Source organism: Triticum aestivum, chromosome 1A (genome assembly GCF_018294505.1).
Source record: "Triticum aestivum cultivar Chinese Spring chromosome 1A, IWGSC CS RefSeq v2.1, whole genome shotgun sequence".
Taxonomy (NCBI): domain Eukaryota; kingdom Viridiplantae; phylum Streptophyta; class Magnoliopsida; order Poales; family Poaceae; genus Triticum; species Triticum aestivum.
The window spans coordinates 374,826,639-374,898,727 of record NC_057794.1 but is presented as its reverse complement, the minus strand read 5'-3'; positions in this window follow the sequence as shown (position 1 = coordinate 374,898,727).

The following is a 72,089-nucleotide window of genomic DNA, read 5'->3' as shown; positions in this document are numbered from 1 at the left end:
TACCCCAGACATTCCAGCTCATCATGGGGCAGCGGTTGTCATCCATGGGGAAACCATATCATGCTCCAACAACTACAATTACTATTGAATTGGAAGGAAAATAGATACACCATCCATCGCATCGGGGGGCGCCAGAGTCCACCAATATCCCCAGAAACTAACTGGCGCAAAACGAGCAACCACCCTAAACTACAATAAGCAAAGTGACAACCTAACTCAAACCAGCCGGGGGCTAGCCGCTGTTGGAGACTATTACTAAGGTTAGCTAACATGATCAACTAGTGGCCACAAAGGCAGCAGCTTCTGGTCCAGCCATGCCCGCAGTGATGCGCAGCGCGACAGGGTCGAGACGGGTCAGTGTGGCGATGGCGTTGATGTCTTCTTCAGAGAGAGGCTACTTGAACTTGTTGATGAGGGCGGCGGCAGCATTTGGAGTCATCTTCTCCCTTGGCCCCAGGATGCCCAGCGCATGCACCAGACGGAGCGCTGCCATTTGGGCCACGGGCACCTCCGAGTTGTTTGCATCCTGACGAGCGCTTTGGCGCACCGAGGCCGTTGTAGTATGGGTCTTGGGAGGTGCTGAAGCTTTGCGCACCGGGAGAGGAGGGGGCCGCCGTGAGGATGGGAGGCTGGACCTGCTGGAAGAGGCTGGAAGGCACGCCGGCAACGACTGGCCCCAGCGATGGCAGCAGAACCGACACCTCGGGCACCAACTGAAGCTGCTGAACTTGCTGCGTGACGGCTCCAAGCTGCACCGCCAACTCCTTGGGCTGACTTGGAGCTTGCTGGTGCTGCAGGCCCACGATCACAGGCGGCCCAGCGAGTGTTGGGCCGAAGGCGTCTGGCGGTCTGCTTGGCAGCGGGCCATCCTGCACCAGCGGCTGCTTGTCGAAGGAGAGGGGGCCTCCACCGCCGCAGCCACCTGGGCGTCCAGCTCAGCGAGCATGCAGTCAACTCCTTTTGGTGGGGGGGCAGCGTTGACCTCGTTGTCGAAGAAGCCAGCGATCGGGTCTTTAGTTACGGCATCAGACGGCCGGGGCGGGGTCACCGTCAGCGGCCGTGGGGCGGCCACCAGGCCGGGCTGCACCTCCGCAGTAGCCCCCGCGTGCCGAACGGATGCGTGGCGGCCCCTCGTGTCTTCAGAGCGGCGCTGTCCAGGGGGGAGCGGCTGCGCTGCCGAGAGGGTGAGCCGTCCCGGCGCGTCAGCTCCTTGCCAGCCTCAGCCCTGCTCGCGCGGCCTTTGCCGAGCAAGGTGTCCTTCCATGACCTGCGCCCGCCCTGGTCTTTGCCGTCTTCGTCACGCCGGCCGCCTCGGGGGAGGCCCCGGCATCCCGAGTCAGCCACCACAGCCACCAGATGACGCTGCTTGGGCTCGCGCTAGCCGTCCTCGACGCCCTTGGACCAGGTGGCAGGGTAGAGCCTAGGCATGGGCATGTCGTCGTCGTCGGTGTCGTAGGAGGGGATGCCGCTCTGACCCGACGAGGGCGAGCGTGGCTCGTACGAAGTCCAGTCCTCCACTAGGTCGATGTGGATGAGGAGGTCGTGGCGCGGAGCGTTGGGTGGTGGAGCAACAATGCGGTCCGGCAGGGAGTAGCCATGCATTTGCTCCGCACGGCCAACCCCACGGACAAGCACCCAGAACGTGTGCTTCATCGGGATCAGGGCGGTGTCCCACACCTAGACCCAGCAGGCGAAGGTCTTGGTGTGGCCACGCTCCAGGGTCTGGGTGTCGAGGCGGTCGACCCGGCAGCCAAGCACCTCCTCGGCTCCTTCAGGCGACCAGAAGTGTTGCGGCATGTCCTCGATGACGAGACGGATGTGGAGGAAGAACTTCTGGATGACGGCGTGGTCGTTCTCGTGCCAGGGCCTGATGTGGAACTTGATGCCATCGACGGTGAGGGAGATGCGCTTGATGGTGTTGTCGTGGTGCAGAGGCAGGTTGAACACAATGAAGAAATCCTCCGGGTGGTGGCGCGTGATCCACAGCTGGTGCGGTGGGATGTGCAGCTGCGCCTCCAGCTGGCGGCCCACCGCCATGGCGCTCGTCGACCGCACGGAGGCCTGCCTCACGGCAGTGAGCGTGACCGCCTGGCAGCGCAGCAGAGCCACTTGCTACTCTAGGGCCGGGGTGGAGACCACCACCTTGTAGCTGTTCCTTGGACGGCGCGACGGGTCGACATGGGGGTGGATCCGGCGCTCCATGGGCGGCGGGGGTGGGGATGAAGCAGTTGGCGTCGAGGGGAAGCGGATGCGCTGGTGCACTCGCTCTCTATGGTGGAGGGGGCCTAGCCTATCAACTGCTCGACCGCCGGCGCCGTACTTCGGGTTCTGCGGGCACTCCCTGCCAAAGTGGTCAGGGCGCCCGCAGATGATGCAGCAGAGGGGATCACGGTAGTCTTTCCGATGATGGAACTTACTGAGGCAACGGAAGCATTTCCCCTTGAAGCGGCTTAAGAAGGAAGCGCAACCGGGATCCGCATTCAAGGCGTGGCGCCAGTCCGAGCGAGAGCCTGGCTGTCGCGATGGCTGATGCCGCGAATGCGCTTGTGAGATCCCTCACGTGCTCGTGAGAGCTCGTTCGAGGGCTCCGCGACGCACTGAGACATCTTTGTTGCGGCTGCGGCTTCACGGTGGGACCTCTCTAGTGCTTCCACGGCCTTGGTCTTTGCTGCCTGGTTATATGTCCACCCTAAAATCCTCCTACCGGTCATGGCTGAACGACTTGATAGAAAAAACCAGTTTTGTGGGTGATGAGGAGAGGAACTGTGAAGTAATTTTCGAGTGAGTAGTTTTTATAGTCCGGTGCTAAGTGTGAACACATATTAGTTTGATAAGGTGTTAACAGATTTGCAATTACTTATTGCGTTGTAATCAGCAATGTGACGAGAAACAAGGTCAAAATTTATTGATGGTAGAAGGTTCACCACGTAGTTGCCACGTGTTATTTATCACACAAGTGTTAATGTAAGGAAATGCATGTGTGACTTACTAATCATTCCACACGAGTACTCGCAGACGCATCGTGTGCGATACTCCTAGCCACCGCAAGCAACTAGTTTGCATTTTTCAAAGTTTTTTGTACACACAGAATCACACACGAACTAACTGTATTAACCGTCTGTGTTGTAAATTCTCATCGCAAACAGTTCATCCGAGTCGCCTGTTTTCCACGTATCACACACATCTTGTTAAGTTGAACCATTTCTGTTGCGTTTGCTAATCGAAAACAGTTCAACCGAGTGAACCGTATGCCCTATATCACACACACCTTGATCTGGCTAACCATTTATGTTGCACTCCCTAATAGCAAACAGTTCATTGGAGCGAACTGTATGACGTATATAGCACACACATTGATATGGCTGCCTGTTTCTATTGTTTTGCATCATCGCAAATAGTTCGAACGGGTTAACCGTGTGCCCAGCATCGCACACGCAACTAAAATCGGAACCGTGTTTGATGCATCCTCCATCGCAAACATTTTGCACCTTTCTTGACGGGTTTTTTACATCCTCATTTGTGATTAATGCATCGCGCATAGTTTCGTCAAAGGGTCTCTAATCGTAGTGTCGCGTTAGCAGCATCCTGCAGTAGTGTATGTTCTTTAGTATATGCTCTGTAAGCTCTAAACAAGTCAATGCCTAAAAGCGTCACGACATTGCTTTTCCATGCCCTTCAGTTTCTTTCAATTGAGTTGGCTACCTGAATTTCCACTATGTTAATTATTTCCCTGTGCAATTTTTCACTGGTATTCATGTAATTACCCTACAGCCTTTTTAGAAATGCCTAACATTTGATTGTTGTGCTTAATGCCACTTAGGTCGTTTGACTCTTAGACACTAAACTTTTTAAAACAACTACAGTTTTAAATAGCAAGTAGTTCCTCTGAACCTCAACTTATTTAATTGACTATTGTGGTATCCAAATCCCATAGCCTTGATGTTAGTTAATGCTCTATTATATTTTCTTCTAACAAAACAAATGTATGTTTCCAGCAAAAAAAACTCGTCAGTTCTAGAAAAACAATGGCTCGCTGTCGCCGGGTCACAGAAAAAAATTGGCAGGTCCCAGCAATAAAAAGAGCAGTTCCAGCTAAAAAAGATCATCGTCGCAGTCATAGGTACTATATGGTTCCATTCTACGTCTCAGTAGTTATTTGGTTGAAGTTGTGCATTAGTGGTTGGTTGTGATAATTCATATAGTAAGATTGCTTGTTATTACCAACTAGCAGAACTACACAGAAATTTGCTAGAGTACTTGCAACAGCCTTGATCAAATATTATTAGAGATGATATTCCAGTTTACAACAGGTAGCATTTTTCAAGAGATAAAGACTATATACTAAGTATTTCTTATACTCAATATGTATAATATATGTTTGCAACATCGATTAATGATATATGTATAGGATGGATATGTACTCAGGAAACAAATTGTGTGACAGCTTCTAACATTCGATGACAATGAATGTGAAGATGGCATGCCTGTCTGTGTCCTCGACTTTATCAATTGTATTGGGATAAAGAAGCTCTCAACTACATCTCCAACTGCTGCTCCTAAACTGTCTCGATAATCCTAGAGGCTGTCACGCACTAGCTTGATCCTAAAGTTTAGTTTGTTCAGCTTAGAGAACTACATAGGTTTAGCCAATAGTACCAGCTCGATCCTAAAGTTCACTTTGTTCAGCTTAGGGAACTACAATAGGTTTATCCAATAGTAATTTTTGCTTTTTGTAAAATATCTTAGTTAAAAGAATATACTGCTTCAACCGCAAAAAAGTAATATACTGCTTGTGATGCTTACATAGCATAGCCAATAATTTGTTAAACGTTGGTCTTACCTTTGAGAGATATATTGTGGCTTTATTGTATTTTTCTATTTAAATTCACAGAGGCAAATATACAACTTTCTTTGATCCATGATATTGTTGCTATCAAAAGATTTTATGAGAATTCTTATTCTTTGATGTTGAACCTGCCATCGGACCTGGCCTCCCTAACTCTGACGTGACGACTGATGTTGTCTGTTGGCTTGATCTAGCTTCAACTAGATAAAAATGTAACCACATGATCTATTTTGATCCAAATATTGACTCACTCATCCCAGCAAAGTGCTACTTTTAGTTGTGAGTGTACTGCATAACTCAAGCTTTGAAAATTGATCCCGAATTGGACAAACCTCAGTCGACCTTCAAGGAAATTATGTAAAGGCAGTGCATCCATAAATTAGAAGGATTGTCAGCAGCGGGCAATGCTTTACAAGTGTTTTAAGTTTTTGATCAGGATAAACTACCAGTTAATCTTGTCGGTACATGCTAAAATATTCTCATGCTCACAATTCTATTTAAAAAATAAACTATGATTGCACTAGGCTACATACAGCTGGTGGTTCTCCTGTCAATTCCTTCCTCTCAGCACATACCCGCACTTGTCGAACATGTATCAAACACAGACCATTAGATGCTCAAACTTTTATTCTTAAAGATAAACCAAAAACAATATTGCGCATCTCTATGTCTTCTCAGTCTTATCCATCTCAACATCAAAATCTTCAAAATGCACCCGTTTGTTACAAAAAAATAGGAATCAGAATCCCACTTAGCAACGTACTACAAGAGTCCCTCCCATCCCCCTTTTTCAGTTTTCTTTTGAGAATGAGTGTGTGTTGTCTGTGTGTGAGTCGGACAAGTCCTGGGCCAAGCCCAAAAAATAGGAAGAAAAAGGTTACAAATGAAATACATTGTAATTTTCCAAAAAAAATGTTCACCTACAAAAAATTATTCCATTTTTAAAACATGTTCTAAAAAATTACAAAAACACCTTTTCAAAATAAAAATAGATTAGTGTTTCTCTAAACAATAAAAAATAAAATCGATTAAAAGACTATTCCATGCCCAACTACTCTTTCATTGGATGGTTGTGGTGGCTTCTTCACGTCCGAATTTCATGGTCCAAAACGCTATGCTTAGTGTAACCTTATTTCTGATGTTTGCCAAAAATATATAGGTGGAACAGTTCATTTTTTGCATGTTGCAATGGTAACCTTGTTTCTGAAGTTTGCCAAAAAGGATATAAGAAGTGTTGCGTAATGCTAGATGGAGCATTTTTTCCGCCCATTGCAACGCATGGGCATTTGTACTAGTTTATCAAAAAAGGCTAGAAAGGTCCCATATACTTGTGGGTTATCAAGACCCTTTTTCTGGCGCAGTTGCCGGGAAGCAATAGCGTGGGGTGAATATTCTTGTGTGTGCTTGTTTGCTTTATCACAAAGTAGTTTTTATTTAGTGTTCTAAGTTGTTCTCTATCTTTAGTTATGGATATGGAACACGAAACACCAAAAATGGTTGTACTAGCTACTCATGGAGACGGGGAACCTCCTAAAACCCTCGATGTTGGTTATGTAAAAAATATTATGCACTACTTTGATAATCCTGAGAAAACCTCATTCAACTTTATAATGGAAGACACGTTGGATCAACATGAATACTTTAGGGATTATCGCTTGACTCAAAAAGGGAAACTTTTATGGGATCAAATTCATATGTTGCATTGGTATGCTCGGGATATATGCTTGAGATATGATTATACTTGTTGCTCTAGGATGAAGGCTCCACACCTTCCCTTTTCATGTGAATTTAGTGATAATGAAACCTTGGCTTCTTATGCTAATGGTAGATATGATTACTATGATGTGGAACAAATAGAAGAATTTATTGCTTTTAAGGGTGCTTATAAAATTGAATCTTTGTTTGAAAAGTATGAAGATTTTGATGATTCAGTTTATAGACCTAAATTTTTTGCTATGCTTAAATATTGCTATGAGAATTATGAATATAATGCTGATATTTATGAGTTTATTGAGGAAGTCTTCGCTGTCCAAGAAGAGACTAATATTTTGCAGGAGTATATGGAAGAAGAAATTGATGAAACTATGAGCTCATTGGATGAAAAAGATGATGAGGAGAGTGAAGAACAAAAGGAGGAAGAGCGGATTAGCTACTCGTTCCCACCTTCTAATGAGAGTAACTCTTCAACTCGTACATTGTTTAAATGTCCCTTCATTCTTACCGAAGGATGAATGCTATGATAATTGGTATGATCCCATTGATTCGTCCGAAGTATACCTTTTTGATGAACTTGATGATTGCTATGCTTGTGGCCATGATGCCAATATGAATTATGCTTATGGAGATGAACTTGCTATAGTTCCTTATGTTAAGAATGAAATTGTAGCTATTGCATCCATGCATGATAGTCCTATTCTCTTTTTGATTTCTCCCAACTACACTATATCATAGAAGTTTGCACTTATTAAGGATTGCATTGATGGGTTGCCTTTAACCGTTACACATGATTATTTTGATGAATATAATATGCATGTGCTTGCTGCTCCTACTTGCAATTATTATGAGAGAGGAACTACATCTCCGCCTCTCTATATCATAGAAGTTTGCACTTATTAAGGATTGCATTGATGGGTTGCCTTTACTTGATGTGCATGAATTGTTCTTATATGACATGTCGATGCATAGGAAGAGAGTTAGACTTCGTCATTGCATGATATATGTTGCTTTGTGCTCACTACTAAACTACAAATCATTGCTAATTAAAATTGGCTTTGATATACCATGGGATCCAGGTGGATCAATTACTTGAGCACTTTATGCCAAGCTTAATGGCTTTAAAGAAAGTGCTGTCAGGGAGACAACCTGTAAGTTTTAGAGAGTCATTTATTTCTGTTGAATGTTTTTATAAAGTTTAAAAACAAAAAAAATAGAGGGGAACCTAAAAACTCTTTCAAAAAGAGAATTGATTGAAAGGTGATGCATTGGAGAAGTGAGGGTCAACCTTGAACACTTGTGTTTATGCTCATGGAACGAGTGTAAAATTTTCATGGAAGTTTCTCATAAAAATAATTATCCCCTTGTACAATTCCATTGTATTATAAAAATAATGTTCCAATATTTGCCTTTAGGATGATTAGATTGCTTGTTGGTATGTGCGGTGTAAAAACAGAAACTTTGGTTGTAGTGCATGAATATTTTACTGGAACGTAAAAAGTTTCTGAAATTTTTACAAGGTATTCCTATGCAAATGTTTTATTTTGTCCTAATTTTTCGGAATTTTTGGAATTGCATAAGTATGGTAGTTGTTTAGATTGCTACGGATTGTCCTGTTTAAGACAAATTCTGTTTTTGATGCATTGTTTTGCTTGTTTTGATGAAACTATCGATTTTATCGGTGGTATAAGCCATGTAAAAGTTATAATACAGTAGCTACAATGCAAAAACAAAATATGAATTGGTTTTAAACAGTACTTAAAGTAGTGATTTGCTTTACTATACTAACGGATCTTACCGAGCTTTCTGTTGAGTTTTGTGTGGATGAAGTGATCAAAGATCAAGGAGATATCGATATGAGGAGAAGGAGGAGAGGCAAGAGTTAAAGCCTGCAAGGCACCCCAAGTAAATATTCAAGGAGACTTAAGCGTCTAAGCTTGGGGATGCCCCGGAAGGCATCCCGTCTTTCTTCAACAAGTATCGGTATGTTCTCGTCTTTGTTTTCTTCCTGTGATATGTGTAAATCTTTGGGGCGTCTTTTGTGTTTATTTTTTATTTTTTTGTTCTATGCACCATGCTGGTATGAGATAGTCCATGGTTGGTTTATAGAATGCTCATTGCATTTCACTTATATCTTTTGAGTATGGCTTTATAGAATGCTTCATGTGCTTCACTTATATCTTTTGAAGTTTGGATTACATGTTTCTCTTCACATAGAAAACCGTTATTTTTAGAATACTCTTTTGCTTCACTTATATTTTTTATAGCATGATCTTTTGTATAAAGAATTAAACTCTCATGCTTCACGTATATCTATTTAGAGTGTCAACAGGAATTGGTCATTTGCATGGTTAGTCATAAAATCCTACATAAAACTTGTGGATCACTGAATCTGATATGTTTGATTCCTTGCAATAGTTTTGCGATATAGAGATGATAATATGTGGGAGGTACTAGTGGATGATCATGTCCATGGATTATATGCACTCTCACCTTTACGCAATTTGATAGCCTCTACGATACCATGTATTGCCCTTTCTCACCTCGAGAGTCGGTGCAAACTTTGCCGGTGCATCCAAACCCCGTGATATGATACGCTCTATCACACATAATCCTTATTATATATTCCTCAAAACAGCCACCATACCTACCTATTATGGCCTTTCCATAGCCATTTCGAGATATATTGACATGCAACTTCCACTGCTTCCGTTTTGATGACTTGAGCATTCATTGTCATATTGCTTTGCATGATCATAAGATAGCTAGCATGATATTTCCATGGCTTGTCCGTTTTTGATATCCTTGCTACGCTAGATCATTACACATCTTGGTACACTACCAGAGGCATTCATATAGATTCAAACTTTGTTCTAGGTATCGAGTTGTATTATTCAGTTGTAAGTAAATAGAAGTGTGATGATCATCAATTTTCATTTTTAGAGCATTGTCCCAGTGAGGAATGGATGATGGAGACTATGATTCTTCCACAAGTCGGGATGAGACTCTGGACCAAAATAAAAAAAAGGAAAAAAGAAAAGAAAAGAAAAAATGAAAGAAAGAAGGAAGAGAAGGGGCATGCTAATTCCACACTTGTTCTTCAAAGTAGCACCATGTTTTTCATATAGAGAGTCTCTTATGTTTTCACTTTCATATACTAGTGGGAATTTTTCATTATAGAGTTAGATGCACACCCACTTAGTTTTTATATTGAGCTTTCATACACTTATAGCTCTTAGTGCATCCGTTGCACAGAAATCACTACTCCTCACATTGATATCAATTGATGCGCATCTCCATAGCCAGTTGGTTAGTCGCATCGATGTGAGACTTTCTTACCTTTTTTGTCTTCTCAATATTTACCCCTATCATCATACTCTATTCCACCCATAGTGCTATATCCACGGCTTGTGCCCATGTATTGCGTGAGAGTTGAAAATGTTGAAGCGCATTAAAAAGTATGAACCAATTGCTTGGCTGACACCGGGGTAGTTCATGATAAATACTTTGTTAAGAAGATAGAGCATGACAAGACTATATGATTTTGTAGGGATAGCATTCTTTAGCATTGATATTTCGAAAGACATGATTGTTTGTTGGGATGCCTGTGTATTGATGTCTTTATGTAAAATTATAGACTATTGCTTTGAATCACTCGTGTCTTAATATTCATGCCATCATTAGATATATGATCAAGATGATGCTAGGTAGCATTCCACATCAAAAATTATTCTTTTTTTCATTTACCTACTCGGGGACGAGCATGATTTAAGCTTGGGGATGCTGATATGTCTCCATTTTATCTATATTTTTTTGTTGTTTCATGCCAATATTATATAACTTTCAAATACTTTTGGCAACATTTTATATGTTTTATTGGACTAACCTATTGATCCTGTGCCTAGTGACAGTTCATATTTTTTGCATTTTTTTGCTTCATAGAATATACATATCAAACGAAATCCAAGCGCAATAAAAATTTACAGAGAATTATTTTTGAATATTTGTGATTTTTGGGAGGTGGAATCGACACAAACGGGGGCCCACAGCCCCCAAGATACACCAGGGCGCACCCTAGGCCCCAAGCGCACCCAGGTGTCTTGTGCCATACTCGAATGTCGGTTGGACCTCTACTTTGGGCACAAGGAAGCTTATATCTAGGAAAAAATCATGTTAAAATCTCAGCCCAATCAGAGTTACGGATCTCCAGATATTTAAGAAACAATTTTCAGCCAGATCAGAGAAAGCGAAACAGAAGAGAACAGAGATGGAGATCCAATCTCAGAGGGGGCTCCCTCCCCTCCCCCTCCATGGAGGCCATGGACCAGAGGGGAGACCCTCCTCCCATCTAGGGGGAGGTCAAGGAAGAAGAATAAGTAGGGGGCACTCTCCCCCTCTCTCTCGGTGGCGTCGGAGTGCCGCTGGGGCAAGGATCATGACGACGATCTACATCAACAATCTTGCTACCGTCAACATTAACTTTCTCCCCCTCTATGCAGCGGTGTAACACCTGTTCTCCCCGTTGTAATCTCTACTTAAACATGGTGCCCAACGCTATATATTATTTCCCAATGATCTATGGCTATCTTATGGTGTTTGAGTAGATTCGTTTTGTCCTATGGGTTAATTGTGATCTTGGTTGGTATGATTGTATATTTTATTATAGTGTTGTCAACGGTGCCCTCCATGTCATGCAAATGTGAGGGATCTCCATTGTAGGGTGTTGCAATATGTTCAACATTCGCTTATTGTTAGTTGCCGGAGTGACAGAAACCTAAACACAGATAAGTGGGTTGTTGCATATGGGGGTAAAGAGGACTTGATACTTAATGCTATGGTTGGGTTTTACGACCTTAATGATCTTTGGTACTTGCGGATGCTTGCTAGAGTTCCAATCCTAAGTGCATATGATCCAAGTAGAGAAAGTATGTTAGCTCATGGCTCTCCCTCATATAAAATTGGACGAATGATTACCGGTCTAGTTATAGATTGCCTAGGGTAGGGACAAATGACTTTATTGTTGAAAAAATCTATCTACTTTTATTACCTTGCAATTTTTTCTTAGTTTTACTCTCGCAAAGTACTTGTAGTTTTATTCTTGCAAAATAGTTTCATACTTGTTTTCCATAAAGCAAATGTCAAGTGTGCGTAGAGTAGTACCAGTGGTCGATAGAACTTGAGGGAATATTTGTTCTACCTTTAGCTCCTCGTTGGGTTCGACACTCTTATTTATCAAAAAGGCTACAAACAATCTCCTATACTTATGGGTTATCAGTCATGACTTTATTTAATGATGAATCCACTACTTTGGAAGAGGTTTCAAATGACTATGATAAAAAAGTTGATATCTATGATGATTATTGTGATGACACTTATGATATAAAGAATAATGATAGCCATGAAACTCGTCATCATGATTTTAAATTTCAATCCCATGATAGTTATTTTGTTGAGTTTGCTCCCGCTACTATTGATGAGAAGAAATTTGCTTATGTGGGGAGTAATAAAATTTCTATGCTTGTGGATCATGAAAATAATGCTTTATCTGATAGTCATATTGTTGAATTCATTCATGATGCTACTGAAAATTACTATGAGAGAGGAACATATGCTTTTACATATTGCAATAATATCAAGTTCCCTCTCTATGTGTTGAAAGTTTTGAAGTTGCACATGTTTCACCTTCCTATGCTAGTTGATTCTTGTTCCCATAAATTGTTTGCTCACAAAATGCCTATGCATATGAAGTGGGTTAGGCTTAAATGTGCTAGTCATATTCTTCATGATGCTCTCTTTGTGTTTCAGTTCTTATCTTTTAGGTGAGCATCATTGAAATCATCATGCCTAGCTAAAAGGCACTAAAGAAAAGCGCTTGTTGGGAGACAGCACAACACTTTTACCTATTGTTTTTGTGTGTTCACATGATTATCCTACTGTAGTAATCATGTTTTATAGCTTTTGTTTCGGTAAAGTATCAAGTAAAGCCTTTGGGATTTTGTTTGGTGATAGTTGATTTGATCTTGTTGGAAAACATAAACTTTTGTGTCCAGTAAAACAATTTTCAAAAATCACAGAAGTGACAAAAGCTTCTGAATTTTTTTACACAAGATTGGTATACAAATTTCCTACATCTTCCTAATTTCTCAGAATTTTTGGACTTACAAAAGTATGGTTAGAGTCCATATTACTACAGATTGTTCTGTTTTTGACAGACTCTATTTTTGTTGCATTGTGTGCTTGTTTTGATGAATCTATGGATTGTATTGAAGGGTATAAGCCATGGAAAAGTTGTAATACAGTAGATATAATTCAATAATAAAATATGAATGGGTTTGCAACAGTACTTAGAGTAGTGATTTGCTTTATCATACTAACGGGTCTCACGAAGGTTTTGTTAAGTTTGTGTTATTGAAGTTTTCAAGTTTTTGGTGAGATCACTTTGGATGAAGGAATAAGGAGTGAAAAGAGCCTAAGTTTGGGGATTCCCAAGGCACATCAAGGTAATATTAAAGGAAGATCCAAGCAACAAATCTTGGGGATTCCCCCAAAGGCATCCCCTCTTCGTCTCCAACAATATCGGAAACCTTACTTGAGGCTATATTTTTATTCGTCACATGATATGAGTTTTGCTTGGATCATCATTTTATTTTGTTAGGATTTTCTTGCATTTATTTAGAATAATTTTTTAAATCTTTCATTTCAATAAAAATGTCAAGTATAGCATTTACTATGCTTATTTTGCAAGTCTACTTGTTGCTATTTAAAAAACAGAAAGTTTTCTATCATTGTCTGAATTCTTATGGAAAGTCGGAATGTGATAAAATCTTGAAATTTTTAAAAAATAAGATAAAACAAATTGTATACAATGTGGTAATTTTTCGGAATTTTTGGAGTCAGACAAATATGAATCTTCTTGTATTCTTTACAAATTGTCATGTTTTGACAGATTGCTGTTATGTCTGCATTATTTTCATATTTTTGCTTGTTTAATGATTCTATTTGAGGATAGGAATATTAAATATGTAGAGGCATTTAGTATTAAATGTTAAATAATAATTTTAGTGATTTGTTATAGTAGAGAATGATAAGGTTTTGCATTGGTTTATACTAACCCATCTCATGAGTTCTTGTTGAGTTTTGTGTGGATGAAGTTTTTAAGATTTAGGGAAACCTTGATATAAGAGGAATTAAGAAGACACAAAAGCTCAATATTGGGGATGTCCAAGGCATCTCAAGATAATATTTCAAGAAGTATCAAGCATCTAAGCTTGGGGATGCTCCGGTTGGCATCCCACCTTTCTTCTTCAACAATTATCGGTTAGTATCGGTTGAGCCTAAGATTTTGCTTCTTCACATGATGTGTGTGATGACCCACAAGTATAGGGGATATATCGTAGTCCTCTAGATAAGTAAGAGTGTCAAACCCAACAAGGAGCAGAAGGAAATGATAAGCGGTTTCCAGCAAGGTATTCTCTGCAAGTACTGAAATAAGTGGTAACAGATAGTTTTGTGATAGGATAATTTGTAACGAGCAACAAGTAACAAAAGTAAATAAAGTGCAGCAAGGTGGCCCAATCCTTTTTGTAGCAAAGGACAAGCCTGGACAAACTCTTATATAGATAAAAGCGCTCCCGAGGACACATGGGAATATCATCAAGCTAGTTTTCATCACGTTCATATGATTCGCGTTCGGTACTTTGATAATTTGGTATGTGGGTGGACCGGTGCTTGGGTACTGTCATTACTTGGACAAGCATCCCACTTATGATTAACCTCTATTGCAAGCATCCGCAACTACAACAAAAGTATTAAGGTAAACCTAACCATAGCATGAAACATATGGATCCAAATCAGCCCCTTACGAAGCAACGCATAAACTAGGGTTTAAGCTTCTGTCACTCTAGCAACCCATCATCTACTTATTACTTCCCAATGCCTTCCTCTAGGCCCAAATCATGGTGAAGTGTTATGTAGTCGACGTTCACATAACACCACTAGAGGAGAGACAACATACATCTCATCAAAATATCGAACGAATACCAAATTCACATGACTACTAATAACAAGACTTCTCCCATGTCCTCAGGAACAAATGTAACTACTCACAAAGCATATTCATGTTCATAATCATAGGGGTATTAATATGCATATAGTATCTGAACATATGATCTTCCACCAAATAAACAAACTAGCATCAACTACAATGAGTAATTAACACTACTAGCAACCTACTAGCACCAATCCCGGACTTGAAGACAAGAATTGGATACAAGAGATGAACTAGGGTTTTGAGCGGAGATGGTGCTGATGAAGATGTTGATGGATATTGCCCTCTCCCGATGAGAGGAGCGTTGGTGATGACGATAGTGATGATTTCCCCCTCCCGGAGGGAAGTTTCCCCGGCAGAACAGCTCCGCCGGAGCCCTAGATTGGATCCGCCAAGGTTCCGCCTCATGGCGGCGGAGTTTCGTCCGAGAAGATGGCTTATGATTTTTTTCCTCATCGAAAGACTCCATATAGCAGAAGATGGACATCGGAGGGCCACCAGGGGGCCCATGAGGTAGGGGGCGTGCCCAGGGGGTAGGGCGCGCCCCCCCACTCTCGTGGGCAGGGTGTGGCCCCCCTGGTGAACTTCTTGCGCTCAGTATTTTTTATATATTCTGAAAACGTCTTCCGTGAAGTTTTGGGACTTTTGGAGCTGTGCAGAATAGGTCTCTAATATTTTCTCCTTTTCTAGCCCAGAATCCCAGCTGCCGGCATTCTCCCTCTTTATGTAAACCTTGTAAAATAAGAGAGAATAGGCATAAGTATTGTGACATAATGTGTAATAATAGCCCATAATGCAATAAATATCGATATAAAAGCATGATGCAAAATGGACGTATCAGTATGCTATTCTCGGAATGTCATTTTATTTTGTTTTGATTGCTATTTTAATAAAATACTTAGATCTAAAAGTTTTTTAATAAGAGAGATTCCTCAAATAGCTACCCATTTACTTAACTACTCACTTGATCTTCACTTATATATTTTTGGAGTAGTTTGTTATTTAATCTTGTGCTTCACTTATATTATTTTGAGAGTTGATACTAGTGATGACAATTTGCACAAGCTATGAAATTGGTTCTGATATGATGAATATCCAAGAAGGATATAATAAAAAAACTTTCATGTAGATCATTGGATGTGATAAGTTTGATTCCTTGCAATAGTTTTGCGATATGGAGATTAAAATAATATGTGAGTCATGTTGGTGAGTAATTATGCTTTAGTAAGAATATTGGGGTTAAGGTTTGTGATTCCCTATGCAAGCACGAAAGTCAATAGTTATGCAATGAAATTACATCCTACTTGTGGTGCATTATTCGGTGTTAGTTATGCTCAATGCTCGTTTATGTGAAATTTTTTTCTTGGTTGGTTGCTTCTCAATCTATTTTCTAGCCTCCATTTGTACTAAGTAGAAATACTGCTTGTGCATCCAAAATCCTTAAACCCAGTTTTGCCATATGAGTCCACCATACCTACCTATATGCGATATTTTCGTGTCGTTCTAAGTAAATTTTTATGTGCCATCTCTAATTTTGGAAATGAATTTCCTTTTTGTGTGCTCATACCGCTCATGAAGCGGCAGGGTGTGGCTAATATTTTCCATGCTAGATGTGTTATTCTCAAGATGAGTGTTTATTCACTTGTCATTAGTCATCACACAAGAGTATGGCGGTAATAGGGATGCCCAGTTCCGAAATGAAAAAGAAATTTACTTTATGTTGTCAAATAATAAATTCCTTGGAAAGTATTGGTATGGACGGCACCCGTGGATACGGCTAGTCGTGGAGTGTGAAAGTATGGTGGAAAAATGAATAAACTTTATTTTATGTTTGGGAACCTCCTATGATATATCTAGCATGGAAAGTGTTGGGAATTACTCGGTCGTTTTCATTGACGGGAAAAGTATGCCTCTCAAAAAAATTATCTCTCAATTTAAGCTTTGAGCTCTGGCACCTCTACAAATCCCCGCTTCCCTCTGTGAAGGGCCTATATATTTACTTTATGCAATTTTTATTTTTATTTGAGTCTCCATCTTCTCTTATAAAGCACCAACTAGGGAGCACTATGATCATACTTGAGCATTGGATGTAGCTAATATTTGAGTGTGTTTCGTGAATGGATCAATGATTGAGCATAATGGGCTAGGGATAGCTTTCTTTAGCGTTATATTTTGAAAGACATGGTTGCTTGTTAGTATGCTTGAGTATTGATGTCTTCATGTAAAATTATAGACTATTGCTTTGAATCACTCAAGTCCAAATGTCCATGCTACAAAATAAAGAGTATATGATGAATATGATAGGTAGCATTCCACAACAAAATTCTGCTTTCAATTGCTACTTTATCATGATGAGTTTAATGAGAAAGAGTTGGTGTTATGATGCTAGGAAAAGTGACTGAAATTATCATTGATCAAACTTATGCACTTTGCTAGCATTCACACTTCATAAATTATTTCTTTTATCATTTACCTACTCGAGGACGAGCAGGAATTAAGCTTGGGGATGCTGGTACGTCTCCAATGTATCTAAAATTTATGAAGTATTCATGCCATGTTTACAACAATTTTATATGGTTTTGGTATGATTTGCATGGAACTAACCCGGACTAACACTGTTTTCAGCAGAACTACCGTGGTGTTGTTTTTTGTGCAGAAATAAAATTTCTCAAAATGCAACGAAACTTTTTGACGATTTGTTTTGGAACAAAAGAGGCACTAGAAGCTTCATGGGAGGGCCAGAAGAGCCACGAGGAGGGCACAACCCACCAGGGCGCGCCAGCCCCCTCTAGCGTGCCCTGGTGTCTTGTGGGCCCCTCATGGCCCATCTTCACGTGAAACCGATGCTCAAAAATCCTATATATTCAAAAACCTCTAGAAATAACCCTGGATCAGAAGTTTCGCCACCGCAAGCCTCTGTAGCCATGAAAAACCAATCTAAACCATGTTCCGGCACCCTGATGGAGGGGGAAATCATCACCGGTGGCCATCTTCATCATCCCAGCAGCCACCATGATGAGGAGGGAGTAGTCCACCCTCGGGGTTGAGGGTTTGTGCCAGTAGCTATGTGTTTAATCCCTCTCTCTCTCTCTCGTGTTCTTGAGATGGCATGATCTTGATGTATCGTGGGCTTTGTTAATATAGTTGGATCATATGGTGTTTTCCCCTCTCTATCTTGTTGTGATGAATTGAGTTTTCCCTTTGAGATTTCGTTTTATCGGATTTAATACTTTTATGGATTTGAGAGCACTTGATGTATGTCTTGCTTTGAATACCCATGGTGACAATGGGGTATCATATTGATTCACTTGATATATGTTTTGGCACTCAACTCGAGGATTCCCGAGGCGACATTAGGGTAATCTATGCATAGGGGTTGATGCATGTTCTCGTCCTTGTTTCTCCGGTAGAAATCTTGGGGCACTCATTGAGTTTCTTTGTGTTGGATTGAGTATTATGAATCTAAAATTGTTTGATGCATATCGTATAATCAACTCATGGATACTCGAGGTGACATTGGAGTATCTAGGTGATATTAGAGTTGGTTGATGTGTATAATATGGTGTTATTTTAGTATGAACTCTTGGATAGATCGATCGGAAAGGGTAACTTGGTGTTATTTTAGTACGAAATCTAGGATAGATTGGTTGGAAAGAATAGCTTTGAGGTGGTTTCGTACCCTACAAACAATTTCTTCTTATGTTCTCCGCTAGATAAGAACTTTGGAGTGATTCTTCATCGCATGTTGAGGGATGGTTATATGATTCAATTATATTAGCATTGTTGAGAGATTGTATAGCGAAAGTACGGACCCTAGGCCTCATTTTCAAGCATTGCAATACTGTTTGTGCTCACTTTTGTTACTTACTACCTTGTTTTTTTATTGTTACTATTACAAAAATCAGTATCTACTATCATTACTACACTTGTATCACCATCTCTTCGCCGAACTAGTCCACCTGTACAAATTAACATTGTATTTGGTGTGTTGGGGACACAAGAGACTTTTTATTATTTAGTTGCAGGGTTGTTTGAGAGAGACCATCTTCATCCTACGCCTCCCACGGATTGATAAACCTTAGGTCATCCACTTGAGGGAAAATTGCTACTGTCCTACAAAACTCTGTGCTTGGAGGCGCAACACGAGTCTACAAGAATAAAGTTGCGTAGTAGACATCGAGGCCCAACATCGCGGATGTTGCACAGAAGAGTTGGGTTGTCCTTGGTGCCATTGTCAAGACCCTCTACTTCAATAATCTGGAGCTCTTAAGTGAGCTGGATGGCGTGCTTGCTCTCCTGAAGAAGTTGCGCAAGCAGATGAGCGACTGGCTCTTCTCTGCAGTATTCAAGGGAGCACGCAAAGTCCTAGCTAGCGTCTGAGCTCATTTTCCAAGCCTTGACCTTGGGCTGCTTGTGTGGGTCGTACCAGGCGATCGGATCCTGGAGACCTTCTTCCAGAAGCTTTGTGAGGCTACTAAGTTCGTTGTCGAGGCCTGTGGGCTGAAGCGATTATTCAGAAAGAGGACAAAGATGTAAACTACTCTCCATGAGTTTCATACAATCTATTCATCTTTTGTTTTGTAAACGGTTGTTCCTCTCATGTTTGTATCTAGCAAAATCTTTTAATTTGCCTCGAGAATTCCCCCCTTTAACCAAGAGGGTTTGTCGTATATGTGGTCTCGCAAAGTAGGAGCCCCTTTTAGAGACTGGTGTGCGTGTGTCGATACTAAAAGCGAAACTAGGGTGGGATCCTTGTCACCTCCGTTAAGACTGTAGGTCGCGATATGAACAAAAAGGGGGGCCGGATTTTTAGCCTGGCCGAAAACCTTCGGACGCTTTTTATGATGGAGGTCGATGTACCTTTATACAACCCTTGGGTCTATTTGAGGGGTCTTTGGATGCAACGCCTACACTAACTATGAGGGTCCAAACTATGATGCAACCCTCAAGTTTGGTAAATAGGAGTATCTCTTATGCCCTTCCTCGAAACGTTCTGCGGGAGGTTCAAGACGTTCATTTGCGGGTCTCGTCAGTCATTCGTAAAAGAATTACACAAAACAAAGTGATTTATGTGGAACATATTTAGTCATGACTATTGATATGATCGATCTATAAGGGATGATAACACGAACCAGAAATTGAAATTAGTTGTAAAATAAAAAAATGTTAAGATAGGAAACGACGCGGCTGATTTGGTGTTCTGTGCTTGGCGTCATCCGGGCTTTGCATGGGTTGGTTGATGCCATTCCTTATTGCCAACCTTCTATCTTGTGGGGGCTACAGCCTCCCAGTTAGAGCCAGATGGGCCGTATTTTGGTGGATTCTGTGCCTCGGACCCCGTGTTATTGGGGAGAGTTTTCTTCATTATCACGATAGAGACCACTTTTGTGGTTGTGTTGATCTCCACTTCATCGTACCATGCAATCTCTGCCTCTACGTGATCGAGGTTGGCGACCTCTACTTGCAAGGAGTTTTTGGGGTTGCCGGAGACTGTGATGATGATGTTAGGTTCTGGTATGTTTAAGCTTTATGAGGCATAACAGGCTATCGATTAATTTGACGAAGGCTGGGCGCCTAAGGAGAGTGTGGTAGTTCCCATTGAAGGGTACCACCTTGAAGCAAAGCGTTTCAACTCAGAAGTTCCCCTACGATTGGAAGATGACCTCCAGGCTGATCTGCTGAGGGCTATGTTTTTTTTCGGGCACGATTCCATGGAAGTGTGTTGGTGAAGGGAGGAGGCTAGTCAGCAGGAACCCCATCTTGTGCATTATAGTGGCATATATTGTGTTGATGCCCGACCCACCGTCCATCAAGACCTTGGAGAGCTGGCATCCCCAAGTGATTGGGTCCACAACAAGGGTGGTTTTGCCGAGGTTCGATATGTATTCTGGATGATCTGTTTGGTTGAAGGAGATTTCATATTCCGACCAGTCGAGGTACTAGGGGACACCGGGGAAGAGGGAGTAGACCTCCTTGATGGTTTCCTTCTATGGGCATTTGGACTCAAGCCCACGAAGATCATGTTGACCCAGTGAACATCCTTTGGGAAATCTTTCTGGTTGGCCCCACCTAAGCCCCGGTCCTGTGGTCCTGACCGGGCTGGCATTGGTGGAGGTTTCCTGTTATTGTCTATGGCACCAGTCTTGTCATTATTTTCTTTGCCGAGCTAGTCGTTGAGCTAGCACTCTCTAGTGGAGTGGGAGGTCCTCTAGGTCCCATCACTATGGTACTTGCAAGGGCCACTCTAATTTGCTCATATGTGATGGCTGGCTAGCTGGCCTTGTTGTCCCACTTCTGCTTCTTCGTGCTGGCCTGGCTGGTGATGTCTACTATGCAACTTTATTCTAGTAGACTCGTGTTTGGCCTCCAGGCGCAGAGTTTTCTAGGACAGTAGCAAATTTCCCTCAAGTGGATGACCTAAGGTTTATCAATCCATGGGAGGCGTAAGATGAAGATGGTCTCTCTCAAACAACCCTGCAATCAAATACAAGAAATCTCTTGTGTCCCCAACACACCCAATACAATGGCAAATTGTATAGGTGCACTAGTTTGGCGAAGAGATGGTGATAAAAGTGTAATATGGATGGTAGAAATATTTTTATAATATGAATAAATAAATAAAAGCAAGGTAGCACAAAATAAAAGTGAGCACAAACGGAATTGGAATGCTTAGAAACAATGCCTAGGGTCCGTGCTTTCGCTAGTGCAATCTCTCAGCAATGCTAATCTAATTGGACCATATAACCATCCCTCAAAGTGCGATGAAGAATCACTCCAAAGTTCCTATTTAGCGGAGAACATAAAAATAAATTGTTTGTAGGGTACGAAACCACCTCAAAGTTATTCTTTCCGATCGATCTATCCAAGGGTTCGTACTAAGATAACACCAAAACAAATTCAGATTCATAATACTCAATCCAACACAAAGAACCTCAAAGAGTGCCCCAAGATTTCTGCCAGAGAAACAAAGACGAGAATGTGCATCAACCCCTATGGAAAGATTACCCCAATGTCACCACGGTAATCTGCGTGTTGAGTGCAGAAACACATATCAAGTGAATCAATATGATACCCCATTGTCACCAAGGGTATTCATAGCAAGACATACATCAAGTGTTCTCAAATGCATACAAGTATTCAATCCAACAAGAACGAAATCTCAAATAGAAAAATCAATTCATCACAACAAGATAGAGTGGGGAAAACACCATATGATCCAACTATATTAACAAAGCCCGTGACACATCAAGATCGTGCCATCTCAAGAACATGAGAGAGAGAGAGATAGATAGAACACATAGCTACTGGTACAAACCCTCAGCCCCGAGGGTGGACTACTCCCTCCTCATCATGGTGGCCGCCGGGATGATGAAGATGGCCTTTGGTGATGATTCCCCCTCTGGCAGGGTGCCGGAACAGGGTCCAGATTGGTTTTCATGGATACAGAGGCTTGCAGCGGCGAAACTTCTGATCTAGCGACTCCTTTAGGGTTTTTGGAATATTTGGGAATTTATAGGGCAAGTAGGCGGTGCGGGAGGCCACCAAGGTGGGAACTACCCACCTGGGCACGCCTGGGCCCCCAGGCGCCCCTGGTGGGTTGTGCTTCCCTCGGAGCTCCCCTCTGGTACTTCTTTGGCCCACCGGGTGTCTTCTGGTCTAGAAAAAATGTCCAAAAAGTTTTGCCGCATTTGGATTCCGTTTGGTATTGATTTTCTATGATGTAAAAAAAGCAAAAAAGAACAACTAGCATTGGGCACTATGTCAATATGTTAGTCCCAAAAAATGATATAAAGTTGCTATAAAATGATTGTAAAACATCCAGGAATGATAATATAACAGCATGGAACAAGCAAAAATTATAGACACGTTGGAGACGTATCAGCTGGCCTCATTGGTTGCTGCTATGAGCTCGGTGTCCTGCTCCACCTTTATCTTGTTGCCCTATTGTGGTTTCTGTTTGTCCCTCTAGAGCCCTCTCGGTCATGGGTCGGTGGCCTGCACGTGCAGTTTCTTCACCCATGGTGTACTCATTAGTGACCTTCATTAGTTGTGTCATTGTGGTGAACCTTCCTTCACCTTGTTCCTTGCCGAGCTTGTGATAGAGGAAAGGATCTTGTGCGTAGTTGATGAAGGCATCTATTATCATCACGCCAGAGATGTTTGCAAGGGTATTCCTCTTCTTTAGCCATCGTGTGGTGAAGTCGTGGGCTGTCTCCTTGTTGCATTGGCAGTTGTGAAGGTCATATTCATTCCCAAGGCGCTGGTGTCCCCTCAAAGTTACTGATGAATTCTACCTCGAAGTCTGCCAATGTATGGATTGAATTGGGTTGAACTCCATTGTACCACGTGTGGCTAGAGCCCATGAGGCATAGAGGCACGTAGCGTAGGGTGCTCCCATTTCTCCGTTTCCCATCTCGACCGTCGTGAGGTAGTCATTTAGCCAATGGTCAGGTTTGGAGTCGCCGGAGTATTTCTTGACGCCCCAAACGATGAACGGCTACGAAAAAGGGTGTGTTATTGATACGTCTCCAACGTATCTATAATTTTCGATTGTTCCATGCTGTTATATTATCATTCTTGGATGTTTCACAATCATTTTATAGCAAATTTATGTCATTTGTTGGGACTAACCTATTGACATAGTGCCCAGTGCCAGTTGTTGTTTTTTGCTTGTTTTTTACTTCGTAGAATATCAGTACCACACGGAGTCCAAACGCGGCGAAACTTTTTGGAGATTTTTTCTAGACCAGAAGACACCCAGTGGGATAAAGAAGTACCAGAGGGGAGGCTTGGGGTGAGCACAAGACACTTGGGCGTGCCCAGGTGGGTTGTGCCCACCTCAGTGACCTCCCGCACCACCTCTTTGCCCTATAAATTCCCAAATATTCCAGAAACCCTAGGGAAGTTGACGAAACACAATTCCAGCCGCCGCAAGTTCCAGAACCATGAGATCCAATCTAACACCACCATGGAGGGGTTCATCATCCTCATTGGTGCCTCTCCGATGATACGTGAGTAGTCCACCATAGACCTATGGGTCCGTAGGCAGTAGCTAGATGGGTTCCTCTCTCTCTCTTTTGATTCTCAATACAATTGTCTCTTGGAGATCTATTTGATGTAACTCTTTTTTGCAGTGTATTTGTTGGGACCCGATGAACTTTGAGTTTATGATCAGATATATATCCATTAATATTATTTGAGTCTTCTTGATCTCTTATATGCATGATTATTTATAGCCTCGTATTTCTTCTTCGAATCTTTGGTTTAGTTAGGCCGACTAGATCAATTTTTCTTGCCATGGGAGGAGGTGCTTTATGATGGGTTCGATCTTGCGGTGTTCTTTCCCAGTGACAGAAGGGGTAGCAAGGAATGCATGTATCATTGCTATTAAGGATAACAAGACGGGGGATATTCCTACATGAGTATACCTTGTCTACATCATGTCGTCGTTCTTATTGCATTACTCCATTTCTCCATGAACTTAATACACTAGATGCATGCCGGATAGCGGTCGATGTGTGGAGTAATAGTAGTAGATGCAGGCAGGAGTCGGACTACTGATCTTGCACATGATGCCTATATATTGATCATTGCCTTGGATATCATCATAACTATTCGATCTTCTATCAATTGCCCAACATTAATTTGTTTACCCACCGTGTGCTATTTCTTGAGAGAAGCCACTAGTGAAATTTGTGACTCCCGGGTCTGTTCTTTATCATATTTTCTTTCTGCTCTATTATTTGCCTTTGAGATCTATTTTAATTTGCTTTTGTTTTCAAATCTATTATTCCAAAACCCCAAAAATACCTTGCTGCACTTTTTATTTGCATATTTTCTTTCAGGGTGTATTGAGATCTATTTATCCAATCTACCACATTTTTTATCCTATCAACTTGACAATCTCTGGCGCCGTTACCCGAAGAGGGATTGACAATCCCTCATATGCGTCGGGTTGAAAGTATTTGTTCTTCGTGTACAAGTATCATTTACATAGTGTTGTTTGGTTCTCCTACTGGATTGATACCTTACTTTCATAACTGAGGGAAATGCCTACCGTAGCTGTATGCATCATCCCTTCCTCTTTGGGGAAATACCGACGCAATTTCAAGCGACATTAGTTATCACCTCGTACCCAAGACATGTGGGGGCTATGTCGGATGTTAGGTGGATAAGGATGGCACCAAGGCCTCATAATTGTTATCGTAGGGCTCCATCTCGCGGAGTCGAAGGTGGTTGCGGAGATAGGGCTGGTGGCCTAGGCGATTTGTGCATTGGTGGAGCTTGCGGTGGAAGGGGTGCCCGGTTCTATGATGCAACCGTAGAATTGCTTGACAAACGTTTTGGGCACCGCCCCTTGGAGGACCGCCGACCAGGGTACCGAGCCCTGGCAATCCACCTGGTGCGTGTGTATTGCGACCGTGAGGATGCTGTTGGTACCGGCGAGGTGCTGCCTTGATTAACTGAAGTCATCCTGGAGCTCCACCGTGTTGTGGAGCACCCTTCTAAGGCTTGCTACATGTACGGGTCCCCTATGTCAGGGAGCTTCTCGGCTAGTACCGCGGCAACTTGGAGGCCGCGAGCTGGAGTTTGGAGTAGGGTGGCGTCTACGGGCTCATTGCAACCCATATCCGCCTCATGGCCAAAATCTACAAGGGCATTAGTGGTCGCCCGTGGCTGGCATCGAGGTCTGTCGCTTGAACTACGTCGGTATTTCCCCAAAGAGGAAGGGATGATGCAGCACGGCTATGGTAGGTATTTCCCTTAGTTATGAAACCAAGGTATCGATCCAGTAGGAGAACCAAGCAACACTATGTAAATGGTACCTGCACATAAAGAACAAATACTTGCAACCCGACGCTTATGAGGGGTTGTCAATCCCTCTTACGGGTAACGGCGTAGGAAATTGTCAAGTCGACGGGATAAAAATTGTGATAGATTTGATAAATAGATCTCGAATAAAAGATGCAAATAAAATAATTTTGGGTTTTTGGAATAATAGATCTGAAAACAAAAGCAAATAAAAATATATCTCAAAGGCAAATAATATATCAGAAAGAAAATATGATAAAGAATAGACCCGGTGGCTATAGATTTCACTAGTGCCTTCTCTCAAGATATAGCACACGGTGGGTAAACAAATTACTGTTGGGCAATTGATAGAACCTCAAATAATTATGACGATATCCAGGCAATGACCAATATATAGGCATCACGTCCAAGATTAGTAGACCAACTCATGCCTGCATCTACTACTATTACTCCACACATCGGCCGCTATCCAACATGTGTCTAGTGTATTAAGTTCATGGAAAATGGAGTAATGCAATAAGAACGATGACATGATGTAGACAAGATCTATTCATGTAGGAATAGACCCCATCTTGTTATCCTTAATGGCAACGATCAATATGTGTCTTGTTGCCCCTTTTGTCACTGGGAAAGAACACCGCACGACCAAACCCATCACAAAGCACCTCTTCCCATGGCAAGAAAAATCGATCTAATCAGCCTAACTAAACCAAAGATTCGAAGAAGAAATACGAGGCTGTAAATAATCATGCATATAAGAGATCAAAACTCAAGTAACTTTCATGGATAAAATAGATCTGTTCATAAACTCAAAGTTCATCGGATCCCAACAAACACACCGCAAAAAGAGTTATATCAAAAATATCTCCAAAATACCATTGTATTGTGAATCAAAAGAGAGAGAGGAAGCCATCTAGCTACTGCCTACGGACCCGTAGGTCTAAATGAACTACTCACGCATCATCGGAGAAGCACCAATGAGGACAATGAACCCCTCAATGATGGTGTCTAGATTGGATCTTGTGGTTCTAAAACTTGCGGCGGCTAGAATTGTGTTACGTCGACTCCCCTAGGGTTTTTGGAATATTCGGGTATTTATGGGGCGAAGAGGCGGTGCGGGAGGCCACCGAGGTGGGCACAACCCACCAGGTTGCGCCTAGGCTCTATGTCTCCGTCGTATCTATAATTTTTGATTGTTCCATGCCAATATTCTACAACTTTCATATACTTTTGGCAACTTTTTATACTATTTTTGGGACTAACATATTGATCCAGTGCCCAGTGCCAGTTCTTGTTTGTTGCATGTTTTTTGTTTCGCAGTAAATCCATATCAAATGGAGTCCAAATGGGATAAAAACTGCCGGAGATTTTTTTGGAATATATGTGATTTTGGGGAAGAAAAATCAACGCGAGACGATGCCCGAGGGGGCCACGAGGCAAGGGGCGCGCCCCAGGGGGAGGCGCGCCCTAGGCCCTCATGGCCACCCCGTAAGGCGGTTTATGCCCATCTTTCGCCATAAGAAAGATAATATCTGGATAGAGATCGTGTTAAAATTTCAGCCCAATCGAAGTTATGGATCTCCGGGAATATAAGAAACGGTGAAAGGGCAGAATCTGAGAATGCAGAAACAGAGAGAGACAGAGAGACAGATCCAATCTCAGAGGGGCTCTCACCCCTCCCAAGCCATGGAGACCATGGACTAGAGGGGAAACCCTTCTCCCACCTAGGAGAAGGTCAAGGAAGAAGAAGAATAAGGGGGGCTCTCTCCCCCTCGCTTCTAGTGGCGCCAGAACGCCGCCAGGGGCCATCATCATCACCGCAATCTACACTAACACCTCTGCCACCTTCACCAACATCTCCATCACCTTCTCCCCTCTATCTACAGCGGTCCACTCTCCCGCAACCCGCTGTACCCTCTACTTGAACATGGTGCTTTATGCTTCATATTATTATCCAATGATGTGCTGCCATCCTATGATGTCTAAGTAGATTTTCGTCGTCCTATCGGTGGTTGATGAATTGATATGATTGATTTAATTTTCTTGTGGTTATGTTGCTGTCCTTTGGTGCCCATCATATGAGCACGCGTGTGGATCACACCATAGGGTTAGTTGTATGTTGATAGGACTATGTATTGGAGGGCAGGAGTGACAGAAACTTCAGCCTAGCATAGAAATTGATGCATACGGGATTGAAGGGGGGCCAATATATCTTAATTCTATGGTTGGGTTTTACCTTAATGAATGTTAGTAGTTGCGGATGCTTGCTAATAGTTCCAATCATAAGTGCATAGAATTCCAAGTCATGGATGACATGCTAGCAGTGGCCTCTCCCACATAAAACTTGCTATCGGTCTAGTAAAGTAGTCAATTGCTTAGGGACAATTTCACAACCCGTATCATCACTTTTCCACACTCACTATACTAAATTTATTGCTTCTTTATCTAAACAGCCCCTACTTTTTATTTACGCGCTCTTTATTATCTTGCAAACCTATCCAACAACACCTACAAAGTACTTCTACTTTCATACTTGTTCTAGGTAAAGTAAACGTCAAGCGTGCGTAGAGTTGTATTGGTGGTCGATAGAACTTGAGGGAATATTGTTCTACCTTTACCTCCTCATTGGGTTCGACACTCTTACTTATCGAAAGAGGCTACAATTGATCCCCTATACTTGTGGGTTATCAAGACCTTTTTTTGGCGCCGTTGCCGGGAAGCAATAGCGTGGGGTGAATATTCTTGTGTGTGCTTGTTTGCTTTATCACTAAGTAATTTTTGTTTGCTATTTTAAGTTGTTCTATATCTTTAGTTATGGATATGGAACACGAAATACCAAAAAATTTAGGTGTACCTGCTACTCATGGAGATGGGGAACCTCCTAAATCCCTTGATGCTGGTTATGTGACAAATATTATGTACTACTTTGATAATCCTGAGAAAACCCCATTCAATTATGTAATGGGAGACACGTTGGATCAACGTGAATACTTTAGGGATTATCACTTGTCTCAAAAAGGGAAACTATTATGGGATCAAATTCATATGTTGCATTGGTATGCTCGGGAACTATGCTTGAGAGATATGACTATACTTGTTGCTCTAGGATGAAGGCTCCACACCTTTCGTTTTGATGCAAATTTAATTATGATAAAACCTTGGCATCTTATGCTAATGGTATATATGATTACTATGATGTGGAACAAATAGAAGAATTTGTTGCTTTTATGGGTGCTTATGAAATTGAATCTTTGTTTAAAGAGTGTGAAAATCTTGATGATGTTGTTTACAGACTTTAAAATTTTGCTACACTTAAACATTGCTATGAGAATTATGAATTCAATTCCGATATTGATGATTTTATTGATAGAGTCTCCACTGTCCAATAAGAGACTAATATTTTGCAGGAGTCTATGAAAGAAGAAATTAATGACATTGTGAGCTCATTGGATGAAAAAGATGAGGAGGAGAGCGAAGAACAAAAGGAGGAAGAGAGGATTGATCACCCGTTCCCACCATCTAATGAGAGTAACTCTTTATCCCATACATTGTTTAATTTCCCTTCAAGTCTACCGAAGGATGAATGCTATGATGATTGTTATGATCATGTTGATTTTCTTGAAATATCCCTTTTTGATGATGCTTGCTATGCTTGTGGCCAAGATGCCAATATGAATTATGCTTATGGATATGAAGTTGCTATAGTTCCTTATGTTAAACATGAAATTGTTGCTATTGCACCCACGCATGATAGTCCTATTATCTTTTTGAATTCTCCCGACTACACTATATCGGAGATGTTTGCTCTTGTTAAGGATTATATTGATGGGTTGCGTTTTACTACTACACATGATGATTTTGGTAGATATAATATGCATGTGCTTTCTGCTCCTAATTGCAATTATTATGATAGAGGAACTATATCTCCACCTCTCTATGTTTCCCACACGATAGAATTGCAAGAAACTGCTTATGCTATGTATTGGCCTTTACTTTGTGTTCATGAATTGTTCTTGTATGACATGCTGATGCATAGGAAGAGAGTTAGACTTCGTCATTACATGAATATGTTGCTTTGTGCTCACTACTAAATCCAAATCATTGCTAATTCAAATTGGCTTTGATATACCTTGGGATCCGGGTGGATCCATTACTTCAGCACTATATGCCTTGCTTAATGGCTTTAAAGAAAGCGCTGCTAGGGAGACAACCTCGAAGTTTTAGAGAGTCATTTATTTCTGTTGAGTGCTTTTAGAAATTTTTAAAACAAAAAAATAAAGAGGGGAACCCAAAACTTTTCAAAAAGAAAAGTGAAAGTGAGAAAGACAAGCATTGTTGAAGTGGGGGAGCTCCTTGAACTTTGTTCATGCTCACGGAAACTTTGTGAATCTTGATTACAGAAACTTTTCAACAAAAATAATTATCCCCTTGAACAATTCCATTGTATTATAAAAATAATGTGCCAAGGTTTTCCTTTAGGATGTTTTAGATTACTTGTTGGTTTGTACGGTGCAGGACAGAAACTTTGGCTGTAGTGCGCGATTTTACATTTTTTTACTGGGTCAAAAGGTTCTGAAACTTTTTGCACTGTCTTTCTATACAAATTGTTTATTTTTCCTAATTTTGCTAGAATTTTTGGAGTAACATAGATATGGTGAATGTTCAGATTATTACAGACTGTTCTGTTTTAGACAGATTCTGTTTCTGATGCATAGTTTGCTTGTTTTGATGAAATCTTTATATCAGTGGATTAAGCCATGAAAAAGTTACATTACAGTAGCTATAATTCAAAAAAATGAATTGGTTTGCAACAGTACTTAGAGTAGTGATTTGCTTTATTATACTAACGGATCTTACCGAGCTTTCTGTTGAGTTTTGTGTGGATGAAGTGTTCGAAGATCGAGGATGTCTCGATGTGAGGAGAAGAAGGAGAGGCAAGACCTCAAGCTTGGGGATGCCCAACACACCCCATGTAAATATTCAAGGACACTCAAGCGTCTAAGCTTGGGGATGCCCTGGAAGGCATCCCATCTTTCTTTAACAAATATCGGTATGTTTTCGGATTCGTTTCGTTCATGCGATATGTGCAAATCTTGGAGCATCTTTTGCATTTAGTTTCCACTTGTCTTTGATGCACCATGCTGGTATGAGATATTCCATGGTTGATTTATAGAATGCTCATTGCACTTCAATTATACCTTTTGAGTACGGCTTTATAGAATGCTTCATGTGCTTCACTTATATCTTTTGAAGTTTGGATTGCCTGTTTCTCTTCACATAGAAAACCGCCATTTGTAGAATGCTCTTTTGCTTCACTTATATTTGTTAGAGCATGGGCATATCTTTTGTAGAAAGGATTAAACTCTCTTTCTTCATTTATATCTATTTAGAGAGATGACAGGAACTGGTCATTCACATGGTTAGTCATAAAATCCTACATAAAACTTATAGATCACTGAATATGATATGTTTGATTCCTTGCAATAGTTTTGCGATATAAAGGTGGTGATATTAGAGTCATGCTAGTGGGTAGTTGTGGATTGTAGAAATACTTGTGTTGAAGTTTGTGATTCCCGTAGCATGCACGTATGGTGAACCGTTATGTGATGAAGTCGGAGCATGATTTATTTATTGATTGTCTTCCTTATGAGTGGCGGTCGGGGACGAGCGATGGTCTTTTCCTACCAATCTATCCCCCTAGGAGCATGCGCGTAGTACTTTGTTTCGATAGCTAATAGACTTTTGCAATAAGTATGTGAGTTCTTCATGACTAATGTTGAGTCCATGGATTATACGCAATCTCACCCTTCCATCATTGCTAGCCTTTTCGGTACCGTGCATTGCCCTTTCTCACCTCGAGAGTTGGTGCAAACTTCACCGGTGCATAAAAACCCAATGATACGATACGCTTTACCAAACATAAACATCCTTATATCTTCCTCAAAACAGCCACCATACCTACCTATCATGGCATTTCCATAGCCATTCCGAGATATATTGCCATGCAACTTCCATCATCATCATATACATGACTTGAGCATTTATTGTCATATTGCTTTGCATGATCATAAGAAAGCTAGCATGATGTTTTCATGGCTTGTCCATTTTTGGATGTCATTGCTACACTATATCATTGCACATCCCGGTACACCGCCAGAGGCATTCATGTAGAGTCATATTTTGTTCTAGTGTCGAGTTGTAATATTGAGTTGTAAGTAAATAAAAGTGTGATGATCATCATTATTAGAGCATTGTCCCATGTGAGGAAAGGATGATGGAAGCTATGATTCCCTCACAAGTTGGTATGAGTATCCGGACTTTACAATAAAGAAGCCCACAAAAAATGAGGCCAAAGAAGCCCACCAAAAAAGAGAAAAAAAGAGAAAAAAATAAAAAAAATGAGAGAAAAGAGAGAAGGGACAATGTTACTATCCTTTTACCACATGTGTGCTTCAGAATAGCACCATGTTCTTCATATAGAGAGTCTCTTGAGTTATCACTTTCATATACTAGTGGGAATTTTCATTATAGAACTTGGCTTGTATATTGCGATGATGGGCTTCCTCAAATGCCCGAGGTCTTCATGAGCAAGCAAGTTGGATGCACACCCACTTAGTTTCCAGTTTGAGCTTTCATACACTTATAGCTCTTAGTGCATCCGTTGCATGGCAATCCCTACTCCTCACATTGACATCAATTGATGGGCATCTCCATAGACCGTTGATTAGCCGCGTCGATGTGAGACTTTCTCCCTTTTTGTCTTCTCCACACAACCTCCACCATCATATTCTATTCCACCTATAGTGCTATATCCATGGGTCGTGCTCATGTATTGCGTGAAAGTTGAAAAGGTTTGAGAACATCAAAAGTATGAAACAATTGCTTGGCTTGTCATCGGGGTTGTACATGATTTGAATATTTTGTGTGGTGAAGATGGAGCATAGCCAGACTATATGATTTTGTAGGGATAACTTTCTTTGGCCATGTTATTTTGAAAATACATGATTGCTTTATTAGTATGCTTGAAGTATTATTATCTTAATGTCAAATGATAGACTATTGCTTTGAATCACTCATGTCTTAATATTCATGCCATGATTAAATTACATGATCAAGATTATGCTAGGTAGCATTCCACATCAAAATTTATCTTTTTTATCATTTACCTACTCGAGGACGAGCAGGAATTAAGCTTGGGGATGCTGATACATCTCCGTCGTATCTATAATTTTTGATTGTGCCATGCCGATATTCTACAACTTTCATATACTTTTGGCAACTTTTTATACTATTTTTGGGACTAACATATTGATCCAGTGCCCAATGCCAGTTCATGTTTGTTGCATGTTTTTTGTTTCGCAGTAAATCCATATCAAACGGAGTCCAAACGGGATGAAAACTGACGGAGATTTTTTTGGAATATATGTTATTTTTGGGAAGAAATATCAACGTGAGACGATGCCCGAGGGAGCCACGAGGCAGGGGGCGTGCCCTAGGGGGGCAGGCACGCCCTGGGCCCTCATGGCCACCCCGTAAGGCGGTTCATGCCCTTCTTTCGCTGCAATAAATCTAATATCCGGATAGAGATCATGTTAAAATTTCAGCCCAATCGGAGTTACGGATCTCCGGGAATATAAGAAACGATGAAAGGGTAGAATCTGAGAACGCAGAAACAAAGAGAGATAGAGAGACAGATCCAATCTCAGAGGGGCTCTCGCCCCTCCCACGCCATGGAGACCATGGACCAGAGGGTAAACCCTTCTCCCACCCAGGGAGAAGGTCCAGGAAGAATAAGAAGAAGGGGGGCTCTCTCCCCCTCGCTTTTGGTGGCGCCGAAACACCGCCGGGGGCCATCATCATCACCGCAATCTACACCAACACCTCCGCCATCTTCACCAACATCTCCATCACCTTCCCCCCTCTATCTACAGCGGTCCACTCTCCCACAACCCGCTATACCCTCTACTTGAACATGGTGATTTCTGCTTCATATTATTATCCAATGATGTGTTGCCATCCTATGATGTCTGAGTAGATTTTCGTTGTCCTATCGGTGGTTGATGAATTGCTATGATTGATTTAATTTGCTTGTGGTTATGTTGCTGTCTTTGCTGCCCATCATATGAGCGTGCGCGTGGATCACACCATAGGGTTAGTTGTATGTTGATAGGACCATGTATTGGAGGGCAAGAGTGACAGAAACTTCAGCCTAGCATAGAAATTGATGCATACGGGATTGAAGGGGGGGGGCCAATATATCTTAATGCTATGGTTGGGTTTTACCTTAATGAATGATAGTAGTTGTGGATGCTTGCTAATAGTTCCAATCATAAGTGCGTAGAATTCCAAGTCAGGGATGACATGCTAGCAGTGGTCTCTCCCACATAAAACTTGCTATCGGTCTAGTAAAGTAGTCAATTGCTTAGGGACAATTTCGCAACCCCTATCATCACTTTTCCACACTCGCTATACTAACTTTATTGCTTCTTTATCTAAACAGCCCCTATTTTTTATTTACGTGCTCTTTATTATCTTGCAAACCTATCCAACAAAACCTACAAAAGTACTTCTAGTTTCATACTTGTTCTAGATAAAGCGAACGTCAAGCGTGCGTAGAGTTGTATCGGTGGTCGATAGAACTTGAGGGAATATTTGTTCTACCTTTAGCTCCTCGTTGGGTTTGACACTCTTACTTATCAAAAGAGGCTACAATTGATTCCCTATACTTGTGGGTTATCACCCATGTTCCTTCTGGTAGAGAAAATTTCTCCAAAAACTTTTTTTGCGTTTGGACACTATTTGGTATTGATTTTCTATGACATAAAAAACAAGCAAAAACAAGCAACTGGCACTGGGCACTATGTCAATAGGTTAGTCCAAAAAATGATATAAAGTTGCTATAAAATGATTGTAAAACATCCAAGAATGATAATATAACAGCATGGAACAATCAAAAATTATAGATACGTTGGAGACATATCAAGGTCGGCGTTGGTTTTTGTTGTCATTGTTTTTCCCACCGTGCCTCCCATGAGGCGCCCTCCAACGTTCCTTGCTAGAGTTGCAGGCTGGCGGCTAATGTGGTCTGCCGGAAGGCCTGCATTTACTGCAGAATGGGATCATGATACGTCTCCAACGTATCTATAATGTTTGATTGTTCCGTTCTATTATAGTATCAATCTTGGATGTTTTATATGCAATTATATATGATTTTTCGGACTAACCTATTAACCTAGTACCCAGTGCAAGTTGCCTTTGTTGCTTGTTTTTGGCATCTCAGGAAATCAATATCAAACAGATTCCAGATGGAGAAAAACTTTGGATTAATTTTTTCTGGACCAGAAGACACCCTAGAAGGTTCGGAAGAAGACCTGATGAGCCACGAGGGAGCAATAAGCACTGGAGGCGCCCCCAAGCTTGTGGGCCCCTCGTGGCACCTCTTGACCAAATTCTGCCTCTATAAATTTTCAAATATTCCCCTGACATCAGAGAGCCACCCAAAATACTTTTTCCACCACGCAAGTTTCTGTCCCACGGGATCCCATTTGGAGGCCTTCTCCGGTACTCTGCCGGAGAGGGAATTGATCACGGAGGGGCTCTACATCAACCTTGCTGCCCTTCCGATCATGTGTGAGTAGTTCAGATCTGCAGGTCCATAGCTAGTAGCTATATGGCTTATTCTCTCTCTTTGATCTTCAATACAATGTTCTCCTCGATGTTCTTGGAGATCTATTTGATGTAATGACTTTTTGCGGTGTGTTTGTTGGGATCCGATGAATTGTGAGTTTATGATCATATTATCCATGAATATTATTTGAGTTTTCTCTAAACTCTTTTATGCATTATTTTTATAGCTTTGTATTTCTCTCCGATCTATTGGTTTGGTTTGGCAAACTAGATTGATTTTTCTTGCAATGGGAGAGGTGCTTTGTGATGGGTTCGATCTTGCAGTGCTCAATCCCAGTGACAGAAAGGGACATGATACGTATTTGTATCATTGCCATTAAGGATAAAAAGATGGGGTTTATTCATGTGTGAGTTTACTTTGTCTACATCATGTCATCTTGCTTAAGGTGTTACTCCGTTCTTTATGAACTTAATAGTCTAGATGCATGCTGGATAGCAGTCGATGTGTGGAGTAATAGTAGTAGATGCAGGCAGGAGTCGGTCTACTTGTCTAGGACATGATGCCTATATACACCATCATTGCCTTGGATAGCATGCAGGCAGGAGTCGGTTTACCCACTGTATGCTATTTTCAAGAGAGAAGCCTCTAGTGAAAACTATGACCCCGAGACTGCTTTTTATAATAAAAATATCTTCTTGCAATTTTTTATTTATTTATTTTATTTTGTGTTTTAATTATCTATCTATCACTACAAGATTTGATCCTTGCAATTAACCACTGAGGGATTGACAACCCCTTGTTCGTGTTGGGTGCAAGTATTTGTTATTTTGTGTGTAGGTACTTCTAACAAGGTGTTGCGTGGTTCTCCTACTAGATTGATAACATTGGTTCTTAACTGAGGGAAATACTTATCTCTACTATCCTGCATCATCCTCTCCTCTTCAAGGAAATCCCAATGCAGCTCACAAGTAGAAGGTTGCTCCTAGGAGGGTGCCAAGGAAGCGCAGCATGTCTATGGTGATGATGGGTGCCATCATTATTACTCCAGCATGGCGAGAAACTCCCACCCCCGGTGTCGTGAAGCCCAATGGGCTGGTGCCGATGGTGTTGATGGTGCCTAGATGGTGTCTGAGCAAAGGTGGTGTCAGGGGTGCCGATGAAGTGATGACCACCGGTTCCGAGGCTGGAGGCCCACTGTGGACCATCGTGGCGCCATTGGTGTCTGGCACGATCAAAGCCGATGGTGCCGAAGAGGTCCCGACTGGGGTTGTCATCAGAACTTGCTAGAGTGTGATGGCCTGTTGGCTCCCTTTGTCGCCCAATGCTGGTGTCAGATTGAGATCGGTTGGCTATCGCCGGCCCCCACTGCTGGGGCTAGGAGCCCTTTGTTGGGTTCTGTGTCCACAATGAAGATGACATCGACCTCGCTGCCCTTTGCATCGGAGAATTAGACGAGGTCGGCGGTGTTGATGCTGCAGTCGGAGATGGAACCATCTATGATGCAGTCTTCTGGGTTGTGGTCGCCGAAGCAGTTGTTGCACATCATGGTGATGAGATGAGATGATGGGGTGGGCTGGTGGAACTCTATGAGGTTGGCACGATGTTTCGATCTAAAGGCCGGGGCCCTAGCCCCGATCACCGAGGTTGTTGACATAGGGTCATCGCCCTTCGAGTCAGAGGTCTGTGGCAAGGACATCATGTAACTGGACGAATCTGACTAGGTCTTGGTCTTACTGTTGATCTGGTTGTGTAGGCGTGCCTGCATCGTCGGTTGGTATGCGGTTTCAACATTCTACAGCCCAAAGTCGCCTCCTAGACCGGTGGCGGGAGACAAGAATGCCATGAAACTTGATGAGGCCTCCGATGCGATTTGTTGAAGCGGCATGACGCACACGCGGAAGCCCCCATGGCTGTCGATGACGAAGGATTGTGCGCCGAAGAAGAAAATGTGGATAGGGAAGGCCGCTGGGTTGACGTCAACCCAGCCCGTCCCGTCCACATTGAAGATAAAAGAGACGAAAGTTAGGCTCTCTCCCGACGGTAGGCCCCCAGAAGCTGGAGAAAATCCAAACCGGGATTGGTCTCCGACCGACGCAGCCCATACTTGGAGCGACAATTGATGATGCATAATCCTGTCAGTACCCTCGGTGGAGTAGCGGATGTGAAAAGAAGTGCTAGATCGGAGGTCGCGCGGGAAATTTACCCATGTTCAGGCCTTTAGGAAGGAGTAATACCCTACATCATGCTTTGTGTTTGTATTCATGGTGGATATACGTCGTGTGAGGGATTACAATGGTGACATGAGTTGGCTACCGAGACTCTGGGTCTATGGGAGTAGATGATCACGAGAGCCATGTAGCCCCTCCTTATATGCACGGTGGGGGTTGGGGGTCTATAGGAGATTGGTTCAATCTGGTTGCCGTCATGTTGACTTGGGGGGCCAAGATGGTCTCTAGACATCTATCCGATCCTTCGAGCTACTTCCTATCACTAGCTCCTGGGTGGACCTTCCGGGCCCAGTGACACGCATGTTGTCGGGCTCCCCTCGGAGAAGCCACCCCTGATGTATTACACTGTCACTGTTCTATTGGGTGGAGCTATGCTATTTTCCTTGCTACCGACAGTTTCATGTATTGGCTCAGAGGCTTGTGGGCTAATGAAATGTCAATACATACTGTTTTAGTGGAATGTGTTCATGTTGACTTGTGGGGGGGCTAACTAACCCAAATCAAAACATGCTAGTAAACCGAAGATGAGCCTGGAAGACGCACTCAAAGATGAGGCGGCGTCATCCGTCGGAGCGCCAGCCATGCGAGAGAATAAACCTAATCTAAACTACTAGTCAGAGCCGAGGCACCGAGATCCCCATCCTCGGCCGCCGGATGGACATGCAGAGGGGGGTGGATCCACGTGCTCGCTTGCGAAGCTTGGAGTGCCCTAGATGTCGTAGACGGGAGAAGGAAATAGAAATCCTAGATTTAAAATCTATTGTTGAAAAACAACCATGAAACCGGTAATAAAACTAGCTTGTCGGCAAAATGACAGAATTGACAAACATTAGTAGTCTATAGGAACTATCATAATTCATTGAGACAGTTAAGCAAAGTTAGATACCCAGTCTAAAAATGTACGGCCTCAGTTGTGGATTGCTATATATTTATTTCTTGTATTTTTTACTCCTTTAGTTACTTTTTAGTCTGCATATAAAATTTGGTCAAAGTCAAACTTTGTAAAGCTTGACTAACTTTATAGAAAAAATATCAATATCTATAATACTAAAGCTGTATGATATGAAGATTAATTTCATATGCATATAATAATATTGATTTCATATTGTGAATCTTAATATATTTTTAATAAACTTAGTCAAAGTTGATAAAGTTTGACTTTGACTAAATTTTATGCGCAGACTAAAAAATGGAGGAAGTACATGAAAGATCGTATTGCTCTCAACCAATCTTTACTCGGCGAAGATATGCTATTTTCCCTTGCTACCATGACGGCCACATAACTTGTTGTTGAGTATGTATTTTGTACTGCACATGTATTGGAGTTGTGGCCCACCTCCTAGTCTTGTACAGTTGAGGTAGAGGCCTTCCCTTATATTATATATGCGTGCACCAGCACCTCAATCAATACATCGCATTGCAAATTATCTGTCTACATGGTATCATCTTTTTCGGTCTAACCCTAGGGTAGCCGCCGCCGCCGCGCCTCCACTCGCCGCTGCTGCGGCCGCTGCCGCACCCTACCACCGCACCCGCCACTGTCGTGCCCCTCTTCCTACTCTCCCGCGCCGCTGCCACTCGTGCTTGCTTCCGCCCGCGCGCCACACGCCGCAACAGCCCGCGCGTCCCGAGCTACCGAAGCCGCTCCGCGCCAAGTGTCTCTGCTTGCCGCCCCGCGTCCCGTGCCGCTGCCCACCCGTGCCCCGTGCCGTAGCCGCATCCTCCATCCCACCTGCGCGCCGCTTTCCTCAGCCGCCGCCCTCACCTCTCACTGCAGCCACCCCGCTACTGCTGCCTTCTCCTCCCCAAGCCCTAACCCTAGCCGCTACCCCACACCCGCATGCCGCCGCTATGTCGTGGCCATCGTCCCCCGGCTCCTCCACCACCCACTCGTCCAACCCGTTCGCTGGTCCCGAGCCCTCCGCTGCCGCCATCCGTGACCTCAATATTGAGGCCTGGGTCCCTATCCGTCTCGACAGCTCCTGCATGTCGTACTACGTGTGGAAGACCTACTTCAACCTCATCTTCCGCGAGTACTATCTCACCGAGCACATCGACCGTTATGTGGACAGCGCGTACATGCACGACGACCAGGAGTGGTCCGCCATCGAGGCCATGATCATCCGTTGGTTCTACTAGACCGTCTCGAAGGACATTTTCCACATGGTTGTCGCCGAGGACAACGACGCCTGCACCATGTGGGCCAAGATCAACGCGCTCTTCACCGACAACAAACTTCAGCGCCTCGTTTTCTTGCAACAGGACTTCTTAGGCTGTCACCAGGACAACTCCACCATCGACGACTACTGCATGAGGCTCAAGATGATCGCCGACGAGCTCCATGACATCGGCGCTAAAGTCTCTAACGACCTCATGCTGAGCACCCTCACCGCCGGTCTTAATGAGGACTTCGGCAACGCGGCGTCCAACCTCACCCTGCTGCCACAACCCACTTTCTAGCACGTCGTCGCATACCTCAAACTTGAGGAGCACCGGATGATGAAGCTGGAGCAGAGAGAGTCCAGCACACCGCTCTCGCCGGTACCACCCGTGGCGGCCCCGCTCCTCCGGCCGCCCCTTGCCAGCCCCACGCCGCCCGCACCCGCGGGCTACTACCCGTTGCCGCCTGCTCCGCCCGCGCCCCCGCGCCTCTCCAGCAGCCGCAAGGTGGCGGGGACCGGCACAATAGGCAGGGTGGCGGGGGGCGCCGCCAACAACAGGCGCCAGGCGCAAGGGGGGCGCCCCGCTACCAGCACCCACCTCCACCGTGGGCCGCCGGGCAGCACCCGTGGACGGGTGTCGTCCACGCCTATCACAAGCCCGTCTCATAGGCTCCTGCACCGGGTCTTCTTGGCCCCCGTCCAGCGGGCCACCAGGTGTTCGTCGACGCCCCCTACCAGCCCTATGGTGCCCCGCTCGCGCCGCCACCCCTCGGTGGCTACGGCGCGCCCGCCCAGGCGCCGCCCTATGGAGTCCAGCTACGGTCGCCGGCACCTGCACCGTGGGACCCCACCCCCGTGGCCGCCCTACACTCGGCACCATTGCCGAGCAAATACGGTGGTGGAGGCGACTGGTACATGGACTCGGGTGCTACTGCGCACATGACAACTCATCCTGGTAACCTATCCTCTTCCACTCCAGTTCACACTCCTACTCGTATCACCATTGGCAACAGTTCCTCTTTACCTATCACCCATGTCGGTAGCACTAGTTTTCCTTCTAATTCCACACCTATCACTGTGTCTAATGTTCTTGTTTCACCTAACTTAGTCACTAGCTTAGTCTCCATTCGTCGTCTTACTCATGTGAATCCTCTTACTGTTTAATTGGACGACATTGGTTTTTCTGTGAAGGACGCTCGTACCCAGATGGTGCTTCACCGATGTGATAGCCATGACGAGCTTTATCCCGTGCATGCCGGCGCCTCCACTTCCACACCCGTCGCCCTCTCCGCCGGCGTCGACCTTTGGCATGCTTGCTTGGGCCACCCCAACCCCGCCGTTTTGTGTCAGATTCTTAGGAGTTTTTACTTTTCATGTAATAAGCTCGACGAGCATACTTGTGAGGCTTGTCGTTTGGGCAAGCACGTTCATCTTCCATTTAGTGCATCCACTTCAGTTTCCACTTTCCATTTCAGTTGATTCATAGTGATGTTTGGACGTCTCCCTTTGCGAGTAACATGGGCTATCTATACTATTTGGTGATTTTAGATGATTGTTCTCATTATGTGTGGACTTTTCCTCTTCGTCGTAAATCCGATGTTTTAGCCACACTCACCACCTTTTATTCCTATGTCACCACTCAGTTCAGTCGCCCCATACTCGCACTCCAAACTGATAACGAAAAAGAGTTTGACAACGTCGCTCTCCACTCACTTCTCGCCTCTCAAGGCACCATCTTCCGTCTGACATGCCCCTACACCTCACAGCAGAACGGTCGCGCCCACTACAAAAAAAAAGACACATCCGTGACATTTTGGGTCGAACAATTTTTTTTTTCTGTCATACATATGACACTTCTATGACGATAATTGTGACAAAACCTGGTATCATCATATATGTGGTGGGCTCCTACTTCTATGACAAAAAATCATGACATAAAATGGGCATTTCGTCCTGGGCGGGCCGGAGACGCAGCTGCATGACATTCTTTGGGCCGTCCATGGAAAAAACCGTGGTAGAAGCAAGGGCGAGGAAAATTTCGGGGAGTTCCCGGTTACGGTGGGAGGTCGGGGGCCGAGCGATGCGTGTTTCTCTTGTACACGTACGCGCGTGTGTGCGAGGCGTTGGCTCTAACTGAAACCGAGCGAGGCGTTGGGCTCTAACTGAACCCGAGCGATTGCACTGCAGGCTACACGTTACTGAACCCGAGCGATCGATCGATGGCTATTAACTGAACCTGATCGAGCGATTCCTTCGCTACTGCTGCTAACTGAAGCCGATCGATGCTGCCTCTGGATGAACAGTGAGCATTGCGAGGGGGTTTGGATGAACAGTTCCCAGTGGGGGTGGATGAACAGGACCCTGTGGTGTTGCCTCTGGATGAACAGGACCCCAATCGATCGAGTCGGTTGGGGCTGGATGAACAGGACCCCGTGGAGGGCTGGATGAACAGGACCACCCCGTGGAGGGCAGGATGAACGGTAGACGGTGGAGGGCTGGATGAACAGTAGACGATGGAGGGCAGGATGAACAGTAGCCTGTGGAGGGGTGGTTGAACAGGAGCCCGTGGAGAGGGCTGGTTGAACAGTAGCTGGTGGAGTAGCGCGGTGGAGGCTGGATGAACAGGAGCCGGTGGATGAACAGTCGCAGGTGGAGGCTGGAGGAGGTCGACAGTGGATGAACAGTACCTCGTGGAGGCTGGAGGGGGTCGACGGTGGAGATGAACAGTATCCCGTGGAGTCCCATTTTGCGGTACGCCACACCCCTCCCGATGAATAGGACCCCTGTTTTGACTATAGCGCTCCAACACAAGTATGTTTCCTCCGTTTTGCGGTACGCCACACCCCTCCCGATGAACAGGACACCCGTTTCGACCGTAGGAGGTCCGTTTCCTCCATTTTGCGGTACGCCAGACCCCTCGCGATCAACAGGATACAGTTTCGAACGTGGCCGGTTGAACACAAGGCCGTTTCCTCCATTCTGCGGTACGCCAGGCCTCGTTTCCATCTCCTGTTCCGTCCAAGCCCTCCTGATGAACGCGACGCATTCTGTTGCCCCCCCCCATGAATACGACGCATTCTGTTGCCTCCCCATGAACACAACGCATTCCATTGCCTCCCCATGAACACGACGACGACGTTGTTTCTCCGTTCTGACCCAGCCATGTACACGAGCCCTAGTCGTACGTATGCGCGAGTAGGCGTTCGAGACCCCGCCCGTATGTACACATACGTGGCCGTATTTTCTTTCTTGCACCCTGGCCGCCTCTACTACGACACGTGCGCGCCTCTACATCCACCAGTATATATGTACGTACACGTTCACGACAAGAATGACAACGCTACATACGCTTCGACCAGGTGGGTCCCGACTGTCAGGCACTTCCTAGCATGCGAAGATGTAGCTGGTGGGTCCCAGCAGTCAGGGGCAAACGTTTTTTTCATGAAATACGGTGGCCCGTCCGGTGGGTCCCCGCTATCAGGTGGAGGAATAATTATTTTGCACGTAATATATGACACTTCCTTGCTGTGGCCATAGACCCAGCTGTCAGCTTCTCCACGTACAGTCCACGTTCGGTGGAAGCCGTTCCTTGACCACATTGACCACGCCGCGCCGAGAGCACCAGGGCGGTGGACAATGGCGAGGCCTAGGAAGGGGACGACGCGGAGCCGGGGAAGACGTGGCAATGGATGCCCACGCTAGAGGAGTACGAGGGTTCACTGGTTCGCTGCGGCGTGAGGCTGCCGTCGCCGCAAAATAACAGGGGGTGTGGGTGAGTAGAGAGATGGCCTGGCCAGCGGTGGGAGTAGTAGGGGGCGGTGAGGCCTCCGCCGCATCGCAGCCAGCCACGGGAGGCAGGAGCACGAGGCACGACCGGCGCTGGTTTAGGCGGCTGGAGCAAGAAGACCAGAGGTTGAAGAAGCACTATGGCCGTTGGATGGACATTGTACGGTCACTGGAGCTAGAATCGTGCATATTGACTAAGTTAACAAAGCCCTCCGTCCCCGTCAACTTAGTAGGCCCACAAGTCAGCCTGCCACTATACTGGGTCCCAGCTAACAGGGGGAGTATTCATTTTTTGCGTAATAAGGAGGCACTTCCTTGCATGCGAAGATATAGCTGGTGGGTCTGAGCTGTCAGCGGCGGTAACGTTTTTTTTCACAAAATACAGAGGCCCTTTCGGTGGGTCCCTGATGTCAGGTGGAGGAATCATTATTTTGCGCGTAATAAGGAGGCATTTCCTTGCATGCGGCCGTGGACCCAGCTGTCGGCCTCTCCACGTAAAGTCCACTTCGGATGCATGTCGGTCGTTGACCACGTTGACCAGGCCGCGTCGAGAGCACCAGGGCGGTGGACGACAGCGAGGCCTAGGAAGGGAATGACACGGAGGCAGGGAAGCCTCGGTAGTTGTTTCCCACGCGGAGGGGAGTATGACTATACGAGGGTTTACTGGTTCGTCTGCCATCGCCGGAGAAAAACAGCAGGTGTGGGTGAGTAGAGGGATGGCTAGGCCAGCGATGGGAGTACGGTGGGGCGGTGAGGCCTGCGTGGAAGCAGAGCCGGATGCGGGGAGGAGGGAGCAGGCAGTCCCACCGACGCCTGTTTGAGCGGCTGGAGCAGGAAGAGCAGAGATTGAAGAAGCATGACGGCCGTTGGATGGCCATCCAATAGTCACTGCTTGTGCGTCAACCTTTTTTTTAGGAAAGCCTCAAATCTGTGGAAAACAGCATACAACCCATCTGCCATTATTTCTAATAATTTACAGCCCATTTGCTAATTATTAAGGTTTTTTGGAGCCCATATTCTTTTTGTTAGCATTACAGCCCATATTGTGGCCACGGTTAAAAAATTATACGAAATTTTGCATATTTCGGTGCGGTCCGAACTGTTTTTAATCCCGAAATTTCGACTCACATTCAAACTGATTTTAAAAATAAATGTATATCAATATAAAATCCAACAAATTCTCCACGCATAAAAATTAATGTAATTTCAAATCTCGAAATGAAAAAAAGATATTTGAAACTAATTGCCGGTTTGATGTGTTTTAAAAATGTACATCCCATTTCTCATTACTGATGGGCCATTTTCTCGGCCAGCCGAATGAAAGCTCTCCTCGTCTTGAAAGATTTGCAGCCCAACAGGCCTGACAAAGCGACTTACTTGGCAAATCACAAAAAAACTGGGATGTGGTCGTGGACCCAGCTGTCAGCCTCTCCACGTACAGTACTCTTCCGATGGAATGTCGTTGACCATGTTGACCACGCCGCGCTGAGAGCACCAAGGCGGTGGATGACGGTGAGGCCTAGGAAGGGGACGACACGGAGCCGGGGAAGACGCGGCAGTGGATGCCCACGTGGAGAGGAGTACGAGGTTTCACTGGTTCGGCTGTGGTGTGAGGCTGTCGTCGCTGCAGGGCCTGGCTAGCGGTGGGAGTAGTAGGGGCGATGAGGACTCGTCGGCAGCACAGCCGGCCACTGGAGGCAGGAGCAAGCGGTCTCCCCGCTGCTGGTTTGGGCGGCTGGTGCAAGAAGAGCAGCGATTGAAGAAGCAGCAGGACCGTTCGATTCAAATCCAATGGTTACTGCTGCTAGAATCGTTTGTTGACTAAGTTGACAAGCCCTGCGTACGCGTCAACTTAGTAGGCCCACAGGTCAGCCTCCCAACCTGTGCACCCCAGATGTCAGTGGGAGGAATCATTTTTTTCGCGTAATAAGGAGGCAGTTGCTTGCGTGCGGCCAGGCCAGCGGAGGGAGTAGGGTAGGCCGGGGAAGCCTGCGCGGTATCACAGCGGGCCACAAGAGGAGGGAGCAGGCAGTCCTGTCGGCGCTAGTTTAGGCGGCTAGAGTAGGAAGATCAGATATTGAAGAAGCACGTCGGCCGTTGGATGGACATCCAACACTAACTGCTGCTAGAATCGTGTGGTCACTGACAAAGCCTTGCGTAAACAAGTCAGCCTCGAAATCTGTGGCGTGTACAGCCCATTTGCTATTATTTTTATACTTTGTACTCATTTTTTAATTCATATGGAATTTATTGCAGCCCGTTTTCCATTTTTAGAATTGCTGGCCATTTTCTGGTCAGTACCAGGGTCAAAAAATTAACTAAATATGTGGGAAAATTTGAAAATTCGCAAATTTTTGTTGGGGAATGAAATATTCTTAATCCAAAAAGTAATATCCATACTAAAACAAATTTAAAAATAAATTAGTACTATGTCATGTTAAATCCAATGAAATACGTATAAGATATCAGTGAAGAATAAAAACAAAAAAAGAAACTTATATCCCATTTGCTATAAATTTTTTGGAATTTTCAACCCCTTTTGATATTACTTTTAACAGACATTGATCATACTCTTAAGCCAGGCCAGAATGCATCCCTCCTCGTCTTGAAAGATTTGCAGCCCAGTAATTCGGAGAAAACAAATAGGCCTATCTTGGGTATTCTTCAAAAAGAAATACTGGGTTACCTATTTTCCCAAAGAACTGGTGCATGAGCATTTAGCTTTATTTATTTATTTATTTATTTATTTACTTATTTATGTTTAGGGGACCATGAGCATGTACCTGGGCCGGATTCATGTGAGAACCTCCCTTCCAGTTAATTATGGGCTTCTCTATTGGGCCTTCATTAGTGGGCTGTATGTTATCAACAAGTGGAAAATGTGTTCCGAGTTTCAAAAAAAATGTGTTTCGTACGATAAATAGTATGCGCTACATATGGTACGGGGCATTAAAGGATCGAACCGTGCAACGCTTCCAAAACATTGTGTTTGTCATTCTAACAACACATTTATTCAACCAACAGACAAAATATACTACTGATTGTACATTGAAAACAGCAGCAGCAGCAATCAGGGCTGGGGGTGCAACAGAAGCAGTAAGCAGGCTAGAAGAGTGAAGACGCAGCTCTCTCTTCCAAACCAAACGTCAGCCATCATTACAAAAGGGCTACCAAAAAAGAACAAGTGTATGCATTAAACTAAATAAAGATCGTACTACACCAAGTGTACGCATCTAACTAACTGGCTCAGTTAGATGTTACTATTTATTTATTTTTTTGAAACGGAGGCAAAAGAATTGACTCATCGATTAATTAAGCAAAAGAGAATTGCCCGGTTAATCTATGAAAAACCGGGCTAAAACCAAAGACGTTACTATTTATTAAGCTGTAGTGGAGTCTTAGATGGAGAGGAGTGGGAAACTTCACTGGTTCGGGTGCGCGGCAGCACAGCCACGGTGCCGCCCACGGGAGACAGGACCAAGAACAGAGGTTGAAGAAGGAGCACGGCTGTTGGATTAACATCCAATGGTCCAGCTGCTAGAATCATTTGTTGATTAAGCTGACACAGCTGTGCGTACACGTCAGCTTAGTAGGCCCACAAGTCAGTCACCAAATCTGACAAGTCCCAGCTGTCAACGGGATGAATAATTTTTTCACAAAACAAGGAGGCACTTCCTTCCGTGCGAAGATACAGCCGGTGGGTCCCAGCTGTCAGGTGGAGGAAACATTTTTTTCAGCTTAATAAGGAGGAACTTTCCTTGCATGCGACCATGGACCTCGTGGGTCCCAGCCGCCAGGCTCTCCACGTAAACTCCTCTTCCGATGAGTCTCATTTGTTGACCACGCCGCACCGAACGCAGCAAGGCGGTGGACGACGGCGAGGCCCCGGACGGGAATGACTTGGACATGGGAAAATGCGGCAATGGAGTCGCAGATTGAGAGGAGAAGGGTTATAACTGGTTCTGTTGTGGCGTGGGGCTATAGTCTGTGCAGAATAACAGGAGGTGTCGAGGGGTGGAGGGATAGCCTGGCCGGTGGTGGGGTAGCGGTTCGCAGCGATGTGTGCTAAGCAGAGCCGCTAGCCGCCAGAGGCCTAACCAGGCGGTCCCAGCGACGCTGGAGGAAGAAGACGAGAGATTGAAGGTGCATGCCGGCTATTGGACATAAATCCAATGGCTGTGGATGATACAATCATTTGTTGACCAAGTTGACAACGCCCTGCGTAGGCTTCGACCTATTGTCCAACATATCAGCCTGCAAAAATGTGGCATATATTTAACCCATGTTTTCTAGAATGTACAGTCCATTTGCTGGGTTGGGTGAACAAATAATTTCGCGTCAATCAGGCCCATTTATATTTTCTAAGAAATCCTAGCCCATTTGCACGTCCTTGAAATACACGTATTAGGTGGGCTCGTTATATATACTCCCTCCGTCCGGAAATACTTGTCATCAAAATGGATAAAAGGGATGTATCTAGATGTATTTTAGTTTTAGATACATCCCTTTGGTCCATTTTGATGACAAGTATTTTCGGACGGAGGGAGTATAATGTTATGTTAGAAGGAGCAATTAATATCAAAGAATAAACCGGAGAGGCACATTATATATATATAATTAAGAAATTAGTGAGTTATTGCTCAAAATAAAAATGAGCGCGTTATTATTAAATTGGTCCTTAAAATCTTCGCAAGCTTTTGTATGCAATCACCAGGATTTTCCTTGCCTGTGAGTCAAAAACAACCAGGATTTTCCTTGCCAACTTCCGTTAAACATTTACTTTTATAAGTTGGGATGTTTTTATAATGTATATATAAGTCTCTATAAAATATACGATAATAGTAATAATATAAATATATATAATGTGGTTAGAAGGGAAAACATAAATTGGACACAACATTACTTTTATAAGAGACCTGCGTTTTATAGCCCACAGTAGGCATACTAACAAGTTAACACACAAATACAAAAGAAAAGGTAAACATTCATATCAAACTCAGGTTCACAGGACACGTTCATATCCATAGCCAACATTCACAATCAACAACTCAAAAGATTCATATATACACAAGCTCAGCATATCTATGCATCCAAATGATTGACAGATCACACGATAATATTCATACATAATTTACAAAAAGATTCGGATATACACATGTTCAGTATGTTTATGCGTCCAAATGATTGAGATCACAGCCAATATGATCCATGGATGAACTTTAATTACCTAGGGTACAGACTGGTAAATGGTGTTCAATCGGAGGTACTTCTTGTTAAAATTAGTTCTTGTACGAGTAAACTTTCAAGTACATAAGAGGCAGCACGGACAATCTGAACTTTGCTTGTAGGTTTATCCTCAAATAGTGGCCTCGTGCCGAGGGAGGTTTGAGCAACTTGGCCACTACTTTCATCCAACCAGTTTACTAGGTCATCTTGGTCATGTATCTCACCAAAATTCTACATTGAAGATGAGAAAGGAGGCGGTTGAGAAAATGAACCACCCAAATTTTTTGTGCAGCTCAACTGAAATGGAGCATCCTTGGCGTAGTTCCATTTAATGTATGATTGGCACAACATGATACCTGTTTGCACAAGTAGGAACAAGGTGAAACCTTCATTAGCTTAGTGAGAAAGGATAGGAAGACATTAGCATATTACTCAACCAGTAGCATCAAATTCATGATGGACAATACGCAAAACATTGCCTCATTGAACCAATGGCAATAAATTGACATGCAAAACAATAGCACTATTATGTCATGACACTAATAATATTCCCTCCCTGCTCCACCACATGATTCACCTCCATAGACAAACATACACACGTACATGATTCAGCATAGGGTCCTACTAAAGATTTGTTTAACTCCAACAGGAAAATTAGGCAGTAATAAATTAGTGGTACTTAAGTACTCCTAATTAATTAAGTGAGACAGCAGAAGTGGAAGGGCTCCCTGGAGGATCATCTCACATGTAAGGTAGTCGTTGCCGGAGCCCTTGAATGGCCTCGACTGAGGCCTCTGGCTTCAGCAAGATCGCCTTGGCACTGTTTATTCTTCTTCTTCTTCCTCTTCATGCTCTATTTCTCTTTCTCCTCACCAGTTGGTGAAACCAAGTACATGATTGGCCTTCTAATTCAGAATTGGTTTTGTCAGTGAGGGAGTACAAGTGTACTAGTAAAAAACAGCATTATTTTCTCATGGCAGTCGGAAAATAGAGATGAACACATGCATTAAATATCATTCTTACCTAAAGGAAGGTTATGGCGCCAATATGGATGATGAGGATTGGAACACAGATCTCGCTTTGTGCAGTTCCACCAAAATGAACCAACTGTTCCATTCCGACATTCCAGTTAAACAACGCAAAAGTCACTTATTTTAAGAAGAGTTTTGTGCAGTGCACCAAAAGGTCACAACAGCAACCAGGTGAATTGGATATCCCTATTTGCACAAAAAGGCACGAAGGAAACAGTCGGAGTCTCAAACAATTACAGGCAAAAACATTTGGCTAAACTTGTCATGGCTTATAACAGTGGCATGGCTTCACTTTTACCAGGGACATTAGATTAAGAACAGCTAAGGCTGCGTTCGATTCACAGGTTTGGTGCAGGATTTTCGTAGGAACACAATTCCTACGGTATTCTTTCCCTTCCAACCGTTCGGAACACGGGAAAGGTGAATAGTGTTTCATAGGAAAGCCGGTCTGGTAGTACTGATTCCATAGGATTAGAAACATCCATGCGCTACTCATTTTTTGGGTGGAAGCCCGAGGCAGGCGCTCGCTGCCATGCGTTAGACAGGTTGCTTGCTGTGTTGGAATAAAAAAATCAACCTATGTGTGGTACGTGAGGTGAGGACAAGAGTAGTCACTGTGCAGCTGAATAACAAATAGCATCTCATACTGCCAAGCATGCTACTCTAAAAAACAAATCTGTACATTTCGTAGTCCGTCCGAACACATTCTCTTGAGAGTTTCCTCCGGTTCACTGTTCCATAGATCTATACCTACATTCCTTTCAAATTCCTCTATTTTCATCAAGACCTATGTTTTCTGCCCCTTTATTCCGAACGGATCCTAAATATTTGGTATAAGGGCATGGGACAGTGGATGCACCAGCAGTCCAGCACCATGTACGTAAACACGGGCATAAAGTGGTGATTCATAGTTTGTTGCCCCGAGAAACAAACATCCAAGAAACATATCTGGGTTGGTCCCATTTTTGTTCACTCTAGCCATCTACTCCTATGTGTGGATAGCAAATCTAGTCCTGGTCATACCACTGTGTACAGCGTTATCCCTATATTTCCCTTTTCGACCAAGAGACCGGTTGGATGACCAGTCTGTACTACTTTCGCCCCCTTTCCTTCCTGTTTGTACCAAGTCCGATGTGCATACTAAATTCCCTCACCCCCACTTTATTTCTTGTTTGAACCAAGTACTCCCTCCGTCTGGAATTACTTGTCATTAAAATGGATGTGCCTAGAACTAAAATACATCTAGATACATCCATTTCAATGAAAAGTATTTTTGGACGGAGGGAGTACAAGATTCGACTCCATGAAGTAGCTTTACCTCTAACAATACAAGAAAAAAATATGTGATGTTGGACCATCCAATCGACAGGGGCTGAGAGGTAGAAAATGATGCACATGCAGCGACGTAGCGAGCTGGGGAAGTAGAGCTAAGGTAGTTTCGAACGAAGATATACCTGAAGGTCGTCGGGATGTGGATAGGTGGGCGGCGGGAGGCCGGATCCGCCCACAGGCCACGACGAAGGGAACGGAGGACCTCCTGCGCCGGTGCTCGGCCAGAGATAACGGTGCGGCCGGCAGTGGGTCTCCTCCCTCGCTGTCGACGACGGCCTAAACGCTGCCCCTCCTCCCCTTCACCGGCGGAGGGGGATACGTCCGGATCTGTAACCAGCGGTGAGGATAGAAAGCCGGTGTTTTTTGAAGGGAGAAAGACAGTGTTACTACCCCTATCTTGTTTAAATCTGGAGAGGATGAGAGTGTGTGAATAGAGCAACCCTAGCAAGCAAGCGCGGAGGCTCCGGCCTATATATACGTAGTGAGCAACCCTAGCAAGCAAGAAACCCCTATCTTCGTCAACTTGTACAAGACCGAGAAATTTGATTACTACAACGCCCTCTCCCTCGCGGCCTGAGCTCCGGTGCCTTAACCGCACCTGCCTTTGGCTGCATGACAGGAGGGCCAACCACCTGTTGGGCCCACCTGTCATAGACGCAAAGGCAGGAGCAGTAAGTTGAAGCTTTCGCTATCCCTCCCGCATGAGGTGGACGGACATGCAGCAGTGGATTCGATGTTGTAGAAGTAGGAGTAACATCATTATTGTTCGTCTTCTCGAAGAGGCGAAGAGCCAAGCGCAACCCGAACATGGCAGTTGCGAACGCTCGCGTGGTGCGGTTCCTTGGAGTACTAGCCAGGCTCTTGCATGAGACAAAATTGCTATTGTTTAACAATTAAACTCCATTATCCATTGGTTGATACTCATTCTGCATAGGTCCACGCACTTAGCACCATTTCCTCCTGGGGTCACCAATGTTTATTTGCTAATTAATAGCGTTGCATGCAATGAACTAGCCATTGCAAGTCATTAAAAGCATGCACACCTCTCATCTCTTATTGGTTGATATGTCAAGAAACAAGAAACAAGGTAGAAGTTAATGCACTGCGCCTAAGTGTTTTGGGACTATTTGGTTTTCGTAAGATGACTTACACACCTAGACGGAGGGAGTAGTATAGCCTTGTAAACCGGAAAGGAGTATTCGCCTTTCTAGAGATTTCAACAAGTGACTAGACTACACCGTGTGCAGTACTCCCTCCCTTCCGGTTTATAGGGCTCAAATCTCAAATCTCATGAACCAAGGCATTTTGCGATTGGAGGAATGTATCTCATACTTTAAAAAACTACCCTAATTAAACTCATGCATTAATTACGTAGTTCTCTCATTTTCCTCTCTGCCTTGGTTGCGGTGCACAATATTGAGCACTCCTATATGACTAGCTGCTCTATCTACATGCGGGACATTTCAAAGCATCCGGGCCCGCGTGCCATCCACCAAATCACAGCAAGGTGCTACAGTCGAGACTCACCTGTAACCCCGGTGTGGCCGTCATGACCCGTCATATCACAAAACCCACACCTTTACCAGCAGTGGTAAGGTGGCCTCCAAGTTGGACTGGACGAAGCAGCCATCATTTCACTGGAACGCTCGTTCAAGCCCTTTCTTCCCTTTCTTGAAGAAAACCTCACTCCAGTCTACTCACTTCTACCATTTTTCTTCTGTACCGACGAAGGAAAGCTGGGCGAATCAGTTATGCTGCTATATTTTCATTCCAAGAATCTTCTTTTTGCGAAGCACCGACCGATTCTCACATCCTATTCTTTTCCCGTTTTCATTGCGATTGTGGTTTCCTTTCGATTGCTTTTTGTTTGTCAGTTCATTGATGGATCCTGGAGCACTAGGCAAAGAGTTGCCGGTGGACTACCAACTAGAGACAGCAATCTCCAGGAAGCGAGCACCGACCAACGAGTTGACCATGTTGGCGGGCCAACCCATGGAGACGAAGAGCTCCAAGAAACAAGCATTGGCCAAAGAGTTGAGGACGTTGCCGGACAAACTCCTCAAAGGAAGTTGGAAGAACAGCAAGGGCCCCACCGTGCCTACCCCAGGAACTCTGATTGCCACCTATGCGAGGCTCAAGACCGAGTTTGAGGAGATAGTCACCGTTGAGAAGCAGTATTCCCCTGGCAAGGTGATGGCCCCCATCGAGGACGAGGAGATGGTCCCCGGAGGGTTGAGATCCCCCAGTGAGCTGCACAAGGTAAAAAATAATGGCTTGTTACCATAGTTGTGGTTTTTGATTATTTGCAATGTGCTTGCTAATATGTTAGGGTTGTGCAGGTGCCGGTGGACGTCCTTGATGATTCCGATGTCGTGGCTCGTCCTGTTGGCATCGCACCGGAGATCGATTCCGATGTCATTGTCCATCCTGTGGACATCGCCCCAAAGATCAATTCCGATGTCGCGGTCAGTCCTGCGAACATCGCCCCAGAAATTGATTCCCATGCCGCTGTCCGTGCTGTGGTCATTGCCCGAGAGATCGATGACAAGAAATAGTTGGTCGCGCTAATCCTTCAGGGTAGTTTGCATTGCCTTTTGTTTAATTACCAGAACGATGCATGTTATCAAACCATCTTAGGGCTAGTGCACTGTCTTGTGTGGGCGGATCTTGCTATTTTTGTTTGATAGTGAATCATGCGACGAATCATGCGAACCTTCTCCGAGTTATGGAAACAGATGTATCCTCACCAGCTTTTGATGTAATATATGGCATGATTAGATGTAAGTTTGAACCATTTATCATATCAGCAGGGCTTGTTTGATGATTCTTGGTGTTAGTAGGCTAGCTACTGTGCGAGCTATAGTACTTGCAAAACACTCACCGAAGAGAAACATCGGGGCTGATGAGCTGGTGGTACGCTTATACTTATCCCTCGTCGATCGACCAATAGCCCTAGCTCCTAAAATTGTAGGCTTAACGATCGATGACCTAGGCGGGCTAGTTTGGCCTAGTGGGTTTCAATGATATGACGTGCAACACAAAATCATAGCAGTGCAGATACGTACTCCCTCCGTTCCAAAATAGATGACCTAGGCGGGCTAGTTTGGCCTAGTGGGTTTCCGTGATATGACGTGGTACAGTGCCGTCCAGTATTCGCGTGTGGTAGCAGTATTGCAGGTATAGTAAGTTTTCTTGAAGAAGCGGAATTCAACGAAGTCATGATGGTTCCTTCGTCCGAACAACTTGTAGTGGGAAAGGTTGGGCCTGCAATACGACCGGGGTAGACCAGGATAATTTTGTGCATGGCAGGTGGACCAGGATGGTCGACGTCCCTGATACGTCTCCGTCGTATCTACTTTTCCAAACACTTTTGCCCTTGTTTTGGACTCTAACTTGTATTATTTGAATGGAACTAACCCGGACTGACGTTGTTTTCAGCAGAATTGCCATGGTGTTGTTTTATGTGCAGAACACAAATATTCTCGGAATGACCTGAAACTCCACAGAACATCTTAGAAAAAACAATAAAAAATCCTCACCAAAGATGAAGACCAGGGGGCCCACACCCTTCTCACGAGGCTGGGGGCGCCCCCCTAGGGCGCGCCCCCCTACCTCGTGGGCCCCCTGGAAACCCTCCGACGCCAACTCCAACTCTATATATTTTCTTTCGGAGAGAAAAAAGAAGAGAGAAGAAATCATCACGTTTTATGATACGGAGCCGCCGCCAAGCCCTAAAACCTCTCGGGAGGGCTGATCTAGAGTCCGTTCGGGGCTCTGGAGAGGGGGATTCATCGTCGTCGTCATCATCAACCATCCTCCATCACCAATTTCATGATGCTCACCGCCGTGCGTGAGTAATTCCATCGTAAGCTTGTTGGACAGTGATGGGTTGGATGAAATTTATCATGTAATCGAGTTAGTTTTATTAGGGTTTGATCCCTAGTATCCATTATGTTCTGAGATTGATGTTGCTATGACTTTGCTATGCTTAATGCTTGTCACTAGGGCCCGAGTGCCATGATTTCAGATCTGAACCTATTATGTTTTCATGAATATATGTGAGTTCTTGATCCTATCTTGCAAGTCTATAGTCACCTACTATGTGTTATGATCCGGCAACCCCGAAGTGACAATAATCGGACCCACTCCCGGTGATGACCATAGTTTGAGGAGTTCATGTATTCACTATGTGCTAATGCTTTGTTCCAGTTCTCTATTAAAAGGAGGCCTTAATATCCCTTAGTTTCCAATAGGACCCCGCTGCCACGGGAGGGTAGGACAAAATATGTCATGCAAGTTCTTTTCCATAAGCATGTATGACTATATACGGAATACATGCCTACATTACATTGATGAATTGGAGCTAGTTCTGTGTCACCCTATGTTATGACTGTTACATGATGAACCGCATCTGGCATAATTATCCATCACTGATCCGGTGCCTACGAGTTTTCCATATACTGGTTTACGCTTATTTACTTTCCCGCTGCTACTGTTACAATCACTACAAAATACCAAAAACATTACTTTTGCTGTCTTTACTTTTGTTGCTGCTACCACCACTATCATATTACTTTGCTACTAAACACTCTGCTGCAGATACTAAGTTTCCAGGTGTGGTTGAATTGACAACTCAGTTGCTAATACTTGAGAATATTCTTTGGCTCCCCTTGTGTCGAATCAATAAATTTGGGTTGAATACTCTACCGCATCCGGCATAATTCTCCATCACCGATCCATTGCCTACGAGCTTTCCATATATTATTCTTCGCTTATTTACTTTCCCGTTGCTATTGCTATCATCACTACAAAATACCAAAAACTTTACTTTACTACTGTTACCTTTTACTACCGTTACCACTACTGTCATATTACTTTGCTACTAAACACTTTGCTGCAGATACTAAGTTTCCAGGTGTGGTTTATTTGACAACTCATCTGCTAATACTTGAGAATATTCTTTGGCTCCCGTTGTGTCGAATCAATAAATTTGGGTTGAATACTTTACCCTCGAAAACTATTGTGATCCCCTATACTTGTGGGTTATCAAGACTAATTTCTGGCGCCGTTGCCGGGGAGCATAGCTCAATTCTTTTAGTCACTTGGGATTTATATCTGCTGGACACTGTGTAGAACTTGAGAGATCTAAAAACCAAGATCTATCCCTCAACTACGAGGGGAGGTAAGGAACTGCCATCTAGCTCTACACTTGATTCACCTTCTGTTATCAGTAAGTTTGCGACACCTACACCTGCTTTTGCTATACGTTCTGATATGTCGCATGTTATTGATGATGCCACTTCTGCTATGCATGATACTTATAATGAAACTGCTTCTATGCCTGATACTACTGTGCCCCTTAGTGAATTTCTTGATGAACAAATTGCTAGGGCTGGAGAAAAAGAAATTATTGAATCTGAATACAATGATGATAGTGATGATGAAAATATGCCTGTTATTCCTGACGGCTACCTTTTTGATATGGAATCTTCTGCCTTTAGCTTGCAAAGATAGATATGAGCTTAAGAGGTTATTAGTTAAATGGAACAAAGAATCACTTAGAGATAAGATGAAACCCGACCCTGCTTTTGCTACTTCACCTATATGTGTTCCTGATAAGGATTATGAATTCTCTGTTGATCCTAATATAATTACTTTGGTTGAATCTGATCCATTTTATGGCTATGAATCTGAAACCGTTGTGGCACATCTTACTAAATTAAATGATATAGCTGCCCTGTTCACTAATGATGAGAGATCGCGTTACTTTTATATACTCAAAATATTTCCGTTCTCATTAAAGGGTGATGCTAAGATATGGTTTAATTCTCTTGATCCTGGTTGTGTGCGTAGTCCCCAGGATATGATTTATTACTTCTCTGCTAAATATTTCCCTGCTCATAAGAAACAAGCTGCTTTGAGGGAAATATACAACTTCGTGCAAATTAAAGAAGAGAGCCTCCCACAAGCTTGGGGGAGGCTTCTCAAGCTACTTAATGCTTTGCCTAATCATCCTCTTAAGAAACCCGAAATACTTGATATCTTTTATAATGGACTAACCGATGCTTCTAGAGATTACCTAGATAGTTGTGCTGGTTCTCTTTTCAGGGAAAGAATACCGGATGAAGCTGAAATCCTATTGAATAATATGTTGACAAATGAAAATAATTGGTCACCTCCTGAGCCAGCTCCTGCTCCAACTACTGAGCCTATTCCTAAACCAACTCCAAAGAAGAGAGGTGTTCTATTCCTCAGTCCCGAAGATATGCAAGAGGCAAAGAAATCTATGAAAGAAAAAGGTATTAAAGCTGAAGACGTTAAGAATTTACCTCCTATTGAAGAAATACATGGTCTTAACATACCGCATGTTGAAGAAACATATGATCTCAATTCTTTATTTACTGAAGAACCTCCTGACCCCGATATCCCGACACAGGTAGTAAAGGTAAATTCTCTCTATAGATATGATAAAGCTGAAGTCCCTCCTACTAAAATTGCTAGTCAGTGCTTGGATGAGTTTGATAACTTTATGTTTAAGCAAGACGACTTCAATGCTTATTTTGGTAGACAATTAAAAGAAAATGCTTATATGATTAGACGCTTGGGTGATTATATGCCTAATATTAAAGGTGAACTTAAACTTGTTAGCAAACATGCTTCTATGGTTACCACTCAAGTAGAACAAGTACTTAAGGCTCAAAAAGAAGTGCTTGATGAAATGAATAGTAAGAAAAATGATTATGCTGTTAGAGTGGCTACTAGAACTGGTAGAATGACTCAGGAACCTTTGTATCCTAAAGGCCACCCTAAGAGAATTGAGCAAGATTCTCAAAGAAATAATATTGATGTTCCTAGTTCTTCTAAAAAGAAGAAGAAGAAAAATGATAGAACTGTGCAAACTTCTAGTGAACCTATTGCTGAACCACCTGATAATCCAAATGATATTTCTATATCTGATGCTGAAACACAATCTAGTAATGAACATGAACCTAGTAAAAATATTAATGATGATGTTCATGATGATGCTCAACCTAGTAATGATAATGATGTAGAAATTGAACCTGCTGTTGATCTTGATAACCCACAATCAAAGAATCAACATTATGATAAAAGAGACTTTGTTGCTAGGAAACATGGTAAATAAAGGGAACCTTGGGTTCAGAAACCCATGCCTTTTCCTCTGAAACCATCCAAGAAAAAGGATGATGAGGATTTTGAGCGCTTTGCTAAAATGATTAGGCTTATCTTTTTGCGTATGAGATTAACTGATGTGCTCAAAACAAATCCTTATGCTAAATATATGAAGGATATCATTACTAATAAAAGAAAGATACCGGAAGCTGAAATTTCCACCATGCTTGCTAATTATACTTTTAAGGGTGGAATACCAAAGAAACTTGGAGACCCCGGAATACCTATTATACCTTGCTCCATTAAAAGAAATTATATTAAAACTGCTTTATGTGATCTTGGAGCCGGTGTTAGTGTTATGCCTCTCTCTTTATATCATAGACTTGACTTGAATAAGCTGACACCTACTGAAATATCTTTGCAAATGGTTGATAAATCAACTGCTATACATGTTGGTATCTGTGAGGATGTGCCTGCTGTGGTTGCAAACGTTACTATTTTAACGAACTTTGTTATACTTGATATTCCCGAGGATGATAGTATGTCTATTATTCTTGGAAGACCTTTTCTTAATACTGCAGGGGCTGTTATTGATTGCAACAAAGGCAATGTCACTTTCATGTTAATGGTAATGAGCATACGGTACACTTTCCGAGGAAACAACCTCAAGTTCATAGTATCAACTCTATTGGAAAAATTCCATCGATTATATTTGGAGGTTTTGAATTTCCTCTTCCTACTGTCAGGAAGAAATATGATATTCTTATTATTGGGGATGTGCATATCCCCATTGAGGTAACTTGGCGCTATTCGAAATTTCTCCGGTTTCATGATTATCGGAATGAGTTTGTTAACAAGACTTGATCAACCTTGTTAGTGGATTCTTTTTGATGAGCATGAGATGGATGAAGCTAGAATCACAAACTTCTGTACCCCACTTTTACTTTCTGTTATTTATATTAAATAAAGTAAAAATAGTATTTTCTGTCTGTTTCTTGACTTATCCGTGCAATATAAAAATATCCCGAAAATAAAATTCCTCAGAATGCCATGCCAATTTAATATGATTTTTCGGGAATATTTGAGGATTTATTGTGCAAAAATTACCGCGGGAGGAGCTGCCACCTGGCCACGAGGGTGGTGGGCGCCCCCCGCCCTCTAGGGCGTGCCCCCCTGCCTCATGGGCCCACGGTGGCCCTCCTCCACTTATCCCAGCACCCATCTTCTTCCTCTATCTCACACAAACCCGAAAAAACAACTCAAGCACGAGTTCCAACCACTTTTGCTGTGATTTTCGATCTCCTTGCTCAAAGCACCTCTCGCAAAACTGCTTGGGGAGATTGTTCCTTGGCATGTGACTCCTCCATTGGTCCAATTAGTTTTTGTTCTAGTGCTTTATTCTTTGCAAATTTATGCTGCATAGGTGACCATGTTCTTGAGCTTGCATGTCAAATTTATATGGTTCCAAGTAGTTCTAGTGCTTGATATAGGCTCTAGGCACTTGTAGGAGTAGTTGCTATCAATATTATTGAGTTTGGTTTACTTTTATTTTGAAGTTACTAAAAATTTCAGAATTTTTCAGAGAAAAACAATATGCTTAGGAAGATGTTCCAAGGTGGTTCCTCTAAGAAGCAAGGACCCAGGATTGCTATGCGCGATGCTGACGAAGATCCACCAAGAGACGCTCCAGTACGGCCTTGCGAATGGCCGTCAGAAAATTTTATGGACCATGCGGGAATTAAAGAAGAATTCAAAGCATATTTGCTCAATGCCGGTCTTGAGGATTTTGAGGCTAACAAATGCCCCCAGTATCATGATCTCACAAGTTCATTTGTGAGGAGGTTTGAGTATTCATCTTCGCATAATTCTCCTTCAGTCATGTTTGATCTTTAGGACAAATCTTATACCATGGACTTAGAGGATTTTACTTCTGCTTGCAAACTTCCATCATGGGGTAGTGTTAGGGATCCCCCTAAATCTGAATTTAGAAACTTTCTTGCTAGTATAACTGTGGGGGAATCTAGAGATATAACGCAGGCTACCATAGGGAGCATTCACTTTCCTGCTATACATTATTTTGCTCTCTTCATCGGTAGATGCATAAATGCTAAGGATGAAGCATGTCACATGTGTGTCCCTGATCTTAGCATTCTTAGGAGTGTTGTGTTAGGAGACCAATCTTATCATATGGGAGCCATTGTAGCTCGTAGGTTGCATCATAATAGACATAATGGAGATTTCTTTGGAGGAATTTACGCAACCCTCTTAGCTCATTTTCTTGAGATAGACATTTGTGAGGGTGATATGGAGTTGCCTCCTGCATATTTAGATAATGACTCTATGGCTTCGCACCAGTTTTTCGAGAGGCCTGAATCACCTCTCTTATATCGTTTAATTTTTGATAAACGACGTGTTTTCCGTATTACTCTCCCCGCTCCTGCCTTCTTTGATTCACAGACAAAAGGAAGATATGTTATTACCAGACAGGAGGCAGAAGAGTACGGGAGGAGAGAGGAGGCAGCTCGACTCCACGTTGCAGCTCAGCAGGCGATAACCGCTGCACATCAGTATGATCCCAACTATTCTTCCTCATCACAGTACGACCCCAACAACTATTATTATGGATATCCGCCAGGCCAGCCGTGGCCATAGACCAACTTAGGCCAAAAGCCTAAGCTTGGGGGAGTACATATTTCTCACCGATATTACATTTATGTTCACACACACTCATTGCTAGATGTCGGTGCTCATACATTTTCACTGTAATATCCATGCTAGGTTATTTTATTTTTCCCGCTTTCTTCTTGTGTGTTTGTTAAACCTTAAGAAAAACCAAAAAAAATTAGTAGTAGTTTATTTTTCTACTGTAGTAGTAATAATTAAAAAGAAAACCCAAAAATATTTCCCGTTCTTCTTTTGCTTGTTGGGAGCTTTCCCGTGTAAATAGTTTTATTTCTTTTCTTTGGGGGTCAGTAGGAGAAGACCATAATTAAATTGTTGAAGTGGCTCTTATATGCATTATTGTTGATTTAACCCAGAGCCCATATTTCCTTGTCTTCTCCTGTGTATTGAATGCTCGCAGATTCCAGCTTAGTCCAATGCACGTGCACTCTTATTATTATTCACACCGTTCGGTCGTGCAAGTGAAAGGCAATTATGATGATATATGATGGACTGACTGAGATGAGAAAAGCTGGTATGAACTCGACCTCTTTTGTTTTTGTAAATATGATGAGTCCCTCGTTCTTGATTCAGCTTATTCTGAATAAACATGTTTGCAATGACAATTAGAGATCATAGTTGCTTGCGCCATGCTTGATTAGCTATGAGTTATAATGATTTACCTTGTGTGCCAACATGCTATTGAGATGATTATGATGTGGTATGATGGGGTGGCATCCTCCTTTGAATGATTTAAGTGACTTGACTTGGCACATGTTCACGCATGTAGTTGAAACAAAATCAACATAGCCTTCACGATATTTATGTTTATGGTGGATTATGTCCTACTCATGCTTGCATCCAATGTTTATTAATTTTAATGCATGTACATGGCCGTTGTCACTCTCTAGTTGGTCGCTTCCCAGTCTTTTTCTAGCCTTCACTTGTACTAAGCGGGAATACTGCTTGTGCATCTAATCCCTTAAACCCCAAAGTTATTCCAGATGAGTCCACTATACCTTCCTATATGCGGTATCTACCTGCCGTTCCAAGTAAATTTGTATGTGCCAAACTCTAAACCTTCAAATAAACATTCTATTTTGTATGCTCGAATAGCTCATGTATCAACCAAGGCTATCCTTATCTTCCGTGTTAAGCGGGTTATTCTCAAGAGGAGTGGACTCCGCTCCTCACTCACGAGAAAATGGATGGTCACCGGGATGCCCAGTCCCATGCTTTATGCAAACTAAATCAAAATTAATTGCAAACAAAACTCCCCCTGGGACCTGATGTATGTTGGAGGCACTCGTTGTTTCGAGCAAGCCATGGATTGATGTTTGTTGGTGGAGGGGGAGTATAAACTTTACCATTCTGTTTGGGAAATGCCTATAATGTGTTTAGCATGGAAGATATCGCCATCTCTTAGTTGATACGTTGACAATGAAAGTATATCGCTCAAAATACAATTGATCTCTATTTCAAAACCGAGCTCTGGCACCTCTACAAATCCCTGCTTCCCTCTGCGAAGGGCCTATCCATTTACTTTTATGTTGAGTCATCACCCTCTTATTAAAAAGCACTAGCTCGAGAGCACATCTGTCATTTGCATTCATCACTGTTAATTTATATTGGGTATGACTATGGTTGGATCTCTTTTACCATGAATTACAATGTCTAGTCAGTACTTGATCTTTAAAGGTGCTATGCATTTATGTTTTGCGGTCTCAGAAAGGGCTAGAGAGATACCATCTTGTTATATCATATTATGATTGTTTTGAGGAAGTGTTGTCATCCGAGATTTATTATTATGACTTGCTAGTTGATTATGCTATTGATATGAGTAATTGTGAGACCTAAGAATTATTGCAAATGTGGTTAGTTATGATCTATGCTGAAAACTTGAATGCTTGCTTGACATAGTTACAACAACAAGAGCAAACAGAGTTTGTAAAAGTTTTTCTTTCTTTCTTTCAGTTTGTCAACTGAATTGCTTGAGGACAAGCAAGGGTTTAAGCTTGGGGGAGTTGATACATCTCCGTCGTATCTACTTTTCCAAACACTTTTGCCCTTGTTTTGGACTCTAACTTGTATTATTTGAATGGAACAAACCCGGACTGACGTTGTTTTCAGCAGAATTGCCATGGTGTTGTTTTATGTGCAGAAAACAAATATTCTCGGAATGACCTGAAACTCCACAGAACATATTAGAAAAAACAATAAAAAAATCCTCGCCAAAGATGAAGCCAGGGGGCCCATACCCTTCTCACGAGGGTGGGGGGCGCCCCCCCCTAGGGCGCGCCCCCCTACCTCGTGGGCCCCCTGGAAACCCTCCGACGCCAACTCCAACTCTGTATATTTGCTTTCGGAGAGAAAAAAAAGAAGAGAGAAGAAATCATCACGTTTTACGATACGGAGCCGCCGCCAAGCCCTAAAACCTCTCGGGAGGGCTGATCTGTAGTCCGTTCGGGGCTCCGGAGAGGGGGATTCATCGCCGCCGTCATCATCAACCATCCTCCATCACCAATTTCATGATGATCACCGCCGTGCGTGAGTAATTCTATCGTAGGCTTGCTGGACGGTGATGGGTTGGATGAGATTTATCATGTAATCGAGTTAGTTTTGTTAGGGTTTGATCCCTAGTATCCATTATGTTCTGAGATTGATGTTGCTATGACTTTGCTATGCTTAATACTTGTCACTAGGGCCCGGGTGCCATGATTTCAGATCTGAACCTATTATGTTTTCATGAATATATGTGAGTTCTTGATCCTATCTTGCAAGTCTATAGTCAGCTACTATGTGTTATGATCCGGCAACCCCGAAGTGACAATAATCGGGACCACTCCCGGTGATGACCATAGTTTGAGGAGTTCATGTATTCACTATGTGCTAACGCTTTGTTCCGGTTCTCTATTAAAAGGAGGCCTTAATATCCCTTAGTTTCCAATAGGACCCCGCTGCCACGGGAGGGTAGGACAAAAGATGTCATGCAAGTTCTTTTCCATAAGCATGTATGACTATATACGGAATACATGCCTACATTACATTAATGAATTGGAGCTAGTTCTGTGTCACCCTATGTTATGACTGTTACATGATGAACCGCATCCGGCATAATTATCCATCACTGATCCGGTGCCTACGAGTTTTCCATATACTGGTTTACGCTTATTTACTTTCCCACTGCTACTGTTACAATCACTACAAAATACCAAAAACATTACTTTTGTTGTCTTTACTTTTGTTGCTGCTACCACCACTATCATATTAGTTTGCTACTAAACACTCTACTGCAGATACTAAGTTTCCAGGTGTGGTTGAATTGACAACTCAGTTGCTAATACTTGAGAATATTATTTGGCTCCCCTTGTGTCGAATCAATAAATTTGGGTTGAATACTCTATCGTCGAAAGCTGTTGCGATCCCCTATACTTGTGGGTTATCAGTCCCACATGTCGGCGAATGAAAGTATTCTTTCCGATATAGAGGACGAGCAACGAGTATTCATTGTTTATTTTTGATGAAAGCTATTGTCTCCACTGTTACGACGGAGGAGTGTGAAACACGGCAGCCCAGTGAACTTGGCATGTGCACCACTCCCTCCTTCCTCATGTAATGCCCAGGTTACGGCTTTTTCTCACTTTCTCTCTATCTATTTCCTCTCAAATGTTTTTTACCTTTCTTTTTTAAGACACAATTGTTTCTTATGCCTTTTTTTAGAATTATTTTTTTATACCTAGGAGCACGTGTAGAGATGGGCTCTTGCAGAACCGACTCCTTGACTTTGTCAATGCCTCTCTCTCCTCCACATAAGGAGTACTACTTGCTATGCATGCATGCGGCGGGCAGCTGGCGTCTTGAGGGGCCAGGGCGGTGAGAGCGGGCTCCGGAAGCGGTCTGGACTCTAGCATAATTTTGGTTTTTACAATATTTCTTTCTCCATTGACAGGTAGGCCCGTGTAGATAGATAAAGAACACGAGCTGATGAGGCGCATGCAGACTGTTTGACTGGTCAACCAGAAAAATACGGAGCTATACGCTAAGCCAGTAATCATATAATCACCATATCTCATATACAATGATCAAAGTGAGCTATCAAGACAAGTTCGATGACCCCCAATGCATTTTACTCGGTAATAAATGACCAGGATTTAAGGGGAATCCAAATTTGCTTCGTCTTCTGTCCTTGAGCTCTTGACAAACCAATGCACTATATGGTTATCTGGCCACTCCACCCCAAAGCTCTCACCAAGCGTCGTTCATGCCACCGCGCCGCATACTAACCGGTAAGGCAGCGATGGCATCCCGCCGCGTCGAGTTCCTCGCCGCCCACGACTGCACACAAAATGGTAGGGAAGTGATGGCATCCCGCCGTGCCGAGTTCATCGCCGCTCGTGACCTCACAACTATGTGGGAGGAATTTGAAGATGCCAAGGCCGAATGGGCGGTAGAGCAAGAGGCAGCCAAAGCCGCACAGAGGGAGCGGAAAAGTTAGAAAGCACTCAAGAAAAGAGAGGGTCACCGCCGCAAGAAAGAAAAGGACGCACGCGCTGCTGCGGAGAGGTCGGTAGAGATCCAAGCACGGTGGGGTGTCGCTGACAAAGCCGGGAAGGAGAACGGCAGCGTTTGGCCAGCATGTGAGAAGTAGTAGTACTAGTAGTTAGTGTGTGTGTGTGTGTGTCTGAGTACGAGCATGTACCAGTACTACTAGTTACTATTGTAGTTTTTAGAGCAAATTACTAGTACATTAGCCTAGACTAAATGGAAAAATTCCTAGCCTAAGCATCAAATGGCATCTCTTTCTCTATAGGAATTGAGATGCATGTCATCTCACTTCCTATGATTTTCATATTCCTATCCTATGAACGAAAGGAGGCCTCTGTTGGAGTAACTACTGTAGCTAGCAGTACTGCTGGTACAGTAGTTTTCTTCAAGAAGCGGAATTCACTCCTTCGTCCAAGCAACTTCAAAGTGGGAAGTGGGCCTGTGATTTGACGGCTCATTAGTCATTGTTACTGCGGCGCGACGACCTGGGTGACTCCCTTGGAGTTCTTCATGCATGGCAAGTGGACCAGGATGGTCGACGTCCCACATGTTGGCGAACGGAAGTATTCTTTCCGATATCGAGGAGCAAGGAAACCACGTGGTATAGTATCACTGCTGATTGGTTCGCAAAAAAAATAGTATCACTGCCAATTTATAATTATTTTTTATTTCTGATGAATGCTAGCGTTTCAACTCTTACGACGAAGGGTGCCAAACACGACACGTGCTGGATGTCCCACACGTCAGCGAAAGGAGTGGGACATGAACAGCATGGTAGAGCCCAGCATAAAAAAATAGCGTGGTAGAGCGTCTGCACTTCTTCCACTTCTGGGTCAGAGACCACACGTAGTAGTACTTAGTGGTATGAACGATACAAAGTGCGACCTGGAGACAAAGACACGTCTAGTTGGAAGGTCTCGGGGCATACACGTAAACAAATATACAAGTTAATATGTGCCTCCAACTAATATAGTAGTAGTAGAGTACTTAGGCACGTACTCCATAACATCACCGTGCATTGCACGTACAACATTTAGTGGTAGTACGTAGTAAGAGACAAATGCCGCCCAAGAGTTCACTTCTCAACCTACTTTTGGGTGTTTGGTAGAGTGTATGGAGGGTGCATGAGTCCACACTAGTTTAGCACAAATACACTAGAAGCATGCATGAAGAGGGGTGTTGAGTTGAGCATGCATGAAGAGGGAACAACTATGCTGAGACGAGAACGCAACCAAACACACCCTATATGCCACGCATGTTCATACCATTTGTGCCTTTCTACTTCACTTACTGCGCTACATTACTCAGGTTCGTAGGTCCACTCCTGGGTACATGTTCGTCTCGTAGTTCCAGTCCCACGTGTTCTTCATATAGATGGAACGATCCTTGCATAACATGTGCACCTTGATGCTAGATGTCTCGCGTGTTGGCAAAAGGATGAACAAAGCTCACATAAAAAATAGAGTGGAAGAACATAGATTCCGGACGAGCGAGAAGGAGCAAGGAACCTCGTGGTGGAGCGTCTGCACTCATAATATTTAATATTATTCAGCGACATAAAATTAACCAATCATCTTCACAATGGACTGGAAGAGTACGAAACACGGCAACCCAGTGTAGTATCATACTAGTACATGGCTAACCCATGCTATCACCGTATTTCTTGGCTTCCATGCAACACCTATCTCTAGTAATCCAGCAGCCTGTATCGCTTCTCCCTCCTCGTCTCTATCAAAGTGCGGCAGGCTGGCGTTTCTGCCGTCTATTGAGGTCGGTTAACTATCACACGTTAGCGACATGCCAAGAGCATTCTAAAAAAATTCCTTTCATGTTCCGTTTTCAAAAAGAAAAAAATCCTTTCACATACAAATTTGCCTGTATGCTTTAAGCAACTTGCATGTCCTATACTGCTCCTGTTTGATACTCTAACTTAGCTAGAGGTTAGACTAACTCATGACTAACCCTGAACTAACTATAGCCAAAGAGGTGTTTGGGTGACAGGGTTAGATTGACAATAAATGCACTTCATGGAGAGAGAAAAGTGATTTTTCGGTGGTCCCAATGAGAACTATCTCCAGTTAGCACCTCTTGGGTGGGATAGTTTTTTTTGGTGGGTTCGGTGCAACTTGCTCCAATTTAAACCCTCATGCTTGGATAGTTTAGGGCTATTTGAGCCCCAACTAGCTCCAGGGTGACGCTGGCCGTTTCACGCGGGAAGCGCGCGCTGGCAAGGGAGTATAGGTTTTGAACTGTTTCAGGTGTAGTACTGGTAGTTTGCAAAACTACTCAATTATTGCACTCAGTTTCCTAAGAAATTATGGTAAAAAATGTTACTCCACAGCCCGCTTCCCTTCTCCTTCCTCTTCCACCGCCCGCGCATGTCCACGGGAACCGACCGGTCAACCCTTATATAGGAGTGCTAGCACAAAAAGATGCATGCATGACCACTAATATTTCCATATTAAAGCGCCACTCCGGTGGGAGTATGGCGTATGTTGTTACCTTCGGCCGGCCCATGGATACCGGGCGACGGCGACCAGAGAAGAGGCGGCAGGAGGGGAATGAATGCAGCTACTGTTTGGGTTCATCTTCCGGCTTAAATAAATGCGCAGCATCACGTGTTCCCGCGGGTGCACAAATTGTAACATACGTGTCTCCTTAAGTGGGCGTCATGTAACTGGTGTGCGTGTGAGAGAGAGATTCTGAGAGACAGAGTGCGTGTGTGCGACTCTACTCTTCGGACATGCACTCAACCTTTTGCATTGGGATATAAGTGTAATGGTATTTACTTTAGCTAGTGATTTACGTGGCCATGTTAACGTGGTTGTGTCAAAAAAAATGTCACTTCCTGCTCGTGATTTGCGTTATATAATTACAAGCAAGATTCTCGTGCATTGCACGGAACATCAATATGCATTTTTTTACAGAACACCTGTTGTGATTGACCCATGCAGGAGTAATCCCATGTGTAAAAACTAATGATATCTTAAGAATTTTATCGGAAAACTGGTATCTCGAGAATGTCGTTGAAAAAATGAAAGATGAGAGATAAGGCGAGGAGGAGTGGAGCGTGGTGGTGACTGGTGGTCGGAATGGGCGGAGGCATGGGGATGGACGGCGCTGGTAGGTGGCAGCGGCCACCATGCATGCTAGATTGTTCCAGAGACTTATTCCTTTTTTAATTGCTGAGCAATGAGGTTGCGGGAGATAATGATGTGGAGAGAGGTGCAGGTATCTTTTGTAAAATTATCATAGTTTGCTTTCTATCCTCAGATATAGATCATATGGTCTGTATTACAAGATGGCAGGCACACCATCACCACCAACTCGTTTTTTATAAGGGTACAGATGATAAGTTTGCTGACTACTAAAGTAAAGTGGAATTTGTCCATGTTATGCAAGTAAATAAAGGTGATTGTTTATCATACGGGTAAGGTTGGATGAAGGGTGGTAGGAACAAATGCTCCGCCTAGAGCATGTGTGTGTGTGAGATGGAGTCTTAGTGTGTGTGTGTGGTGTGTGTGTGTGTGAGAGAGAGAGTGAGATGGAGTCTTAGTTTGTGTGTGTGTGTGAGAGAGGGAGAGAGATGGAGTCTTAGTGTGTGTGGGGGGGGGGGGGCGAGCGTGCGTGCTTGCGTGTGTGTGTGTGTGTGAGAGAGAGAGAGAGAGAGAGAGAGGGAGAGAGATGGAGTCTTAGTGTGTGTGTGTGTGTCGCGGGGTCCTTTGTGGCGGATGTAATTTAAGTGTGCATGGCTTTCATCATAGAGAGGTGATGTGTATGGCAGAGGCCACCAACGATGGGGTGCGAGAGAGAAAATGCCCGTAGAGAGGGAAGAGAAGGTGTGTGCGCGTGAGAGGAGTCGACTTTGAGAGAACGTGTTTGTTCGAGAGACACTGAGGAAGACTACTATATATCGATGGTGCATGTAGGCGGGAATTAAACTAAGGGATGATCTTATTGGTTTCGGGGATATAGGGGAAGAGTGAGAGGCCGGGGGGTAGCTAGAAGAAGATTGTTAAGTGTGAGTGTGTGTTTTACCCATCCAGGCGGAAGTTATGTGCACAAAAGAGGAGAACGATTCGATGTGGCGTTAGGATTGATGGTAATTAACTACGTATGGAGACATAGAGACCTTGAACGTGCATGTGTGAGAGGTATACATGTATATGTGGGATGTGTGTGTGTGCGCGCGCGCATGATCGAGATAAAAGAAAGAAGACATAAGTCATAAGATCAACGACATGGGAGAGACGGACCGGTATGACAATATGCATGCATGTGAGAATGCATGGAAGAAGTCTCGACAATTGAGCATGTGTTTTTGTATTTAAGAGATAGTGGCGTGGGCTGGAGCATGCATCTATGGCGAGCAGAGGGAGTGAGGCGCAACTATTGTGCAAAAGAGACCAACCTATAAATGCATATGTATGGAGAGACATATATAGTGTGGGTGATAGGAAGCAAGACTCCGTGCGAGAAAGAAATATTGACGGAGAAACTACAGATAGATACAGAGATGGAGATGCTAGCTAGAGGGACATCCGCTAGTTTGGGTGTTGGAGATGACCGTCGGGTGGTTCAAAGGGTGAAGTTATATATGTGTGTGAGAGGGCACTTGACTGCATGTAGAGAGAAACATATGTAGTGTGCGTGATATGAATCAAGAGTGAGGGCGAGAAAGAAGGTTGATGGAGAAACAGATAAATAGAAAGATAAAGATGCTAGCTAGTGTGCGTTAGAGATAGGAGTCAAGTGGATCAGAAGGCTGGGTTATGTGTGTGTGTGAGAGAGAGATAGAGAGAGGGTGCATGTGAGTCACATACAAACAGATATCAGAGAGAAATGAGATCCAGAGAGACGGAGTTTTGTGTCTGCGAGAGAGAAAGATATTTCACAACGAGAGTGATAGCTAGAGAGACATACAAGGAACACAACATATCTCTAGGGAGAGAGGGTGTGTGTGAGCGACATACAAGAGAACAATGGAGAAATATGAGACCCTGGGAGACAGAGTTTGTGTTTGTGTGTGAGAAAGATATATTGAAGAGGAAGAGTCGTAGGTTCTTATATCTAAGGAGCGAAAGACATCTCTGTATGAGGGGTGTGCGAGTGGCACACATGGGAATAGTAGAGAGAAATGAGACCCCGGGAGACAAAGTGTGAGAACCTGGAATTAACTTCCAGACCCTCCTGTGTATATTTGTCAACCCCAGGATCATTGTTGACAACACAATGAAATGATATCATTGCACAATACATAAAAGGTATTACAATTTTAAATATATCTTGCCACAAGGCATACCTAGATAAATGTCTCATGACACTTATTACATTCAGAAAAACATCGAAAAGTACAATGCATAGCGACTCCACCTCAGCCACAGGCAGTCGATGTAGTCCACGTGACCTCACTCCTACAGATCGACATAGTAGTCGTAGTCATCACCTTCATCTCCATGCAACTCTGTTGTCAACAAAATTATTGCCATGAGTACATTACATACTCAACATGCCTCCCTCGGGGAAGGTCCTAATAACTACATGTGGCTTCAAAGGAAGGCTGTATGGCTCATTTGCATAAAGCTAATTTTTTACAAATAAAGTAGTTGGATAAAAGCAGTTTTTGATGAAAACATGTTTTATCCCTAGTATAACTTGCATCAAAGTGAGGATCCACGATCAACTCACACTCTTCATAGGTTCCAAGGATAGGGGCAAAGAGGGAATAAGCAAGACAGGTCCTGCATGTCAAGAAAGATTCATGTGTTGTCCTTGATCGTGGACACGGCTATTCGAATAGTTTTACACTCTGCAGAGGTTGTACACTTTACCCACACGACACAATCCCGACTTGTTGCCACCAGTGGCCGCTGGCGTAGTACACCATTTGGTATACCAGCAGGGAGATTGTGATGAGGTCTTTCATTAGACCACACTTACTGTGCCAAGCCCACTAGGTTTCAACACGGAAGTAACCGCAGTTCACAGTCCGGGCCCCCTTTTGTGCCGAGGATACTCCTCGCAAGGCAGCTATCCCATCTGCGGTACGGCGATGACGACAATAAGAGTGAACTAACTAATTAACCAAGCCAGTGCCCATATAGCATGTGGCTGTACTGTTATCACAATCTTCAAATCCAAGACTTATTAGGCCTCATGCGGCACGGACGACTGATTGCCCCCTTCAACTCGTGAAGGGTGGCCAATCGCTCCTTCAATCCTTGATTCAGCTGTCGCCCACGCCAGTATTCAGATGGTAAGTTTCACCCAGAGTAGAAGAGGATAGAGAAGGTCAACAAGGGCCAACAGGCCTAGCTCAGTGTTAAGTTTCAATTGTCAATGACTTAGAGGTCATTCAACAAGGCACCTATAGAGTGATAAGCATGGCTAAGCATTTCTACTCTACAGAAACCTTATACTTCTACTCAGGTGTCAAGTAAATAGGCGACAAGCGGATCAAGGTAATGTGTCAATCGGCACGCTAGCTACGAGAATTAAAATAGCATGCATATAGTAACAATAAAACTCAATGCAATTTTGTAAACCATAGGATAAGTATGATCAAAGAAGGAGGCATGCCTTCGTTGTTGAGTCCTTCTTCATAAGCTGTTATCTCCCTGTCCAACATCGCCACTCCCTGCTCGTCGTAACTATAGCAAAAGGCAAACAATAAATACCAAAGGAATAGTAAATCCAAATAACATCCAAACAAATTAAGAGCCAATGGATAGCAAGATATCGATCAAGACGGAGATTCCAAAATGAGGTAGCGCGATTGGGATGTAAGAGAGATGATTCAATGAAGTGACAGGGTTAGGTTGAAATGGCTAAGGAAGGCTTGGCGATCAAGACCAACGATCTAGTATGAACTATGCTACTAACAAGTAGTAGTGCCCACTACACATCTTGGCTAACTCTACATGAAACAAGTATATAACAAA